General features: G+C 47.0%; 1 protein-coding gene across 2 annotated transcripts; it reads right to left on the bottom strand.

Moving 5' to 3' along the window:
• Positions 1–31,379: 31,379 nt before the first annotated feature.
• PAFAH2 (platelet activating factor acetylhydrolase 2) lies at positions 31,380–62,147 on the bottom strand. 2 transcript variants are annotated; one of them, XM_045898392.2, is made up of 11 exons: positions 61,998–62,147; positions 55,505–55,645; positions 54,374–54,527; positions 53,706–53,802; positions 49,373–49,441; positions 48,858–48,999; positions 47,775–47,888; positions 43,655–43,746; positions 41,257–41,427; positions 39,321–39,475; positions 31,380–32,943 (listed from the first exon to the last, which is right to left on the bottom strand). In XM_045898392.2, the coding sequence occupies exons 2-11, from the start codon at positions 55,592–55,594 to the stop codon at positions 32,849–32,851; spliced, it is 1,179 nt and encodes a 392-aa protein (XP_045754348.1). In that variant the 5' UTR covers positions 55,595–55,645; positions 61,998–62,147; the 3' UTR covers positions 31,380–32,848. The 2 variants fall into 2 exon arrangements, with proteins under 2 accessions (XP_045754348.1, XP_054369034.1); XM_054513059.2 differs by lacking the exon at positions 61,998–62,147 and adding an exon at positions 61,166–61,319.
• Positions 62,148–71,574: the final 9,427 nt, after the last annotated feature.

Genomic DNA, 71,574 nt, shown 5'->3' with positions numbered 1-71,574 from the left:
TTTCCTCCTCGTATCCCTACAGTGCCATGAATAGACACTTAGCATATATTGAATCTTTTGGCTGATGTCTTTTTGACCACTAAACAACACTTAGGGCCACGGGTCGACAGTATAACTGAGGGCTTATCCTGGAGTCTAGTCTCCTGCAACTCAAAAAGTACCATCCCAGGGACATTTAAAAATATATATTTTGAGGGGCGCCTGGGTGGCTCAGTCGGTTAAGCGTCTGCCTTCGGCTCGGGTCATGATCCCCGGGTCCTGGGATCGAGCCCCGCATCGGGCTCCCTGCTCAGTGGGAAGTCTGCTTCTCCCTCTGCTGCTGCTCTCTCTCTGTCAAATAAATAAATAAAATCTTTAAAATATATATATATTTGTACTTGTTTTTAAGCTTTTAATCTGAAATCATTTCAGATTTCCAGAGAGTTGCAAAGATAGTACACAGAATTCTCATATACCCTTCAGCCAGCTTGCCCTAACGTTAACATCTTACATAATTATAGACCATTTATCCAAACTAAAACATTAACACTGGTACAACGAAATGGCTAGCTTTAATTGGATTCTCCATTTTCCCTTTGGATCCAGGATCCAACTTAGCATACCACCTTGTTTGTAGCATCATGTCTCCTTACCCAGTGACATATCTTTTAATGTGGAGCCCGGGGTGACTGCTTTCTATTGTTTTGTCCAACCAACCTTTTTCCAAATAATCAAAATGTGAGCAAGAAAGATGGTGTGGGGATGGTGAGGCTGCAGCACTCGCCCTCTCCTGGGCCTCTGGGGCTTTGGGCAAGTAAGTGGACCGTTCCTCCCAAATGGGGCTAGGGCAATGGCTTTCATTTCATAAGATCTAGTCTTTTTCTTGAATGGGCACCTGTAGGCCTAAATACAGAGGGGGTTTACAGGTTACTTTTAATTCATTAAATTTCTGGGCCATTCCATAGCCCACTTCTCCATGGCCTGGCATGGGGACATGTTCCCAGTTACTTAGAAAACTTCCCAGCAGTTGGCATTTATCAGCAATCTTAGCAATTCAGTGAGAACAGAGGTTACAGCTGTCACAGGAAGCTGAAACCAAGCCTGCTGAAATCACACCCATTGGAATGCGGGTGAAGTATAGACTGAGTAGAATTCAAGCCAGAAGGTGCGGGGGGCTGGGGTGTCAGGAGAAGGGTGGGATGCTGAAAAAGAGCGAATACACAAGGGGAAGAAACGCTCATGTGTCACTGGAATTCGGGTTGATTTATAGACCTTCACTGGCTTATTGCTAAGCCCTTGTATCGATTAGTAAGCATCAGCACTGCCGGGCCCTGGCAGACACCACCACGCTCCTAGATTACCACAGCAGCCTCCTAAGTGGTCTTCTGCCCGCCCCCTCCTTCAAATCCATTGCCAGCATGGGCACCAGCCAACTCAGATCTCTGGAGAGTACGGCCCCCATCTAAGCAGGAGGGTGTGGGGTGTATTACTTTCCTGGGGCTGCCTTAACAAAGTGTCACAAGCTGGAGCTGGGTGGTGGCTTTAATGACAAGAATTTAGTGTTTTTTTGTTTTTGTTTTTGTTTTAAGATTTACTTATTTATTTTAGAGAGGGGGAGAGAGAGTGGTGGGAGGGGGAGAGGGAGAGAGAGAATCCTCAAGCAGACTCCCTGCTGAATGCAGAACCCACTGTGGGGCTTGATCCCAGGACCCTGAGATCATGCATGACCTGAGCCGAAAACAAGAGTTGGACCCTCAACAGACTGAGCCACCCAGGAGCCCCTGACAAAAATGTATTGGTGCACAGTTCTGGGAGTTAGAAGTCCGAAATCAAAGGTGATGGCAGGGTTGGTTCCTTCTGAGGGCTATGAGGGAGAATCTGCTATGCTTCTAGCTTCTGGTAGCCTCCAGAAGGGGAAGAAGGTGCCAGGAAGAGGAAACAGGGCAACTAAATGCCCAGAAAAGAGAGTCAGCCAAGCACAGTAGTGAACCGCAAGTGGTCTCAGGTTTTGACTGGTAAGACTGGATTCAAGCCTGGGGGATGGCTGGGGCAGGAGCACAAGGGCCCTTGAAAACCCTTCAGTGAGGGGCAAAGACTTTAGGGATGCTGACCTAGAATCACAAGATCACAGGCTCTCTGAGCTGAGGGACTTGACGGGTCTTACAGTCACTCTTGAACTCCTTCCCTGCATTTTAAAAACCAAAACCAACCCCCAAAAGTACAAAGAAGACAATTACTCACATTCCCCACCATCTGGAATCAACCATTGTTTACATTTTGACATATTTTGTTTCCCAGTGTTCTCTTTATGATTCTATAGTTTTAAATTCCTTGGGCAATATATGAATGCACTGTCATTTTTTTTTTTAAATAAAAAATCAGAATGTTATAAGGAAAGCTCAAATTCACTTTCACCTCCCCTGGCTATCCCAACTCCCTGCTCCTCTCCCCAGAGAAAGCCACTCTTACGAGATGGGAATGTATCTTTTTATTTTTTAAAAAATGCATTATATATGTTTTAATGTACCACAGTTCTGTTTGATATGTTGCAAAAGTTGTATTATGCTGTATGCATTATTCTGCAACTTTCTGTCTTAATATATTTTGAGCTCTGTCCATGTCCCCGCATATATAGATCCAATTTATTCCTTCTAACAGTAATATAGTGACCCATTATGAAAATAGACTCTTATTTATACTTTCCCTATTGATGGTCATTGAACTGTTTTCAGTGCTTTGTTATTAGATATGATCCTGCAGTGGCCAGCCTCCTTGAATATACCATCTAAATATTTCTCCAGGGTAGAAACCAAGAAACAGAATTGTCAGGGCACAGGGTATAAATACCCATTTCCCCACAACCTCACCAATACCTGACATGGTCTAACTCTATTCCTCATTGCATCTTTAGAAATGAGAAGACAGGCCTGCGGCTGCTTTCTCAGTTACAGAGCAGGCTGGGGGTTCAGGGCCAAGAGTAGCCCCCACACCCCCTGGCTCCACGGGGCTCAATGTTTGTACCACACCATATGGTCACTGTCCATTCTCCCTGGAAAATCAAGGGAAAGGCTGTGGTAGAAGGGGGTGGGTGGGGAGGGAATGGCTGAAATTCTCCAGCATGCTGATTTTACTGTGAGTGGAAATGCCTCCAAATCCTCCCAGAAAATGGCTTCACTGTGCTCCACGGATCTGCTCTCCCACCCGAGGCGGTTTCTACCTGCAGCTTTCACAGCTCCACACAGGAATGTGATTGGCTCTTCCAGCCCAGACAAGGGTGGGGACAGAAATGGCGTCTCTAAGCAGCTGATTTTTCAGTGCATCAGCTCTGCTCTGGGAGGTGGGGGAGGGCAAGCCTCTTGGGACTCGTGCAGGTGCGGAGCCCATGAAGGCCACCCTGCATCCCAGGCTCGCCCAGCCGAGCACAGCACCCAGAACCCAGCAGAGCCCCGGCGACCCCTCCCTGCCACTTGCACCTAGAGGGTGGGCTGGCTGTGCCCCCCTCCCCCCCCAACACACAGCCAGCGCTTGAGTGGCTGGAAGGGAGCGAACGCTGTAGAGAACGGCACTAACGACAAGTCCCAAGGACCACAGGGCTGCGCCCACCGGGGCAGCCCTGAGATGCTGGAGCCCAGCCATTAGCTCGGAGTAAGAGACACAAGGCTGGGCCAGCAATTCTCACTTCCCAGGCTCCGATCGGGTCTGCGGAGGCTCTGCGACAGGGACCCCCCATGGAGGATGAAGACTAACCCTGCCTGTGCTCCTCCTCCGAGGTGCACGAGGGGAAACTGGGTGAGGTCCCAGATCCCAGCCCCTCTTAAGAGCTAGTCTTGGTGTGAGGTGCTTCTCCCCAGGGGCTGCTGGCCAGATTTCCCTTTTTTTCTTCAAGGCAAGAAAGACCAGAGGGAGAATTTGAGGGAAAGAACAAAGCTGGCACCGCCCAGCCTTCTTTTCAGAGCCTGGAAGGCTCCCTTCCCCTCACACTTGGGATTACTTGGAGGGCTGGCATTTTTTTCCTTAGCAAACTTTTCTTCTTAGGGACCACGTTTTGAGCCCTTGTTATATGTCAAGCACTGTACTACGTGCATGATCTCATCTCCTCCTCTGGACAACTCTAAGACCTTAGTCTCAGAGAGGACACGCAGTTCCCCAAGATCACACATACAGAGTGGCAAAAGTGGGATTAGGACATTTTTAAAATATGTGTTTTAAAAAAAAACAAAACTGTTTTAGGTTTAAAAATTAACTATTTGCTCGCTTCCACTAGTCTTTCACAGATCCTTTTGAAAAAAGGATGACTGAGCACAAACCCCACAAACACTGGCATGCTATTTTTCTTCAGTGGGAGGAGGGAACCGAGCGCTGGTGTTTTGCTGGCAAGAGTGTACATAGGTAATACTTTTCTGGAAAGCAGTTTGGCCATTTGAATTGAGAGCTTTAAAAACTTTCCTTGCCCTCTCACTGATATGAGGAATTCTTAATTGCAGGAAACAAACTGAGGGTTGCTGGAGTGGGGGGTGGGGTGGGAGGGATGGGGTGACTGGGTGATAGACACTGGGGAGGGTATGTGCTCTGGTAAGCGCTGTGAACTGTGCAAGACTGTTGAATCTCAGATCTGTACCTCTGAAACAAATAATGCAATATATGTTAAGAGAAAAAAAAAAAGAAGAAGGTAGCAGGAGGGGAAGAATGAAGCGGGGGAAATCGGAGGGGTAGACGAACCATGAGAGACGATGGACTCTGAAAAACAAACAGGGTTCTAGAGGGGAGGGGGGTGGAGGGATGGGTTAGCCTGGTGGTGGGTATTGAGGAGGGCACATTCTGCATGGAGCATTGGGTGTTATGCACAAACAATGAATCATGGAACACTTCATCTAAAACTAATGATGTAATGTATGGGGATTAACATAAGAATAAAAAAATAAATAAATAAATCTATAAAAAAAAAACTTTCCTTGCCCTTTAATGAGGAAATTGGCACCTTCTAAGGAGACCGCACCAGCTAGCATTATGGAAAATGCACATTTCCATGGACCCAGCGATTCCATTCAAAGGAATCTATTCTACAGGGCGCCTGGATGGCTCAGTCGGTTAAGCGACTGCCTCCGGCTCAGGTCATGATCCTGGAGTCCCGGGATCGAGTCCCTCATCGGGCTCCCTGCTCAGCGGGGGGTCTGCTTCTCCCTCTGACCCTCCTCCCTTTCATGCTCTCTGTCTCTCATTCTCTCTCTCTCAAATAAATAAATACAATCTTTAAAAAAAAAAAAAGGAATCTATTCTACAGATTGATGAACTAGCACAGGGTCAAAATGGTATATAGGTAAGGACATTCCTTAGTGCGTAGCTCCAACAGCGAAAGATGGGAACCAACCTAAAAACATTTCAATACAATTCATTATGGCACATCCATTTAAAGAAATTCTATGCAATATTTCTAGAAAATGATGCAGTTCTTTTCATATATGGACCAATCATCAAAAAATATTAAGTGAAGAGAGAAAGTACAAAAGTATGCATCCAGTATGCTATTTCTGTATGAAAACAGGAATATATATATGTATATATTTTTTTTCTAAGAATGAAAACAGGAATATATATATATGTATATATATATTTTTTCTAAGAATAAAAACAGGAATATACATATGTATATTTTTTTTTCTAAGAATGAAAACAGGAATATATATATATATGTATATATATTTTTTTCTAAGAATGAAAACAGGAATATATATATATATGTATATATATATTTTTTTTTTTCTAAGAAAGATACACAAGAAACCAGGTAATAGTGTTGCCTTTATGGAGGAACACCACAGCTGAGGGAAAAAATACGATATAGACATTTTTTTTCATTGCGTAATGGAATAGTACCTTTGGAATTATGTACCATGCGTGCCCATTAGCAATTCAAAGTTCCACTTAAAAAAACAGATGCACTAAAATCCTACCTCTAGACCCAGTAATTCTCCTTTTGGGAATCTAGCTTAAGGAAATTACTGGATTTCAAAGATTTATACAAAAAGATATTCACTGAGGTGTAACAGTGAAAAAGATATAGGCAATTCAAAAGTCCAACAACAGAGGAATAGCTAAGGAATTATGGTATGTACATGCAATGCCTATCATGAAATCATAAAAAGGATGCTTACAAAAACATTTTAGTGATATAGGAAAATGTGTATTATGTTAAATAAAAAAAGCTGGACAGAAATGATCTCTGCAGTATGATCTGATCACTGTAACAACAGTAGGACATAGGAAATAATTGGAAGCAAACATGCCAAAAAGTAAACAATTGTGGCAAGTGGGTGGAGGGACTGTGAGTGATTTTTTTCTCCCTACACAGCTTTCTATACTTTTCCACTTTTTTGCGATGAGCATCCATGTCTTGGATAATTAAACACACACACACACACACACACACACTTAAAAATAAATCCCCACAGTATTTAGAAAAACTAAAGATACAAAAACATGTTAACCTAGCAATTCTACTTCTAGAAATAAACCCTAAATAGATAGATGCACAAATGCTCAGAGCATAATATGAATAACAAAAGATTGTAAACAACTCAAGTGTCTATCAGAGGAGACCACTTAATTAGTACAGAATATCCATAATGGAGGGGCGCCTGGGTGGCTCAGTTGGTTAAGCGACTGCCTTCGGCTCAGGTCATGATCCCAGGGTCCTGGGATCGAGTCCCACATCGGGCTCCCGGCTCAGCGGGGAGCCTGCTTCTCCCTCTGACCCTCTCCTCTCTCATGCTGTTTCTCTCTTGCTTGCTCTCCAATAAATAAATAAATAAAATCTTTAAAAAAAAAAGAATATCCATAATGGAGAATATTAAGCAGCAGTTATGGAGAATGGGGTAGGTATATCAACATGGAAAAATCTACAGGGTAACATATATTTTTTTAAAGATTTATTTATTTATTTGAGAGAGAGAGGGCAGAGGAGGAGGGAGAGAGAGAATCTCCAGCAGACTCCGCACTGAGCAAGGAGCCTGAGGTGAGGCTCGATCCCATGACCCCGAGATCATGACCTGAGCCAAAATCAAGAGTTGGTGCCTAACCAACTGAGCCACCCAGGCGCCCCAGGGTAACGTATTATTGTGATAGGAAAAGCAACTTGCAGAAGAATATGGATGTTATGATTGCATTTATGCTAAAGAAAGGAAAGCTGAAACTCGGTGTTTGTGTTTGTACATAAATGTATGGAGGATGTTAAACTTTACCAATAGTTGTCTTTGGGGAAGGGAATATGCTGAAAAGGAGACTTCTGCTCTGGACTCTACATTTATCTGCGGTGTTTGTTTCTCTTATAATGACAATGTATTCTCATATCATTTGTGTAATTAAAACATAATATAGGGGGAACGTATACGCATAGAGAAAGATCTAAAAAGATACATAACAAAATTATGCATGGTTTTCAGCAGGAATGAGGGATTGGGGCTTGACGTGATGGGTCATTTTCCCAATTTACTTTATATACTTTGGCACTGACTTTTTCTTCACACCCACACATGAACTACCTTCATAATTAAAACAGCAACATCAAAAGTCCTGGCTGATGGGTAGCAGCCTCTGGATTTCTCCAGCTCTCCACTGTCCCTGTTTTAGGGCTCTGGTCTCTTAGGTAACAAGCCTGGTCACAGGCACCACCCAGGCGTGCAAAGCCCCAGATAATACCAGGCTCATTTCTCCTCTTACCAAAGAGGAAACCGAGATGCTGAGACAGAACCTTCTGGCAGCTCTGCTGGGAAAGTGGATGCAGGTGACCTGGATCCCAGGCCCCTGCTCTCCGACCTTCAATTTCCAGAGATAACCCATTGGAAGGGAGAGCCAAGGACTGTTTTCCACCAGGCGAGGGAGGACAAGGCTTCAAGCCACACATTAATGATATCAGTTAGCATCAAATGAAGGAACAATAAACCCCATCATTTGCCGAGTTCCCTCTAGGCTCAGCTTCAAGCTCCTTTCCCAGACAATGACTGGTCATATCCCCACATAGCCTCTGCCAGGTTTTCCAGAGAGACTGCGACAGAGCATGGGGCCCAATTGGCCTCCGGTGGCCAACACTCTGGGACTCACCTCCAAGGAGGGAGCTGGGGAACCCTCCCAGGGCCCAGGAGCTCAGCACTGGAAGATCTGTTTGCTCCAAAAGCTGAGCAGGAGACAATTATGGTGCCGCAGGAGGGCACTGGCCTGGAAGAAGAAAAGCAGGGTTTCAGGAGCCAGCGCTGCTGTGGCCCCTTTTGTGACCCTGGCAACTCACCAGATCCTCTGAGTCTGGGTACTGGGGTGGGGGGGGTGGGGGACAGACAGGAGCCTCTGTATCTGGGGGAGAAAGGGCGGTGTCAAGCCCCCTCCCCTTCCATGGCTGTCTCAGGATCCTAGATGTTGGTGAAGCTGCTGGTCCCTTTCCCAGCGCAGCTGCTGCCTGTCTGTCTCCATGGCAACCAGGCCAAAAGACTAATTTGCCAGGGTCCAGGCTCCGGAGCTTACCTTGGAGCAGGGTTTTAACTTGTCTTTCTGGAAGCCAATCCATTGCCACTCCCTGGAGCCTCTGATAGCATCCCCTAGCCATTGCATGGGAAGGACAGTGGGCCAGCCAGAAAAAATCCTCCGTGTGTCCTTTATAAACTCCACCCACTGAGAGAGAGGAAAGACAAACAGCCTCCTGCCCAATGGCCTTGTCGCCACTGGTGATTTGTGTTTCAGAGACCCCCGTCTTGCTCCCTAGTTGCTCTGGGCTGCTAGGAGGGATCTGCAAGAACAGATGGCTTAGGGAACAGGTTCACTTGTAAGAAGGTTCCCCATCTTACTCGTTTGCATTCCCTCAGGCTCCTCACTGCTCTCTGCTGGCCTATGGTTGGGCCAGAAGTCCTGCTGTGGCTGTCTGGTTCTAACAAGACTGAAATCTTTTTTTTTTTTTTCCTTTTCTAAACAAAAAATCTTGATGATCACCTCTTTCAGAAGCTCATGGAAGGTTAGGCGGGCACTCGGAGCTTTACAGATCTCTCCCGGAGACAGTCAAATTTGCCTAACTATATTGGCTTCCCCCAGGGCCATTTTAAATCAAACAGCTATCTTTTTTCTATTTGTGCTCTGCTACCCTGGCTGTAACTTCCTAGAGGACAGGGATTAGACGGCTGTCTCTTCCCAGGATATGACATATTGCTTCGTACACAGCAGATGGGTTCATGAACACTTCCAAAGCACAGAAGGACCTTTATATACCAACCAAAAAAATCTGACTCGAGTCAGAGGACCTGGTTCTGGGCCTAGCCTTGCAGCTAACTTCCTGTGCAACTTTGAGCAAGTCTGTTGCCTCTTCTGGGCCCCACTCTCCCCATCTGTGAGGTAGGACTGTGATCTCTAAAGATTGCTCCCCCGCTCCAACTCTCTCTGTCCAAGACAGAAATCCACACAGCTCTCCGTAGGGGAAACTGGGTCAAGATCAGGACTGAGCAAAGAAAAAAGAAATCATGAAATGGTAACTTTGGTCCCTAATGTCCCAACTGAAAAGGGCTCACAGGATAAATAACACAGTCTATGCAGATTAAATGCCATCCCTGAGATGAATTCTGGAATGCGAAGTTACCTTCCCTATTCACAGCTCCTTCTGAGGGAGGTGTCCTGAGTTCTCTCTGTATAAAGCTGTAGTGGACTGTGATCAAAACCAGTCATGTCTGGACTTGGGATGGGATGGCTGGTGGATGCTGGACCCAAGGGAAACCAACTCCTGCCCTGGGGGCTTGGCTGAAAACACCGCATCCTGGGGCCAGTTATGCCAGTCAGCAGCCAACCAATGCAACCAGACTCTCTCTGAGGAACCACCACCAGGAGCTCGCAGAGCTGGCGGGACGCTACAGCTCAGGCTGTAACCTGAACAGCACTGCACTGACTTGGAAGCGAGGGACCCTGAGCTTGTCCGGGTAGCAGCTGGGACAGTTTAAAACAGCAACAGAAAATCTCTCCCCCTCCAGGGGACCCTCATAACAAAGTTCCATCACCGAATTTCATTTACACGGGCTTCTTGTAACCCAGAAAGGCAACCCGATACACACAGACATACCTGCCTAAACACCCCGCAAAAAGAACTCCAGGGTGACCACGAGGCTCCATTCCGACAACAAGAAACAGCCACCACGCTTCCTCGAGCAGCCCCCGCTGCAAGCACGCTGCACCACCCACAGACTCGTGCGTGTCCTTTCCTCTCCACTCCCATCCACAAACCTTCCTACTCATCTTCCTTCTGTGGGGACTTCTCTGGTCCCACCCGCTGCTCACCACACCCCTTTCTAAATCCCACAGCACCTTGGGACACCTCAATGAGAGGTCTCAACTGTGGACATCATTTTAAAGTCCTCACTTCTAGGTCCTGTCATTCTTTGTCTAGATCTGTCTCTTCTCCCTTTGAATTCCTCAAAGCCTGGACATTTCCTTGGGTCCTCAGTACTGAACACAGTGTCTGGCACAGGGGAAGGATTCTGTAAGCATTTTCTCCAGCACTGAGTGAGTGCTAGAGAGAAACAATCTGAGCGCCGCCAGCCCTCATGTTTGTATGAAGATGTTCAGAATCGTGCCTGGCATTTGTTACCACGCTTTTCATACTCTCAAAGCATTTCTGATGTTACTTGTCATTTTGATTCTCATCATACCCAAGAGGTAGGCAGGGAGAGGGCAGAGACTCCCCACAGTAGAGAAGGACCCCAAGACTCTGAGAAGGACAGTGACCTGCTCAAGGTCACAGGTGAGATAGATGGCTCAGACCTCCTGCCTCTGAAGCTGGGGTTCACTCCACCCCCCACCACTGGCTTCCTCATGTCCCTGTGGCCTCCCACACGAAAGGGGGCACTGAGACAAGGAAGGGAGCTTTGAGGCCACACAAATCTTCGGCCCTTTGGGGGACGCTCTCCTTCTTGGCAAAGCCCAAATCCATGGCCCTAGGGAAGGAAGCATCTAGAACTGTGGAAGCACTGGGCTCATAGCCAGCAGAGTTGGGTTCCAGATTTGGGATTTCCACATTCTAGTGATTTCATCTTGGATAAATTGTTTACTTTCTCTGAGCCTCAGTTTCCTAAGAAGTGACAGGTATTTGCTTCACAGAGGTGTTATAGAATCTGTGGGTTTCCAGTGCTGAAAAGAATTCAGACCCTGTTAAAGTATCATATGCATGTGAGGGGAGAAACAAAAATGACAGGGCAAACAAAGCACGGTGGACAAGGCCTCAAGTCTGAACCCGCACGAGGACATGCCGTCAGATGCAGCTCTATGTGAGGGCAGAAGTCACTGGCAGGGCGACAGGGCAAACTGCCCTCTGTCATATCAGTCCCACCTCTCCTGCCACGTCCCATAGGCAACCGAAGGAAGCACAGTGGAGAGGGTTCTACTTTAACCTAAACCTGCAAAAAGGCATTTTCCTAAATTCCTTGACCTCATAAAAATGATCTGCTTACTTTGCAATCACTTTATTTATTTTTAAGTAATCGCTATGCCCAACATGGGGCTCAGACTCACAACCCCCAGATCAAGAGTCACGTGCTCTACCGACTGAGCCAGCCGGGCGCCCCGGCGATCTGCTTACTAGATTCACCAGGTTCTGGCCAGCAGCCTCTTCCCAAATCGCCCTTTGGCCATTTTGCTACTTATTTTCCCCTCCAAGAGGTGGGTGGGGAGCCCATACCACACCAGTTCCGACCCTGCTGGCTTTTGCTGGAGGAGGGGTTGGTATGCACAGGGCCTTAGGGACAATTACTTTTATTAAGACCCTAGAAAAGCCACACTCAGCGCTTCCGTTTTTCATCACCAGACTTGCCGGGGAGAAAATGAAGTCACTGGTCGCTGTGACATTTTACACCCTCTCCCCAGAAATGGCCAGTTGCTACTTGCTATTATGATTTTTTTTACATTTCCATTATTAAGGTCATGGATTCAGCCTCTGTTCTCACACATATAATTTCGCCCAGAGACAGGAAGATCTATTCCACCGCCATAGACAGTGCCACTCCCAATGCGCTGCGTGGTAAATGCTTGCCTGTTCCATCCACAAGACAGTCAACTCCTCAAAGGGGAGGAATCTGCCTTATTCATATAACTATTTCCAGTGACCGGCACAGTGCCCAGCGTACTGGAGGCATTTAATAATTACAGCTACTGTTTGTCGCACACTGCGCTAGGCACTTTTTTACATATCATCTCGTGTAATCTTCACAACAACATCTCAAGGTAGAAATGTTATGATTCCCATTTTACAGATGGGGAAGCTGAGGCTCAGAAAGGTGAAATAGCTTGTCCAGGGTGAACACAGCCAGGAAAGAGCAGAATCAGGACTGAATAGAGGCTGACTAGCTTCAGAGCCTGTTTCCGGCCACCCACCTCCCCTGCTGGGGAAGCCTTTCCTTCAGAGGGCCATTTCTGCAGCTGAGGCAGAGGCTGGCTCTGATCCTCCATCCTGTACTCCCGACTCTCTCTGGGGCCTTCACCCTTTGTTTTCCCAGTGACCCTCAGTTGTCCCAACAACAGAATGGGGCACTTAATCTTTTTCCTTAGACCCGATGACTTCGATGGTGGGGGCAAGGATTTCTTATCACAAGTGCTAACTGAAAAGGAAAAATTCATAATGATTAAAATAATGAGGCAGTCAAGGGACACTCCAGGCTCGTCTGTCCTCAGGGGAGCCTCACATCCTAATCTGGGCCAAGCCACTGCCTTCCTCCCCAGTGGGGCTGATTTGATGGTCTATAAAATGATGATAATAATGCTGACCCTTCTCATGGGAAGGAAAAGGAGGTACGTGGGAGGAGTTAATGCTTAGACGGGAAAAGATTAGAGATGAAAAAGCATGAGTTTCAGGCTGAATTTAGAGCATGACATCATTTCTTTTTAGAATCAAAAGTCGCTTTTAAGTCATGTTTATGAAATTGCTTTTTGTGGTTCCTTGAATCCCTCATTTTGCCAATCTTCTACCTCCTATAACAGGAGTCAAAAAAGGGGAGACGTAAGTCCAGAGGGTGCTGAGACTCAAGTCTTCACAGGACAGACCGGAGACTCAAAGGCTCACAGAGCACCCACCCTCACCAAGGAGTGAAGGACAGTGAAAACAGGAGGGGACTGCTTGGAAGGTGGCTTTGGCTAGCTCCAGGTGTGGGAGGATTTTCAGGGGGAGACACACAGGTCATGGGGAGGGAGGCTCACTCTGAGCTAGGGAGGGGTCCTCCGGCCCTCGCCTGGACTGCTAAAGCAGACTGTGGTCCGAGGGCTTGTGGGCTCACAAAGATAAAAGTGGTATTTAGCAGAAGAGAGAAAAATGTATTCAACTCCCAGCCCAGTTATGATTTAGACGCAGCCGTGGGCAGAATAGCAATGAGCTCCTTATTTTAAACAAATGGTAGAGAGATGGAAATAGATCAAGGGTGTGGAATCAGTGGAGGTTTTTGCAATCAGTGAACGGATGGCAGACCACACCCTTGTCAGGAAGGGAAAAGAAAAAAATACAAAGAATATTCCTTAAGAACAAAAAGCCTCTCTTTTCGGAGAGGAGTGTTCACATTATTGCTGCAGAGCAGCGTGCATCTAAATCATCACTAGAGAAGGTTCAGACCTCCTCTTGGTGCTGGACTCAGGAAGGGAGGAGACTCCAGCCCTTCCCCTGGGGACTCTGGATCCAAGTAAGACCCTCCTCCAAAACGAAGGGAACCTGGACTGGATGGACCCTCAGGATCATGTAGCAAAAGCTAGGACAGTGGCTCCCATTCATGCATTTGGTGCCAGACATTTTATATATTCTTTTGTTCCAATCCTACAGCATTCTCATGAAGCAGGTACTTTTATCTTCATGCTGTTAAGGGAAGAAACTAAAGCTGGGTCTAACTAAGGTCTAGCCCAAGGCCACACAGTTAAAAGTGGAGAGTCAGGATTGGAACTTGGGCCTGTCTGGCCGCAAAACCCACATGTTCTCCACTACACCACAAGAGGCCTTTGCTCACTTGTTACTCTTCTGCGAGGCCTTCCCTGACCACCCGAAGTAAACATGCAGCGCCCCGTCCCTGGCACTCTCTATGCCCTGCCCCTATTTTCTTCCTCTGCTCAGCACCTAAAAGCCTCTGACCTACTACATTTTTACTTATTTGTTTACCATCTGTTTTCTTCCCCTAAAACCTAGGTTCCACCAAGGCGAAGATTTTCAGCATACCTGTAGTGCCCAGAACAGTATGTGGAAAATCAACGAATATTCAGCGAATAAACAAATGTTAAAAAGCCTCTTGCCTGACTTTCTACTGGAAAGCTAACATTGAAATGCATACCGCTTTTGATAAAAAGCAACCCAATGGTCCTTCAGAAAACCTAAAGTTAGGGACGCCTGGGTGGCTCAGTCAGTTAAGCAGCTGCCTTCGGCTCAGGTCATGATCTCAGGGTCCTGGGATCGAGCCCCGAGTAGCTACTCCGCAGGAAGCCTGCTTCTCCCTCTCCCACTCCCCCTGCTTGACACACTCATACTTGACAAATAAATAAATAAAATCTTAAAAAAAAGAAAAGAAAAAAGCTGTGACAGCAGCGTGACCCAGGCCACGGAAGCCAAGATGGGAAGCAAGGATGGCTTAGGGAGGATGCCCAGAGGACGTGGGGCCCTCTTAAAAAAACAAAACAAAAAACCCTGAAGTTTCTAGACTCAGATGGTGTAAAAGGGAGAGTAAAGAGACAGCGGGCCTACCTCTCGGAAGACAGGAGAGCAGAAGATGTCATCCAAGCCACCACGGTGGGCAAGAGGGCAAGACACAGACACAAGGCACTAGTTCACAAGCTAATTTGAGCACACACAGGGATCTGTAAATAAGAGAATAAAACAGGTAACTAGAGATGCTGAGACAGACAGTGGAGCTCAGTCTGTAGGAAGAATCAACAAAGCCATTCCACAGCTTCACTTGGCGTGGGTTGTGGGTATACTGCTGTCAATAACGTGTTCTTCATTTAGGAAGATAAAAAAGGTGGGGATGGGGGGTGCAGGACCTCCCTACAGGACAGGCATCAACTGTACCAGAGAAAAGATTCACAGAGCAGTGGTTCTTTGGGGCGCCTGAGTGGCGCAGTCGGTCAATCGTCTGACTCTTGGTTTTCAGCTCAGGCCCTGATCTCAGGGTCTGGAGATCAAGCCCCGCACTGGGAGTCTGCTTAAGATTCTCTCTCTGCCCCTCCCCACCATGTTCTCTGTCTCTCTCTTTCTCTCTCTCTCAAATAAATAAATACATCTTTAAAAAAAAGAAAGAAAGAAAGCAGTGGTTCTTTAACTTGCCCAAACTGATAACTTGGGGCAAGGTTCTTGACTCAGTGGGGATAACATGAGATAATGTATGTGAAACCCTGAGTACAAGACTCTGAGTACAATACCCATTTCTGAAAATCTGATACATGTACACACCCCCTCTCCAGAAAAATGCACATTTGACTATACACTCAAAATTCTGCATACAATTTCACAGGGGCTAGGAGCCTTCCAGAACCTTCCAGGTCTACTGAATAAGGGGCTAAGAAAAAGTGCCTTAATGAGATAGAAGGGCTCCAGGGTCAACAAGATTTGGCTGTAATTCACTAGAATATAATCATACACCTAAAGAAACAATGTGCTAACTGGAACAGAGGTTAATCAACCTTGGGAGCACAGAAATGGCAAATATAGGCTGTCCCCATTCATTCAAGCACTGCTAAGGGAGGGGTGCCCTGGTCCAAGAACCTACTCGTCTGTCCCTGGTGGCAATGGTCCCTCCTCCTCTGTTGACATACAGATCAGTTTCCTGTGCCCACAAGGCTTCTTGGGTGATAGCCAGGAAGCCCCGGTGTGCTGAGATCAAGAGCTCTTATTTTCTACTACTGAGTAGAAATGAGTAGATTCTAATGAGCAATTTCTCTGATAGCAATCGACCTAAAGGAAATAATTAGAAGTTGAGACATATATAGGCACATACAGAAGATGTCCACTACAATGGATTTCTAAAAACTTTTTGAGTTAATTTTTATTTATTTATTTTTTAAAGCACACACATGAGCAGGGGGAGGGGCAGGAGAGGGGAGAGAGAATCTCATGCAGACTCCGCGCTCAGCGCTGAGCCCAACACAGAGCTCAATCTCACGACCCCGAGATCATGACCTGAGCCGAAACCAAGAGTCCGACGCTCAACTGATGCGCCACCCAGGCACCCCTTGAGTTAATTTTTAGATTAACATGCAGTTATAAGAAGTAATATTGAGAGACTCCCTATACCCTTCACCTAGTTTTCCCCAGTGGTAACCATCTCAGTCTGTTCAGGCTGCTATAACAAAAACACCAAAAAGTGGGTGGTTTAAAAAACATACATTTATTTCTCACAGTTCTAGAGGCTGAGAAGTCCAAGCTGAAGGCACTGGCAGATTATCTGTCTGGTAAGAGCCCCTTTCCTGGTTCAGAGGTGGGCATCTTGCTGTCCTCAACACGGCAGAATGGGCGAAGAAACTCCACCCCCCTGACCGAATCACCCCAAAGGCCCCCACCTCCTAACATCATCACACTGGGGATTAAGTTTCAACATAGGAATTTTGAGTGCACATATTCACTCGATGGCAAGAATATCTCATATAATCATCAATCCACACAACTTATTTGGATTTCGCTGTTTTATGTGTACTCATTTGTGTGTGTATTTAGTTCTATGTAATTTTATTACATGTAGATTTGTGGGACCACCACCATAGTCAAGACACAGAAAGGTTTCATCACAGTAAAAAAGTAAAAATAATAAACCTCAGCATCCAACATTAGGAGATTGCTCACGTAAATTATGGCACAGTTATAGGATAAAATATTTTTCAGTCGTTTAAAAGGGTGAATACATATATATTATAAAATGTTTATAGAGATTGTTTAATATGGGAAAATGCTTATGAGATGCAAAGTTGCACATATGATTTTTTTAAAGTGTTGAAAAAAATAAAGTATTGAGAAATACTTGAGGAAAATATGCTAGAAGTTTCTAAACACTATTTCCCTTTAGCTGGTAGGATAGGTTGTACTGTTCTTCCATTTTACTTTTTTGTATTTGTCAAAAACTTCTACAATAAGCATCTATTATGGACTGAATGTTTGTGTCCCCCTAAAATTCATACGTTGAAGCTCTACCTGGGAATGTGAAGGCATTGAGAAGCGGTGCCCTTGGGAGGTAATAGGGTTTAGGTGGGATTACGAGTGTGGGGCCCTCATGATGGAATTAGTGGCTCTACAGGAAAAGAAGACAAAGAGAAAGACTGCTCTCTCTCTGCCCTGTCAAGACACAGGGAGAAGGCAGCTGTCTGCAGGCCAGGAAGAGGGACCTAGGGACCAAATCAGCTGGCACCTTCGTTTTTGGGACTTCCCAGCCTCCAACACTGTGAAAAATAAATGTCTGTTGTTGAAGCACCCCAGTCTGTATTTTGTCATGGCAGCCCAAGCTAACTAGGACAGCATCTCTTACTCAAAGAATAGGGGTGGTGGCTGTGTGTGTGTGTGTCGGGGGAGGGGGGCGGGAATACAAGAGGGGAAAAGGGAAGAGAAACCAAATTAAAACCAAAAATGTTGACTCAAGGCTGAGACCCTACCATGAGGAGGGACTGCTCCCTGGGAAACAATTGCTCTATCTGCCCCCGGACCCCAGGGCTCCGGGGACTCTGGCCTATGGCTTTCCCAGGCACCACGGGAGTGCAGAAGGAGTCCACAGGCTCTGCAGCTCTGGCAGCTCTGGTTGTGAACAGGGTGTAATAAGGAGGTGAGGGCATCCTCTGGGCCTCAGCCTTTATTTATGAAAGACAAGGAGGCTGGAGAGACTTGAAGGGCAGAGGCAGGAGGTGGAAGCAGCCAGTTAGCTCACCCTTGCCTGTTCCACTGAGTGTAACCCTTCCTGATCTGAACCCAGGAGGAAGAGGAAGGGGGTGTGGGGAGCGGGATACAGGATGGGTGGAGCATCTGCTCAGGCAGTAACCCACGGGAGACAAATGAGGGCAGAGCCGGGCTGGAATCTGCCCTGTCTGGGTCTGGGCCCTCTCTGCAAGGAGACTGTGCACCATCTGATAAGAGTATTGGCCTGGGAGTCAGCTATCTGAGTCTCATTCCAAACGGGGCCTCAAAGCAGGGCAGTTTGGCAAAGCCAATTCGATACGGGGGACATTTTGATAGAACTGAATCAAGACAGAAAACTGCCATTAAAAAAAATCACCAAGTAACTTCTGAAAGACCTATCCAACCTTTACTTTCTCTCAGACCCTCCCCCTTCCCCTGACCCTCATTCCACCCCCAACTTTGACTCCATTCCTGATTTCTACCATGCCTCTGACCCCCTCTCCACTGCAGATCATTCCTGACTTTCAGAAGTGAGAGCTGGTATTGGGTAGGGCTCAGAGGGGAAGCGACAATGTCTGCTTTACATGCACCACTTGACAGTAAAAAAAAAGTTATAAATTTAATGATTTGGTTTTTAGGGTAGATGTCCTCATAGGAATAGTGCTGTGCCAATGCATTCCAGGGTTGAATGGCCGCTTTCAAAACTGCTAAAGGCTTTGGAAGTGATTTCTAAACAAAGCGAGAGATCTCAGGGAGGGTTCTCAGGTGAAAAAGCCAGAGGTCTCAGAAGGGAAAAAGAGACCGCTCCATCCAGGAACGAAAAACGCTAGAATCCTTATGAGGGTACGGGCGGTCTGCCTGCCTGGAATTCTGCCCTTTGCGGGGCTGCCTGCCCCTCTGCCATCCCATATGGTTCTGGTAAACAGTCACAGTGTCATGCCTGCCCCAGGTGAAAGAAGTGGGCCATGGCTCAAGCCTGGCCAACTTTAGTACCTATCTCCTGTCCACAGGGACTGGTCTAAGAGGAAGGTACAGAACCCAAGCAGAGTCAGCCTCCTTCCTCGGGGTCTAATAATATGATACCTAGGAGAGAACACTCTAGGATCTTCCTCTGGGATTGTGGACTATAAAGATGATGGGAGTCTGGGGCTGCTGACAGCCATCTTGCCACCATGCAGATAGTCAGCAACCCTATTTCAAACTTCCTAAGCCAATAAATTGTTTTTGCTTAAGCGGGATCATGCCTATTTTCTGTTCATTGCAACTAACAGGCCAGTAACATATTGTTCCACTCCTTATTTCAGAACTTCGGGGGGCGCCTGGGTGGCTCAGTTGGTTAAGCGACTGCCTTCGGCTCAGGTCATGATCCTGGAGTCCCAGGATCGAGTCCCACATTGGGCTCCCTGCTCGGCAGGGAGTCTGCTTCTCCCTCTGACCCTCCCCCCTCTCATGTGCTCGCTCTCAAATAAATAAATAAAATCTTTAAAAAAAAAAAAAAGAACTTCGGGGATCCCGAGATTGCCTAAAGGGAGGCTTGCTTTTTGACAGGCCCTGCCCACTTCTCAGAGCCCATAGTCAGACCTTCCACGCAGGAAAGAGATCCCCTGTGGGAAAAAAACTCTCATGCTTCAGAGGAACCTATACCAGCTATCTATCTATACTAATCAACCAAGTCCTTTATTCATAAATGTCTTTCAATCAAAAAGAGATACATACCTAGGCACATATTAGTGAGGTGTCTGACCTTTGAGGATAAAAGTTGGCCTCCAGAGTTCCCAGAGATAAAGAATCAAGACTTAGATTGGCTTCAGAGCTCTTACCAACAGTACTGCATGCTGGAAGACAAAGGAGTGAGGTCTTCAAAGGTCTGTGGGATAAAAATGAATTTGTACCTAGAATTTACTCCCCAGCCAAATCAACATACACATCTGAGGTCCTACAAGGACCCCAAGTTTCCCTGTCACACAACCTTTCAAAGCAGTATGCATACTCAAGCAAAAGGAAAAAGAAAGCCCAGAAGGAAATGGACCTGAATGGGATACAGGAAACAGAGGACTAACCCAAGAGACCTATGAAGGCAATGTTTTATAAACTACATGAGTACGAGTCTCAAATTATTGAATCCAGGTGGTGTGTTTACAAGTGTCCCTCGTACTATGATTTTGACTTTTCTCTATGTTTCAAATTTTTCATAATACAAAGTTGGAAAAAAAATAGAATCACAAGGATCGAGAACAACAACAACAACAAAATAACGGCACATATCTTTTGCATCGACAAGAGAAAGGGCAGTTAAATAAATGCCAGGATAAATTAAAACATAGGTTATTTAATGTTTTGTTAACAACACAGGTGGTTCCTAACTTACTATGTTCTACTATCTAGATATTAAAACTGTGCTCCTCAAGAAACATGGGATTTTTAGATTATGCAACGTGAATGCACTTAATACCACAGAACCATACACTTAAGAGGGATTAAAAGGGTAAATTTCATGTTATGTATATTTTACCACAATAAACCTTTTTAAAAGAAGTGTGATTTTGAAAAATTCAGCATTTTCATTATTTTTTAAAACCCTAGTTGGAGCTTTTGGGGAAACAATAACTTTTGTGATGAAGAAACATTTGTGTGCCACAAGGAACAATTCTGTATGTGTTTTTTTGTACACGTGAGCAAGGGTTTCTTTGGGTTTGCCTAGGAGTAGACTTGCTGCTCGTAGGGTATATGCATCTTCCACTCTGGAAGATATTTCCAAAGTGGTTGCACCAACTGACTGGTGTGCCACCAGAAGGGCATGAATATTCCCAATGAGTATCCCCCCCAATTCCGCGTTTTTGCTGGCATTCGTGTTTTCAGACTTCCACATTTGGGGTGTGAAATCTGAGTTTCATTTTTATAGAGTAGGGGTGAGCAGGATGTGATCTGTCAGCCTGGCTGAACAGTCAGGACAGTGCCCAACATCTGGTCCAGCAGCGACACAAGTAGGTATGATGCTGGTTGAACTGAACTGGCCAGGGATACTTGTCCTTCACGGAGTCCTTTGTGTGATGGGGGAACCAGTGTGCATGAGGACCTGGGGAGGAGAAACTAACAGCCCTGAGGAGTAGATCCCAGGCGCTGGCAGCAGACAGGGCCGAGAAGATGCTGGAGCAGCTTGTGTGAGGCTTGGAGGGTGGGTTTTTCAGAGGAGGAGAGCCCATGGCAACGCTGGAACAGAAGGGAGGAACAGAATCTGATGAAGAGAAGAGGGGAGGCGGGATAGAAGAGACTACAGCCTGTTCCAAAGCTCAAAAGCAGGAGAAAATTCTACAGCATTGAAGGAAGAAGGTGGGTGTGCTTGGCAGAAAAGAATTTAAAGTAGAGAATAATCAGAAATACTGATGGTGAGGTAAAATTATTAAATTGCTGCATGCCTCAGTATCCCCAATCGTAAAAGCAGGATACCAATGGCACCTATCTCATAGAAGTGTGGTGAACATTATATGAAATAATCTCTCTAAGGTGCTTGGCATAATGCCTGGAGCAAGTAAATTCACTAAGTATTAGCTCTTGTTAAATAAGTCGTCCAAGATCACATAGCTCAACTCATGAGTGGGTGTCTAGGATTTGAAGAGTTCTCTGATTTCAAAGCCCAGACTCAACCCCTGTGCTCTACCAACTACCTACCATTTATGGAGCACAGTGCTCCATACTCTACATTAGTTATCTCATTTACTCCTTACTCATTTACTCATTTACTCACATCCCTGAGCTGGGTATCACCATTTTACAGAAGAGGAAATTGGGCATCACTTAACTTGCTTGCCCAAGTTCACACAGTTGGGACTCACTCACATCCAGGCCTGCCTGGCTCCAGGGCCCTCTCGCCACCACCACACTGGGAGTCTCCTGGCCTGGGTCCTAGTCCCAGGTCTGCTACTGACTAATCTGCATCACTGAGTCTGTTTCCTCCTTTTGTAAATAACGGGATTAGAGAATGATCTCTCTGGTCCCTTTAAGCTCCACTGTTCTGGGAAGGTGGATTTGATGAAATCAGACAGTGTTCCAGGTAGGAGAGAGGGGTATGAGTCAGACGGATCCCCATCCCCATCTGACTGCACAACATCAACCAACAGAGATCCAGAGGCGCCAAGAGAGGAGTCCAGGTCTCCAAAGCATTAGTCATCGTCTGCTCCCACCCCCCAGGGGACTAGCAGGGCTGCAGCTCCAATTATAGTGGATTGATGAGGGGCCTCTAGGATGATGAAAGGGTGGGAGAGGGCATGTCAGAGGGCACACTGGGAGATCTGAATTGCTCAGCCTGGAGAAGAGAAGGCAAGAAGAGCCACTCTTCAAGTTTCCAATCTGGGTGGCAGGGGAGAAAGAACACGAGGGTAAGCCTCAGGGTATCTGGGACCTGGCCCTAGTCCTGGCTCTGATACTAACAGGCAGTAAGACCTTCGTTTGGCAAGTTACCTCATCTCTCTGATCTCAATTTCCATGTCTAAAATATTAGGGAAAGAACTCTAAAGAGAAATCCCACCAATTTATACAAAAAAAAATGTAAAATAATACAGCTAAAAACAACTAAAAGTGGCTCAAAACCCTGGCAATGGGGAGAACTGCTAAGCAGACCCAAACGGAAGGGTGGTGGTTGATGCGACGGAATATTAAAATGTCATTTGGGATGCTGAATGGTAACAAACATTTATTGCACGCTATGTGTCAGGCACTGAGGAGAGGTCTTGACATGCATGACCTCATCTAATATCCTCAAGCATCTTCTGAGCAGATAGGATTGCATTTTTCAGATGAGTGAGCTGAAGCCCTGAGAGGTTCGGTCACCCAACACGTTAATAAGTGATGACATCAGGACTCCAATTCAGAGGTCCATCTGACTCAGAAGTCCCCGGCCCTAATTTACACTCTCCTGTTGGATGGGAGGACTGTGCAGAAATAGACAAATGGATATATGAAAGTGTGAAGTGGGGGAAAAAAAAAACTCTCGAGTGATTATGTTAATGTAAGAAAGTTGGCATCCACACTAGGTTTGGAAATTTATAAATAGGTAATTTAGGATGATGAGAAGTTACTAGGGGCTGCTAAAGTTTAGATGCTTCTGCTCCATTTTCGGTAGTAAAGATGATGAAACATAGAATACCCGAGGGAGGGGTGAGTGCAGAGGAGGGGCCTTTCTGGTTCTACTAGTAACTTTCAAGGTGAGCAGAGAGGGAAAGTACAGCTGCACTTCTTCATCCCTGAGAAGAGACGGGAAGTCTGGTCATATAACTCTCCTGCTTCAAGCTTTCTGGTTACTTCATGTGGCCTACAGCACTAGTTTTCAACCTTGGCTGCATATTACAATCACCTAAGAAACTTTTTTTTAAAGTAGGCTCCATGCCCAATGTGGGGCTTGAACTCACAACCTCAAGATCAAGAGTCGCATGCTCCACCAACTGAGCCAGCCAGGCACCCCTCACCTGAGAAAATTTTAAAACTACTAATATCCAGGTCTACTCCCAGAGATTCTTATTTAATTGATATGGGTGTAGCTTTGGCATTGGAAATTTTAAAATCTTCTCACATGATTCCAATATGTGGAAACATCTGAAAACCCTTGTCAAATGATAAAGGCTTAACTCCTTCACTTGACATAGGCCTTGATTTCTTCAGTTAAGCTCCCCTATATCCCCATTTTTCACCTATTTTCTCCAAACCGGTTACAATGTCCTAAATATGCTATGCCCTGCTATTTATATTTCTGCATCTTTACATGTTATTTCTTGTGCTTGGAAGGCCTTCTCCCTTGGCCATCTGGAAAACTCCATCTTCAATTCTGTGGCAGCCAGCCTCCACGATGACCCTCAGTAATCCCCACATCCTGGTGTTGACACCCTTGTAGAGTCCCCTCCCCCACTGAATAGGCCTGGCCTGAATAACAGTATGATATTGTGGACACGATGGAATATGACTTCCAAGGATGGGTCATGACAGACATCGCAGCTTCCACCTTACTCTCTCTTGGATCACTTGCTTTGGGGGAAGCCAGCTGCCATGTCTTAAGCGGCAGCCCCACGGAGAGCTCCTGCCAACAGCCACGTGAGTGAGCCAGCTTGGAAGTGGATCCTCCAGTCTTAGTCAAGTCTTCAGATGACAGTAATCCCAGCTGACATCCTGACTGCAACCTCAAGAGAGATCTTAAGCCAGAACCACCCAGCTAAGCCACTCCAGAATTCCTGAGCCATAAAGTGTGAGATAATGTTTGTTGTTCTAAACTGCTAAATTTGGGGTTATTATGCCTCGATAACTAATACAAATACCAAGCTCAAGTATATGATACTCTCTGAGAGCTCTTCTCCTCTGCTGAAGTTGAACTAATCACCCTGTACCACTTTGGGCCTTGGACAGCCCCTGTTATAGCAATCATGACATGGAGTCTAACTGTTGGCCTTTCTTGCCCTCTAGATTCAGTTCCACGAGGACAGGGCCAACCATTAGTGTAAATGAACACATGTGAGAAAGGCCATCTGAGTTGACTCTGACAGACCTTTTAGCCCAGGCTTCTTCCCTACACAAAAACTCCAAGGTATGATTGCCGGAAACCATAGATGTCATGGTGCGTGGGTCCTGAGGATTTTCTTAATAATCCAACAAAACCCTGGCATCTATGGATGCATCTAAAGCACGAGACTGGAATTCAGATCTGAATTTGATTTGATTTGATTTTAAAGTAGGCTCCATGCCCAAGATGGAGCCCAACACAGGTTTGAACTCACAACCCTGAGATCAAGACCTGAGCGGAGATCAAGAGTCAGACACTTTAACCAACTAAGCCACCCAGCACCTTCAGATCTGGATTTTAATTCAAATCTGCCAACTACTTGCTGAACTTCTCTGAGCTTTGGTTTCCTCATGCACCAAAAGGCTCTTCCAATTCTAAAATGTAATGATTCTATATTTTCAGCTAGTACTCTCGTTCCATAAAGAAGAGAAAAATAGGCTAGTAGTGTTAAACCATAACAGGGGTTCTCAAATGAGGCTGTGTATCAGGAATACCCCCGGAGCTTTTAACACACACACACACACACACACACACACACCCATGGAGCCCACCGCTATACCTTCCGAATCAGCTTCTCTGGGTCTCTGGAGACACGGCCAGGGCATCTGTATTTGTATATAGTTCCAAAGTGATTCAGATGTGTGTCTAGAGCTAAGAATCACTAATCTACAATATATAAGTCAGAGATTAAAAAATTTTTTTCTGCCAGTTGGTTGGCTCCATGGTTTATAGAGTACAGTGCTAATGGGTTTGTTCTCTCAACTGTTCACTTTCTGTGAGGTGGACAGATGATAGATGGACTCTTGGAACCAGCCCATCTCTACTACTAGAAAAGCATTCACAGGTGCACTATCAGGACTCTGTTGGATCGTCAACAAAAATGACTCTTTGTATGACCCAACTGTTGAGGGCATTTACTGGAAAGCAAATCATGGGTTATTTTCGCCTACGTAGGGTAGAGAGCTGCTTTCTTTTTGTGAGATAGGAATGAGCAGAAATTAAGAGCACTGGCTTTGGAACCCAACAGCTTAAGTTCAACTCCTGGCTCCAGGGCTTAATCACACGCTGGGTAACTGTGGCTGCGTGAGCACAGCTTTCTGAACCTCATTTTCCTGGGCACTGGTATGGGGAGGACATGCACTACCTTGCAGGGATGTTGTTAGGATTAAATGATACAATGTGTTAGGATTAAATGATACAATGTATGTGAAACACTCAGCACAGAACCTGGCACAAAACAGTGCTCGTTATGTAGCAGCACATTGGCAAAAACAAAATATGGCACTTTTGTTATTAATAGCAATATATATTTGTCTCGTGCCTTGTAAATTACAAAGCACTCCTATATCTGACACTGAAGCCCTCCCCCCACTCCCAATCCTGAGGTGGGCATGGCAGACATTAGTGACCCCATTTTACAGAAAAAGAAAGGCTCAGAAGGGTTCACTGGCTCCAGATCAAATGGCAAAAAAGTGTGTCTGGCTTCAGACCTGGGTGTGATACCATGAAAATGAGTAATTATACACGCACACTTGGCAGGCTGAGCATGTAGGGACCATCTGGCTTCGCGGGCTGAGGAGGACTGGATTTCTGAGCAGCTTCTTTTTTTAGATGAAAGCAAGATGGGGAAACTAAGCTGGCAAACTTTCCCTCGTTTTCAATATCGGTGTGATTTGTGCTCAGTTTTGCTTTCCTTCTAACTCTCAGGCACTCCACATCCATGTTCTCTCTGTTCACTCCAGCTGCCCTGGGCCGCACAGCTGGGGTCTGAGAAAACCAAAAGAAAGGGAAGCAGGGGCAGCTGGAGCCATCAGAGGGCTAGGCGAACACCAGCTGTTCCCAAGTCTGGCTGGGGAACAAGAAGCCTGCTGATGAGGGGGACAAGCGGGGTGGGGACAGTGATCCCTGCTCCCCTGTGTCAGTCAACAGGAGGATGCTTTTCCCGTGCAACAGATGGGTCTTGCTCCTGGAATAATGTAATCCATTATGGCATGAATGTATTGCTCCTGGGGAGCAGGAGGCCAAGAGATCAAATGTTAGTTGAGTCTAATCAAGAAGGCTTTCAGAGAAGAGGAGAACTCGAAAGGGGCCTAAAGGATTAGCAGTACTTGGAAGTAGAGGAAGGAGGTTGGGAGGCTCCCCAAGCAAGAAAACATCGTGAGAAAGGGCATGCGTGTTGGTTTGGGGAATGGGTGGGCCTATTAGGGGGACTGGGGAAAAAGAGTGTGTGGCAAGAAGCAGAGGACAGGAGGGGTAGGACAAGACCAGACGGAGTGAGGGGGCGAGATGCCATCCTACAGGGAAAATGAAGTCCTGCATATTCCTGACAACTCCAGGCCAGAGCCCCAGAATGGCAGAACCGAAGGGGCCTCAGGGATCAGCCAATTCAACAACCACCACCCCATAGCCCAATTTGTAGACAGGGAAACCGAAGTCACAAGAGGAAATGTACCTCCATGAGGTCACCAAGCAAGAGAGACCATGACAGAGAGACGAGACAAGAACCCCGGGCTCCATGGAGCACCTCGGTGGCTCAGTCGGTTAAGCATCTGCCTTCGGCTCAGGTCATGATCCCAGGGTCCTGGAATCGAGCCCCGTGTTGGGCTCCCTGCTTGGCGGGGAGCCTCTTTCTCCCTCTCCCTCTGCCTGCCGCTCCCCTTGCTTGTGCTCTCTCTCCCACTATCTCTCTCTCTGTGTCAAATAAATAAATAAAGTCTTAAAAAAAAAAAAAAATCCAGGCTCCAGACCAGCAGTTTGGTCCTCTTCCCATCAGACCACCTTGCCAGACTGGCATTTTGATACAAAAGTAGTGTTTTAGGAAGATTTGGCAGCAGGATGCAGGAGGAAAGAGATGAGTCCAGGGGTGAGAGCTGCTGATGAGACTGGCCTCAAAAGACCTGGAAACCAGCAGTGGGGGGACACAGAGGAGCTGGTGGGAAATCAGAGCTGGCAGTGAGGGGGAGAGCTGAGGTCATTCACAGGCCCTCGTCAGGCCTGGGGGCTGTTCTCCTGAGGTGGTCATGGGGCACTTGAACCCCTTTATGCCCACTTCAGAGGCAGCAGACAATCACTACTAGCCTCTACTACACACTCCCCACCCCCCAGGTCCTCCTCCCTCTGACCAACGTCTACACAGACCTCTGAGTTTCCCACTCAACATTTTAGGACCTCCAGGTTACACCCGGTGCATAGACATGTGTGCTTGGATGATCAGGAGTGAAATTAAAACCCAAACTGGAACCTAAGAGTGTAGACCCTTCCTGGTGGTGAAGAGAACCTGCCAGGCTAGAACTGCGGGGTGGGTTTTGAGTTTTGATGTGAGGAAATCACAGCCACGAGAAAGAAAAACTGTCTTTTCATCTAGCTCCACCCTCGCACAATGAGAGCAGTTGGGTGGCAGGGAGCAGGCTTCTTGTGAGGGAAATACCTGGGAAACCAGACAAGCTGCAGTAAGAGCTTAGGCCAGGACCACTGGGGTCCACTCAGGGAAGGGAAAGTGATATCTGACCGTACAGGCGTGTAAGGAGGACCAAAGAACACAGTGCAGGTCACAGCTAGTCTTAAGCCCTTAGTACAGATTGTGCAAAGTGCTTTACACGCATTACTTTATCTAATTATTACAACAACTCAAAGAGGTAAATACGATCAGAATTCTTATTTTGCAAATGAGGAAACCAAAGTTCATGAACAGCGTGAAGTCACAGGGCTAATAGTGGTGGAGCTGTCTAATTTCGAAGACCATCTTCTCAACCCGAGCTACTTGTCTCATGTATCAAACCAACAGAGCGTCCACAGTCCTTGGTAAGGGGCACTTCCCTCCCCAACCCATCTCTCAATAATGCTGAGGGTGTCACTGAGTCTAAATACAAGTCATATAGAAATTGCTGGAGTTAGACTTTTTTTTCGGAGTTTGATTTTTTTTTTTTAAGGATTTTATTTTTATTTTTTTTTAAAGATTTTATTTATTTATTTGAGAGAGAGAGAATGAGAGACAGAGAGCATGAGAGGGAAGAGGATCAGAGGGAGAAGCAGACTCCCTGCTGAGCAGGGAGCCTGATGTGGGACTCGATCCTGAGACTCCGGATCATGACCTGAGCTGAAGGCAGTCGCTTAACCAACTGAGCCACCCAGGCGCCCCAAGGATTTTATTCTTAAGTGAACTCTATACCCAATGTGGGGCTTGAACTTATAACCCCGAGATCAAGAGTCACCTACTCCCCTGACTGAGCCAGCCAGGCACCCCATGGAGTTTGGTATTTTTGATTCAATTTCTCATGAAATTACATTCTTCATATCTTGAGAGTTTAAAGAGACAGAGGAAGGTGCAAAACCAAGTATGTGTATCCAACAGTATGGCTCAGTGATTAGCTTGGATTTTGATGCCAAAATGCCAGCTTTGCCAAATTCTTGCTGTGACCTCTTGATCAAGTCACTTCTCTAATGCTGTTTCCTTATACGTAAAATGAAGCCAACAGCACCTGAGCTCAGGGGGTTCCTGTGAGAAGCAAGCGAGATGATGTGTGTGAAGCCCTGAGCGTAGTCCTTGACTCCCAGGAAGGGCCCAGTAAACACAGGCTATGAGCATCACCATCTCCGTTCCTTTGTCATGTGGCAACGGATGGGGACACTTGGCATCTGTGTGTGGTTCTGACAGGACACATAGTAAGCTTCCTAATGAGGATGGGTCCTGAGTACAGAGTGCGGCCTCTCCTGTCCCTCTGTCACTCTGCAGGCCCAGGGGTAAGTGGTGCCCCAGAAGAAAAGGGGAGCAGATGTAGGTCCCCACAAGGCCCAGACATGGAGTTGGAGTCCATCGACTGACATTTTAAGAGCCTCATAGTCCTCCTGAGGATGGGCAAGGAAGCAGCTATGTCAGGACGTACACGAGAAAGGCATCTGGGGACTGTGTTGGGGGCACAGTGAGAATCCGATTGGCCTCAGCCTGACAAGTCCGGGAAGGGGGAGGGATGAGGAATCTCATTCCAGTCTGTGTTTATTAATCTTCCCTCCTCCTGCACCATCCCATGCACAGAAGGTTTAACATGTACCACCAAGAGGCTTCCATGGGTAGTCCTAGAATGGGATGGGGAACAAGATGCAAAAGAAACCCAAGACCTCTTCTTTGCTTTTGGAAAGGATTCACTAGAAGGTAATATATCAGCAAATGCCAAATAATATGCATAATTACCTTACTTATCTAAAGGCCCATTTAGCTGGTGTCTTTCGATTCCCTGGAAGCAAACAAAAAACCAGGACAAAGGACTGAAGGTCTTGTGATATCCCTTCTGAGCAGTCAAAGGAAGGATTATAAAGTCCCAGTGCTAAAAGCAGTGCATTTTAACTCCAGGAGAGTCTCTAAAGCCCTCTCCGACTACCTAGTTTTACTTTAAAGATTTTATTTATTTATTTGACAGAGAGAGACACAGTGAGAGCAGGAACACAAGCAGGGGGAGTAGGAGAGGGAGAAGCAGGCCTCCCGTGGAGCAGGGAGCCCGATATGGGACTCGATCCCAGGACCCTGGGATCATGACCTGAGCCGAAGGCAGACGCTTAACGACTGAGCCACCCAGGTGCCCAACCTAGTTTTACTTTAGACAGTTGTAAATAAGGTGGCTGATCAGAAGTCACAAACTTGAAGTGAACAGGGAGGGCCACCAGGGGTGGCACATTTAAGGCAATGAAGGGTGATGGCTGGCAGCCCGACTGCAAGGGAGACAGCACAAGCTCTGAAGAGCAATCAAGAGAGCTCAGAGGACAGCCACTGGGGCCACAGAGGGTCGGTGCAAACAGCTCTCCACGCCTTTCCAGACCAGAGGGCAGCGCTGCTCAGACCTCAGACCTGCCCGCAGATATGTCGGCTCTCCTGGGGTGCTGTGGGGTATTAGGTAAGGCCAGATGACTTGCTGTGGCTAATGAAATGTGAATGGAAACAGTGAGTGGGTGGCACTTCTGGGAAGAAGCTTCAAGAGCTAGTGAGTGCTCCATCTTGGCAACTGGCAATGAACGGTTTCAGCAGCGGCAGCTCTGCTGGCCTGGGTCCCCAAGTAAGGATAAAGACGACGCCAGGCAGAGCTTCCCCAACCAACAGAGAACAAGGACATGGGCAAGAAACACACTTGTTACTTTTGGGGGCTGCCTGTTAACTACCACATAATCTAGTTTATCTTAATAGAGACATCCTAAAAAAGTTAGACGTCAGCTCACATTAAGAAAATGGGTGCATTATCTTTTTGGTAGATTGCCATTCAAAATAGTCAATATTATATTATATTTTGTGGCTTATAGGATAATTTTCAATTATGTAAAGATTTACCTACTCCAGTGTTGCCAGATAAATGAGTCATTACCAGATCATGAACTGAAAGGAGGAGATGGATCCAGTTTCGGAGTACCTTCTTTACAAAACATAGCTGCACAGACACTGGACATATTTGCTGGGTCTCATGAGCTAATGCTGCCAGGACTGGCCCCCAGCATCTGCAGAACCAGCCCCAGGCACAGGAAGTGGCATCTACTGGTTCTGCAAGTGCAGAGGGGCTCTGGTCCCCATATGGGGGTTTGAAGGCTCTATTAAATACCGTATGCACACTCATAGAAGGAAGTCCATAATGTGCCGCTGAGTAAAATGGCAAGCCCAAAACTTCAAAATATACAGTCTTTTAAATCATATATGGAATATTTACAAAACTGACCTTACATTGGGCCAAAAAGCAAGTTTCAACAAATCTTGAAGGATGAAGACCATAGGGGTTATTTTCTTTGACCGCAAAGCAATAAAGCCAGAAAACAAAAGCTATAAGATAAAATCTCACATAATGAGAAAGTAGGAATCATACTTTTAAATAATCATTGGGTCACACATCCTTATGCTTAATCCTCTTAACGATTCATGATGCAGATCCCCGTTTTAGAAATTCGGGAACTGAGAATGGAAAAAGAACACAATTTGCTCAAATTTACGCAGTTAGTAGTGGTAGAGTTGGGACTCAAAACCAGGATACAGAATTCTAGAGCCCAGTGCTTTAATGAATGACATTCTCCTTACACTCCGTCTCACCGGAATTCTTCAGATCCTCCCAAGGTCCACAGTCTCAGTGGATCTGATATTTCATGTCTTAGAAAGAATAGCTGTTGAGATGGGAGACATGGTCCCAGCCTGCTTTGGTGGCACTGACCTTGGATCTACTGTGTAGAGATGCATTTCCCTTTTGCTCCTGCCTTGTCTTGGGGTCCCCTACCTGGGCTGAGGTATGAAGTCTAGAGGAGTGGAGAGGAGAGTTTCAGGTTGATGTTCCCAGACAGCTTTGAGTTAGATTTCCAAGAAGATTTCCTTTCCTTTTAAAGTTTTTTTTTCCACATGGGCATAAGTGGTAAGCGAACAAAGAAAGACAGAAGGAAAAGTTACTTCCAGATGGCTCGCCATCTTGCTCTAATGCAGATTAAATAAAGAAAATATTCCAACATATCATTAGGCAAACATGAGTATTAATATCATTCATATTATAAATGGAACAGAATGGAAATTCAGTCTATATCTTGATATACATTTGAGGCTAGGGCCTCAGAGCCAGAAAACAATTACAGCACCCTGATTCTGAGCAAGTTGGAGACTCATGATATCTGAGGTTAAGAGGCAAGACCAAAGTGTTCCTAGACATCTCCAGGGGTGGCCACCTGAATTCTAACCAACCAAACTGCCTCTCTCCTGTCGCAAGGGCCTGTTCAAATGGCCATTTAATGGTGTTAATCTACCTTCTCTATCTCTACCAACTTGTGTTGATTCTCGTCAAGGTACATTTTTGGCAAACCTCCATGACATCCAGAGCTTCTGTGATACCACTCTGGACCTCAGCTTCTCCACCTATGCTGTGAGGATAATGCTTCTGCCCTCCTCCATGGGCTCACAGGTCTGAGTCCTAACCATGTTTCATGCAATAAGAAAATAAACGGAAAATCTGATGGTGGTCCATATCCTAGAAAGTTACCTAAAGTGCTCAGAACTTACCAAGTGGCCCTGGGGAGGGAGAAGGCTGAGAGGTATGAAGAGATAGGGCTAAGCTGGGCTAGAGGTCCTGAAGGTGGGAATTTTACTCCATCCTTTGGCTTCATTTCTTCCATGACAGAAGCCACAATGGCCCAAGGGGAGGGAGTAGGCTGCTGGGTTAATACTGTACAGCTTGGAGCTTGAAGCAACCCCCTGCCCCCGAACTCTACCCCACTGCTTGTTCCCCACACCATCATTCGGTTCCCAGAAAGTCAGTTTGCCAATGAGTAAGTGATCCAAGTCCCAGTGTGAAATTAAGATCAACAAGTCCAAGATCAAAGTACCCAGTTATCCAATCAGCAGCGTGATTATATCCTCAATCTGAAGAAGGATCACGCCAACCACTTCTTGACAGGAGGCTACGGGTGTCCCTGGGCAGGCCCCAAATGGGAACTCAGCTCAGTGACCTTTCACAAATGACCGATTGTGCCTACAGGCTGGACAGATGGTGTGGGGCCCCTGGGGTGAGCGATGGTCCGATGCCTTCAATGAGGCTGTCCCACTGGTCATAGTCCTCTTTCAGTTCTGAGTGGGGAAAAAACAGGAAGGTTAGGGAAATCTTTGTAAGGTAAGATCAAAGAATAGCTACTGTGGATTCAGTGGGTCATCCTGGAGAGGAGCATCAGGGATACTAAAAGGACTGGTTAGGTGGTGGTGATGGTGACAGCAGAATGGTAACTACTGTTCACTGAGTGCTTTTATAAATGGGCTTCATACATGACTTGCTTACCCCATAACAACTCAACAAGGGTAATAGCAACAGAAGGCAGCATTTACTGAAGAGTAGTTCATCCTAGAGACTGTGCCAAACATACACTGTTTCATTTAATTCTCACAATATCCCTATGTGTTAAGTCCTATATTAGCCCTATTTTACAGCTGAGGAAACTGAGGCTCAGAAAAGCTACCCAATTCACCAAAGGTCATTCCAGTGGAGAAGTGGTAGAGACAGAATTCAAACCTGGGTCAGAAAGAGTGAGAATATGGAAAGCCTCCATCTAAGCTCAGGGAAGCTGCTGAGCAGGAAGGAAGAGATCTTTTGCATGTCAGCCGGTGGAAGCACATTCAGGGCCACCTCAGTGAAGGGCGGGAGAGAACAGGATGGCAACATCATGAGGCAGCCTAACACTGGATAGGATTCAAGAGAGGGCCCTGGGGTCATAGGCAGATGGGTCTAACACAGCAAGAACAGTCAAAAAGGGTCCAAGTCCTCAGGCTGAGGGAGCAGGGCACAGCTGAACAGGCAAATGGTACTTTTGTTCAAAACAAACAAAAGCTGGGACAGAAAGCAGGGGCCACTCTCCATCTTTGGATCCCCAGTGCCCCGCCAAGAACCTGGCATGGAAGAGGTCCTCATCAAGTAAGTGTTAACATATTCATTAATTCAAAAACTATTGAGCACACCCATGATGAGCCAGTATGTTCTTGGTGCTAAAAATACATCCACAACACAAATAGAAACCCTTATCCTCATAGAGCTCATAATCTAATAGGCAGAGATAACAATAAACACAATAAATTATATAGGATGGGAAAAGGTGATAAGTACTATGGGAAAAAACAGAGGGCCGCATCATATGGGACCAGCGGGACACTGGATGTTGGCTTTGACTCTCAGAGAAATGGGGAGCCACTGGAGGATTCGGAACAGGGGCGTGAGAGATCGGACTTAGTTTCTGTCGGGATCACTCTGGCTGCTCGATTAAGAAAAGACCGTGTGGGGAAGCAAGGGCAGGGAGAGATGACTTGGACAGGGTGGCAGTCATGGGGGTGAGGACAAGGGACGAGATTCCATATGTAGCCGGAAGGTAGAGCCAAGAGGATTTCTTTCTTTTTTTTTTTTTTTTAAAGATTTTATTCATTTATTTGACAGAGAGAGAGATAGTGAGAGCAGGAACACAAGCAGGGGAAGTGGGAGAGGGAGAAGCAGACTTCCTGCCAAGCAGGGAGCCCGATGTGGGACTCGATCCCAGGACCCTGGGATCATGACCTGAGCCGAAGGCAGACGCTTAACAACTGAGCCACCCAGGCGCCCACCAAGAGGATTTCTAAGGGATTGGAAAGGCGAGCAGAGACAAGAAGATGTCAGCTTGAGTAAATCGAAATCGGGTTTTGTTGGAGATGTCTACTGGACAGAGAAACATTGAGTGGCAGGTTATACAAATGTGATGTTCACGGGAGAGATCGAACTGGAGACATGGGGCGTTGTCAGCCATGAGAGTGGATGGATGACATCAGGGGATGCGGAGAGAGAAGAGGTCCAAGCCCTGAGCCCCGGAAGCAGTAAAGCAGACCGAGGAGGAGCAGACATCCAGACAGGAGAAAACCCACAGCGGGGGTGTCCTGGAAGCGAACACAGGGTTTCATGGAGGAGGGCGTCACCAACTCTGTCAGAAGCTGCTGAGCACCCCAGCAGACGAGGAATGAGAACTCACCACCAGATTGAGGGCTGTGAGGGTCACCGGTCACACTGACAAAAGCAGTTCTCCCAGGGAACTGGGATGCAAACACCTGACTGGAGTGGGTTTAAGAGAGAATGCTAAGAGAAGAACCAGAGAGAGTAAAGACGGACATTCTTTTGGGGAGTTTTGCTGTTGGGAGGAACAGGGAAACGGGGTGGTAACCTGGAGGGGAAAGTGGGGTCGAGAGGTACTTTTTAAGAGAAATTTCAGGGTGAGGGGTGCCTGGGCGCCTCAGTCAGTTAAGCGTCTGCCTTCAGCTCAGGTCATGATCCCGGGGTCCTGGGATTGAGCCCTGCATCGGGCTCCCTGCTCAGTGGGGGGCCTGCTTCTCTCTCCCTCTGCCCCAGCCCCTGCTTGTGCTGCCTCTCTCGCTCTGGCTCACTCTCTCTCTCAAATAAACAAAATCTTAAAAAAAAAAAAAAAGAGAAATTTCAGGGTGAAACGAACCAAGTCGAGAGGGGCAAACTGATGATCGAAAATAAGAGGAAAAACCTGCTGGCACAATCACTTTGAGCCCACGGAAGAGAAGAGAAGCTGTGTGCGGGTGGAGGGCTTGGCCTTAGACAGACGACTGACTGGGAGCTGGTAACCAGATGCGGAGCTGAGTGTCTGCACAAAGGTGGGTAGATAAGGCGCTGGGATTTCAAGGAAGTACTGACTACACTTCCATTTTCTCAATGAGGTGGGAGGCGAAGTTAATCAGCGGAGATACAGGGGACGGGAGGGTATCAGAGGTCTGCAGAGAAAGGAGAAGGGAGAGCGGAAGAGGGAGACAGAAAGCTGCCTATAGCTCACAGGACAGAAGCACCAAGAGAAAGAATATCCCGGGGTCAGTGGCAGATGTGCTCCCAGAGGTATTTTTAGGAGCGGGGAGAGGTACAGCTCACTGCAACCCATTTTGGTTTCCCGTGTGACATGTGGCCACCAAAATGCTTTTCTCCCTTTACAAAGCTAATTGCCCCAAGTGGAGAGTCTTTGCCTTTTCAGACTCTGTCTCATCTCTTCTTGCCTGGTTACACCACAGCCTTCGAGCGGGGCCCTCAGCCTCTCAGACAGGCCCATCGCCTGTCCTCCATGATGTAGCCAGACCGCGCACACACATCTAATCATGACATTCCCTTGCCAGTGGACTAAAATCCACACTCATTTCAGCAACTACGCGTCTTCTACATCTGGCTTCTGCCCACTTCTCTGCCGTATGTTCTACCAGTTCACTATCCTGAGCGCCAGATGCACTAAACACAGTTTCCCCAAACTGACCACACAAGCCTTGGTGCCTTCTGTTTAGAAGACCCCTGCCCCTTCCCTGGTGAACCAGACTCATCTGTTAAAGACAAGCATCACTTTGTCCAGGGAGCCTCCTCTCCTGACTGTCCCGTCCCTTCTGCCAGCTAGGTGCCTGCTTTCTGTGTCTCCTCAAGACTGAGTCCATACCTTGGTCATTAAGAGTCGCTGGCAGGACAGTGTATCAGCTAAGTATGGGGGCTTTGGAATCAGACAATTTAGGCTGCATTCTAGCCTTGCCACTTAGTAACCAGATAACCTCGGACAAATTACTCAAATTTCCTAAGCTTCATGTCTTCATCTATAAAATGGAATTAATAATAAAAGTACCTACTGGAGAGGGTCGTCTTCAGGATTACATATGATGGTGAATCTAAAGTACTTAGTGGAAGGCCTGGCATAAAGCAAGTTCTCGATAACCTCCCTATAGTCTTAGACTCTCCTTCGCATCTCCTCTTCTGCTGGTCTCCAGTAATGAGCATTTTAGCTCAACAGACATTGCTCCTAACTGCAGCCCAATCATGCCATGGGGGGCTCCCCTGTCATCTTTGGCTCTTTACCTAATGACATGATGCTAACAGTTACCAGGGAAAGTGGGCCGAGGACCATGTAGTCAGTCCCCACTGAAGTCTAGAGTCACGGATCCATTCCTCTCCTACGAAGTGATAGGGTGATGCCCTAAAGTCTCTATTAACCCTGCAGTCTCTATACCCAGGCTGGCATAATGGCTCACAGGAGCAAGTTGAAATGAACAGGCATGTAGATATGCAAATTTAGGTTAAAAAAGTCAATACATTCATAACAGAACAAATATGTTTTTTTTGTTTTTTTGTTTTTTGGGTTTTTTTTAAAGATTTTATTTATTTATTTGAGACAGAGAGAATGAGAGACAGAGAGCATGAGAGGGAGGAGGGTCAGAGGGAGAAGCAGACTCCCTGCCGAGCAGGGAGCCCGATGTGGGACTCGATCCCGGGACTCCAGGATCATGACCTGAGCCGAAGGCAGTCACCCAACCAACTGAGCCCACCCAGGCGCCCAGAACAAATATGTTTTAAAAGCAAACTAAGGAGGGTGCCTGGGTGGCTCAGTCATTAAGCGTCTGCCTCCGGCTCAGGTCATGATCCTAGGGTCCTGGGATCAAGCCCTGCATCAGGCTCCCTGCTCATCGGGAAGCCTGCTTCTCCCTCTCCCACTCCCCCTGCTTGTGTTCCCTCTCTCACTGTGTCTCTCTCTGTCAAATAAAAATAAAATCTTTAAAAAAAAAAATTAAATAAATAAATAAATAAATAAATAAATAAATAAATAAAAGCAAACTGAGGGGTGCCTGGGTGGCTCAATCAGTTAAGCATCTGCCTTCGGCTCAGGTCATGATCCCAGGGTCCTGGGATCAAGCCCTGCATTGGGCTCCCTGCTCAGTGGGGAGCCTTCTTCCTCTCCCTCTGCCTGCCGCTCTGCCTATCTGTGCTCTCTCTCTCTGTCTGTCAAATAAATAAATAAATAAAATCTTTAAAAAAAAAAAAAAGGCAAACTGAACTCCACACCAAATTTGTCTGGCAACTGTTGGAACTGTTAATGCACTCAGGCCATGCAACTAGATGTCTAGCGTCCAGAGCACAGAGGTGACCGTCCTGCTGTATGTACCACATCCAGCATGTCACGTTCAAGTCAGGGCACCACACATTAAAAGACCACCCCGACAAACAAGTGCGTCCAAAGGGGATAATGAATTGCAACGTGGGGAGCCGCACGGGGAACAGATGCAGGTACCATGGGCATCTAGCTTACCGAACAGAAAATGCAGAGAAGACACCACTGGGGACTTCGAGTATCTAAAGAGCTGCCATGTGCAAGGGGTCTGAGGCTTCTCTGGGCAGCCCTTGTGAGGATGACCAGGGCAAGTGGAGAGGAGTCAGAAAGGATCAGATCTTGCTCTTAGGCTAGAGTGAGGTGGCCTTGGAAACTCGGGCTGGCCTGGCTCCCTTCTGAAGGGCACTGCACTATGCACAACACCACTGAGGGATCAGTCTGGTGCACACAGTGGTAGCCGCCTCCATTCTGGCTGGTTCAGAAAGGGGCATCTGGTCAGGATAGCTCCGAGCCTGGGGAGGGGGCATTGGCCTACAGTGTGCTGCTAAGAAAAGATGAGCTGGGAGAATCAAGTTGTCTCTCTCGAATCTGATCGAAGAAATCCAAGAAAACATGGCAGTGAGCACTGGGAGCCACAGAGGAAAGGATGCCACAAGGCAGGAAGACCAAGCCATGAGTGGTTCGAGCCAACCGAAGCTACGAGGAACCAGTAACTATGAACAAGTAGATGCTATCAGCAAGAGAAAAACTAGAGTAGAAAGGGAGAAAAATACAGACCAGAGGCAACAGAAACAGCTGTCATGAGAGGAAGAGACAGAGAGACTGAGCCCATGAGAGAGACCAGAGAGAGAGAGAGGTCAGTCTGTAAGTTTCCTTGGTTCCCGTAACTTTTCACTTCCCACGTGGCTGGGTGCACTTTCATAAACAAACTCTCCTTTTTTCTCAAGGTAGATGATGGAATCTCTAGTCCTTGTAACCAAAATGAGCCTAACTAGAATATCCATCATAAAACGGAGAGGCGGAGAGGGCTGACCCTCGTAGCCGCGCCCTCTCCGTGCTGCTTGACCGTGTGGTGGGAAGAAGGAAGAGAAGATCTCCTCTGGGTGGGAGGCTGGGCCAAAGACCTCTACAGGTCTTGCCATTTAGCTGGTCTGTGATGTAGGACACTGGTCGTAAGCCTTCCATGCTTTGTTTTGTTTAAAGCACTTCTACAAACTTAGCCCATTTATCATCATAACCTCCTCTGCAGTACAGATGAGGTGAGTGAGAATGAGTTAGGACACAGGTCACGGAGGAAAGAGAGAGGTGAAAGTGCCATTTACAGTGAGGAAACCAAGGCTCAGAAGTTAAATGACTAGGCCAAGGTCATCTGGGTAGTAAGAAACAGAGTCAGGGTCTCCAAACTTAACAGCTAAGTGTTCTTTCTATAACTCTGTGCAACTCTCTCCTTCACTCAGGTTTTCCTTTTGCCATATATATTCCTGACCTGGGACATGTCAGGATAGGCCACTGGGTAGGGAAATCTAAGAGACCCCCACGGCTGCCCACAAAGCCCAGTTCTCTCCTTACCTAGGTGCTTCTGCAGGAAGGCCAACATGGCCCTCACCATAATCTCCTGACCTTCATACGGGTCCAAGCTCCCACGGGTTTGAGTGGAGAAGATTTTACCAATCCAGTTACCAGCCACAAAAGCAAAGTCAGTTTGACTCCGATGAACAGAACCACTAGAGGAAAAGAGAAACAAATAACTGGTACGGGTCTGGAGGCGAGGGCACACAAATATTTGCTAAGCACCTACCATGTGCAAGGGGCTTTATGTGCATTATCTCTGAGTTTTCATCACAATCTCGGAAGGGAAGCATTTTCCTTTCGACGGAATCAGAGGAAATGATCTGCCCAAGGTCACACAACCAGGAAGGGACAGAGTTAGGACTTGAACACAGGTGTGCCTGGCTTCAAAGCTGCCCTAACCCCGAAGCCACAACGTCTGACAGTGCCGGGGAAGGGTGAGTTAGGTGGAGTGGGCGGGCGCAGGGCAAGGAGGCGAGGCCTGCCATCCCTGCCATTTTGCTGTGAATATAAACTATTGCACTGTGGCTTTTCCCTGGTGACTTCTGAACAGTCACAAAACATATCAGCTCCTTCTTCATCAGAACCGTGCCACAAAGTGAACAGGAAAAGGAATCACCTGCCTTTATTGAAGTAATCAGAAAAGTAAGGGCAAACGCCTATAAAAGAGGGTTTCCGGATTAGAATTTAAGTTCCTAGCTATCAAATACATTTAATTCAAAAGTGAAATTCTCACTAGGTTCATTTTGGGCTATGACTCACAGCTAAATATTTACTAGTCAATTCAATGAGGGAAGGAAATCGAAACGCTCAACTTTGGTTGACATCATGCGGAATACCTGACTTTAAAAAAATGTGTTGTTTAAGGCACATGAAAAAGTGTAAAGAATAATATAATGGATACGTGAGTATCCAGCAGTCGGTTTAAGAAGTAATACAATTTAAGAGTTAAATTGCCTTTGGGTTCCCCTTCCCAACTGCTCTCACCTCCCTTCCCTCCAGAGGTCACCATTATCCTCAAACTGACTGGCGTGGGGAAACTGTCAAGCAGTCCCCTGCTGCCATAAGACCAAAAGGAAAGGGGAGGGCTGGCCCTAAGGAAGATAGCCTACTCAAGAGGAGCAAGGAAGAAGTACTGTTTACCAAGGGGACTCGCAGCATTCCGGCGCTTTGGATTCAGCATTTCAACTACCCGAGTGATTCCAGGAGCCTGTGACATGTAGTTACTTGTTTTGCGGAAATACAACCTGGGATCCTCGAGGCATGTGCAGTCAGGCTCTGCTAGGCTCCGAGGGCAGGGCAGAAGCAAGTCGAAGATGTGTCAGTGGGCCCTCAGCCCTGCACCTGAACTCTGTGCCACTTTCGATCTACGGTACGGATCTGAAGGTCACTCAAAATTTTCTTTCTGTGATAAGTGGTTCCTGAGAGAAAACCGACTGATAGTGCTAGCAACTGAAGTGAAGAGAATATGGTTTCTCTTGGGCAGAATATATATGGTTTATGGAAGATATATGAACTGAGGTATTCAAGGTCTCCAAAAGTCTATCTTGTGAATGTCAAGGATCTATTGTATTTACACTCTTCAAAAGACTCACTAAGATTCCCAAATGAGGCTAGACATCTCTGGAGTCCATCCAGACCCATACTCTCCCTCTCCAACTCACAATCCTGCAATACCTTTTTTCCAGAAAGCAACAGGCAAATCCTGTCAGCAAGTCATATAAACTAGTAAAGGAATTGCTGTAAGTGGAGCTAAGTGGAGGAGGACAGATAGGAAATCCTAAAGGAATTAAGACTTTGCACTTCAGGAAGTATTTAAGTATTGTATTAATGGGTAGAACTTACGGATAATTTAGAAGAAATTAAGAGAGCCACAACTAAGTAGCAAATGGAGAGGACACTGGGGATCATGATCATGACCCTGGGGCTTACTCACAGGACAGTTATGATCCTGGACTGTTCGTGCTGAGCACATATCTTCTTCATCAAGTTGACACTCTCCATTGTCTGGAATTTCTCAGCATTGATAAAGAACACAGGGCCTCGGGCTTTGGGGTAAAAGTCGTGTTCCAGAGGAAACATCCAAGCATCCAGAGCCACAGCACACCTGTGACAGGACCAGACATTTGGAACTGCTATGTGGAAACCCAGGCAAGAATAGTTAGGCTGGTGGGGGAGGGGGAGGGGCAGGGTTCTTCCCTTCGGTGGGACAAAAGCTCAGAAAGCCAGGAAGGGGATACCAGGGCCCAGACCCTTCAGTTAGGATCCTGGATAGAGATCACCTTCACCTGTCACCAAAGATCCTTCCAGATTTTATTTATTTGTTTGTTTGTTTATATTTATTTATTTTAAAGTAGGCTCCATGCCCAACGTGGGGCTAGAATTCATGACCCTGAGATCAAGAGGTGGATGCTCTACTGAATGGGCCAGCCACGCACCTCAGATCCTTCTAGATTTTAAACTCTCTGGCAGCAAGGATCAGACCTTTTCCTGGGTCTACCCTCAGGCAGCTGACCTGGGTTACTCAGAAGGCACTTCATTCATTCAACATTCATTGAGTACCTACTATGTGCTTAGCCCTGTGCTGTGGATACAGAGATAAATGACATAGTTTTTGCTCTTAAGGGGCTGCCAGTCTAGAAGGGGAGACAGAACAGACAAGGTAACAAAATGGAGCTTAGTGCCCTGACTGCACAAGGAGCTATGTGAGCCCACAGTGTGCATGGCACAGGGGTCAGGAAAAGCCTCCTTGGTGGCATAGCTCAAAGACATGGCCAGAGGGCGCCTGGGTGGCTCAGATGGTTGGGCGTCTGCCTTCGGCTCAGGTCATGATCCCAGAGTCCTGGGATCGAGTCCCGCATCGGGCTCTCTGCTCCTTGGGAGCCTGCTTCTCCCTCTGCCTCTCTCTCTGTGTCTCTCATGAATAAATAAATAAAATCTTTAAAAAAAAAAAAAAAAAAGACATGGCCAGAGTGTCGAGGAGTAATCTGTCACCTGGGGCAAAATGAAGGCCCCAAGATTGGCTCCTCTCCCCTACTCAGAGTTCCTCGAGTCTTCTCCATCTCAATAAAGGACAATCATCTCCCACTCAAATTCTAAAACATATCCTGACTCAAATTCGTTTCTCTCCATCCTGCCACCTCCATTCTAATGCCAATCCCTCACCTCTGACCTTGACTCTGAAACAGCCTTCCTCTAACCAGCCTCCTGGTTTTCAGTCTTGTCCTGCTACGATCCACTCTTCATACAGTAGCCAGAGGGATCTTTTATTTTTTTATTTTTAATTTGTTTTTTTAAGTAGGCTCCATGCCTAGCGTGGAGCCCAACACAGGGCTTGAACTCACGACCCTGAGATCAAGACTTGCGCTGAGATCAAGTCGGACACTTAATCCACTGAGTCACCCAAGTGCCCCCTTGAGGGATCCTTTTTTTTTTTTTAAGATTTTATTTATTTATTTGACAGAGAGAGACACAGCGAGAGAGGGAACACAAGCAGGGGGAGTGGGAGAGGGAGAAGCAGGCTTCCCGCAGAGCAGGGAGCCTGATGCGGGGCTCGATCCCAGGACCCTGGGAGACGAGCCAGAGGCAGATGCTTAATGACTAAGCCACCCAGGCGCCCCCTTTGAGGGATCTTTTAATGTGTAAATAAGATTCTTCTCCGAGTCTAGCTGGCTCAGTCAGAAGAGTATGCAACTCTTGATCTTGGAGTTGTGAGTTTGAGCCCCACATTGGGTGTAGTAATTAGTTAAATGAATAAATAAAAACTAAAAAAAAAAAAAAAAAAGATTTTTCTCTGCTTAAAACCCTTAATAATTTCCCATCATACTTGGAATAAAATCAAACTCGCTTACTCTGGCCAAAGGCAGTGTGATCTAGCCCGTTTATCTCTCTGATCATTATCTTGACCCACTTGCCCCATTCACTGTGCCCTTCCCACACTGACACGGCAAGCTTCTTTCTGCCTCAGGGCCTTTGCATTAGCTGTTCCCTCTGCCTAGAATGATCTTTCCCCTAGACCTTCATATGGTTGGCTTCTTTTTAAGTCTTGGCTCATGTCACTTTCTGAAGGACGCCTCCAATTACTCCGGCATACCAGCTTGGTTTATTTTCTTCACTACACCTGAGTGCTGGGGATTTGGCTGTTAGCTTGTTTACTCGTCTGTCTCCTCCCACAATAACATAATTCCATGAAATCAGAGACCTCGTTTTCTTGTTCACCGCTGAGTCCCCAGCCCCCCAAACCATTGTGCCTAGCACATAACACTTGCGTGACAAATACTTGCTGAATGAATGAATGGTGCACGGAGCTCACAGAACATCGATGGGACACTCACCGAAACTGGGTCTCCTTGGCCAAAGCCAAGACCGCCGTGGCCCCGCCAAATGAATGTCCCATCACAGCTACGCGGCTCATGTTGATGCTGCCCTGAAAGCAGAGAACTGAACCAAATCAGAAAAGTGGGGCTGCTTTTTCAGGAATTCTTCAGAGGCAAGAGGCAAAGAGTGAGACAATGAGGCAGAAGCACCATACAGGGGGTGAGCTCCCGCCTGCACGGTAAGAACCTCTTGCTCACCATAGAGCGGCCAGTCACGCAATTCCCAGGCCGAACAACATTCTGTAGTCAGTTTCATCTCTGTTTTTATAATCATACCACCTGTAATACCTGGACCAGGGGAGACATCCAAATATACATGAGTAAATGATTGGGCATAAGTGATGTGATTCCACATAGATGCATCCGTGTAAGGGCACGTTAGGAACAAGAACTGTCTCCAACCCCTAGATCGCTGCCTTACAGCTGGTCCAAAGGGTGACAAGGCGCCAAGTTGAGGACAAAATGGAAAGCTCCTGCTGCCTCCACTTCCCTCTGAAGCAAGGCCTGCTCGTGCAGAAACAAACCCAGCTTCAACTGCCCCTGGATATCTGTCCTGACTTTGATCCAGCAGAGTGAGTCTGCTTGCTCTTCCATGCTCTGCAAGAATCTATTTCGAGTTGTCCCCAGAAGCCTGCAGGGCATGGTTCTATAAAAAGCCACTGCAGCCGCCTTCCGAGGGGCTTGGGAAACCTCTCTAGTCTTTGCGGCCCAGCCTCTGCCCTGAACCCCTGCTCTCCTCTACTCCCCCCAGTTTCCACCCTGAGGCTATGTACCTAAATCCTCTCCCTTTGCTTAGTACCTTCAGACCAACAACTTGGTTGATGGCCGCTTCAGCTTTTTTTTGATAGGTTAATATATTTATATATGCCGAAAATCAGGAGCACATAGTGAAGTCACCCACGTACCACATTCCCTTTCCACACAGCTGCCCAACACCTACCCCCAGAAGGGGCCAGTTTCTTCAGTGTCTTTGGAGAGCTTACTTATGCGCACATAGGTAAATGTGAATCTGTATATCCCCACTTTTTACACAAAACTTACCTTTGTGCATAATAGTATTAGTTACATAAAGACCTTCCTTATCTTTTTAAAGCTACATCTGGTTTTCCCATGATGTAGGCGGCTGGCTGATCACCAAATCTGTCTCTCTTCTTCCCGGACATACAGCTAGACTGTTTCCCAGCAGTTGGATGTGGCCTTGGGCCTGAGTGCTAGCCAACAGAAGGAGTGTGAAAGCTATCTCTCTACTTCCAGGCCTGGCCCATAAAGAGTGTTTCGTTCAAACCTCCACGCCCTTCCCCACTCTTGGTTTAGTGCACACAGTGGAGTTGGGATTCACAAATGGAAGAGGGTTGAGCTATAAGCTGAAAGGAGCCTGGATCCCTGAGTCACCCTTTGCAAGAGGAGCCCCACTTGCAACTTTGCATGGGAGAGAAGTAAATTTCTATTGTGTTAAGCTACTGAGATCTGGGACTTAAGAGTTACAGCAATTAGCATTACCAAAACTAATACATCCATTGTCCTGTAATCTATTAAACCACTTCCCTTACTAGAGAACACTTAGGATACTACCAATCTTTTGCTATTACAAACAATGGTGGAATGAATACCTTGTACATGTACCATGTTGCATGTGCAGATTATAGAATAAATTCCCAGAACTGGACATTGCTGGTCAAAGAATATGCACATTTTACTGCTGACAGCTATTGCCAAACTGCCCTGCGTGGTGCAATCTGTACTCTCATGGGCAACACAGCAGCTTCCCCACAGCTTTGCCAACAAGAGTGAGTAATCAATTTTCAGAGCTTATTTGCTAGATGAAAATGTTCTTAGCTGGGTTTTTTTTGTTGTTGTTGTTTTTTAAGATTTTATTTATTTATTTGAGAGAGAGAGCATGAGGTGGGGGAGGGTCAGAGGGAGAAGCAGACTCCCCGCCGAGCAGGGAGCCCGATGCGGGACTCGATCCCGGGACTCCAGGATCATGACCTGAGCCGAAGGCAGTCGCTTAACTGACTGAGCCACCCAGGCGCCCATTCTTAGCTGTTTTTATTCTGTATTTCTCCAAATCATAATAATCCAACTCAACTCTTGCCTGTCTTAGGCTCAAAGGCACGCAGCCCTGCACTTCAGTGCCTGGGACCCTGCCTGTCTGCTGGGGGCTGGCGGCACACATCACATCGTTGGAAAAGTGTTTCAGATGTCTGCCTTTCCAGCTGACCGTCCAGGTGGACACTGTGCCCTGGATGGCCTTGACTTGACCAGAGCCTTTACAAGGCATTTCCTAACAAGGTTTTGGGGCACACAGCACAGGCTTTGGGATCAAAAAGCCCCAGTATGAAGTCTGACTCTACCACTTACTTGGCTATGTGTAGCCTCTTTGATCCTTGGTTTCTTTCTTTGTAAAGAGCTAATAATGCTTGCTGCATAAGTTTGTGTGAGGGGCTCTTATCATAGTAAGTACTCATACAGCAGTAATTGTTATTTTATACATATTTATATATACGTATTTATATACATATAAACACACACCATTCTCATTCATGCAATGGAATACACATGGCTATTAAAAATCATGCCATAGGGCGCCTGGGTGGCTCAGTTGGTTAAGTGACTGCCTTCGGCTCAGGTCATGATCCTGGAGTCCCGGGATCGAGTCCCGCATCGGGCTCCCTGCTCGGCAGGGAGTCTGCTTGGTCCTCTGACCCTATCCCCTCTCATGTGTTCTCTCTCTCTCATTCTCTCTCTCTCAAATAAATAAATAAAATCTTTAAAAAAAAAAAAAATCATGCCATAGTCTCCCTGCTCAGCAAGGAGTCTGCTTCTCCCTCTGACCCTCCCCCCCTTCATGTGTTCTCTCTTCCTCTCTCATTCTCTCTCTCAAATAAATAAAATCTTTAAAAAAAAAAATCATGCCATAGAAAAATATTAACTGGTATAAGAAGACATTCAGACTTACGCTAAGTGAAAAAAAAAAAGGCCACAAAACAGCCTGTATTAAATGATAACATTATTGTTTTTAAAAATGTATACACGTGTTACGCATTTTAGAGTAACTGAAAAGATGAACGTCAACATGTAAAAAAATACTTTTTCTTCATGCTTTTGTGTGATTTCTTGGTTCTCTAAATAGAGTCTGAGCTAGGGGCACCTGGGTAGCTCAGTTGGTTAAGCGACTGCCTTCGGCTCAGGTCATGATCCCGGACTCCCGGGATCGAGTCCCATGTCGGGCTCCCTGCTCAGCAGGGAGTCTCCTTCTCCCTCTGACCCTCCTCCCTCTCATGCTCTCTGTATCTCATTCTCTCTCTCGCAAATAAATAAAATCTTAAAAAAAAAAAAAAATAGAGTCTGAGCTACTTTTGCAATTAGGTGGGAAAGATCGGGGGGGTTGGGAATGTTATCTGCATAGGTACCAAATTCCATAGCTGGGACAGTTTCTATCCTCCCAGGAAGATTTTTGGGATTCCCTCAAAGGAAGGAATTAGCCTTCTGTAGACACAGGTTGTTTGTTGCTCAACAGACCTTCCTTTGGGGAATTAACCATTTTTCCCTTATCCATGTGGCCCCGTAGGGATGCCAATCCTGGTGCTTAGGATCCCCTGACCCAGAAGTGGGTGTATAATGTAGGCAGGCCAATCAGAATACCCTGTCCCTCTGGTACAGTGCCTGGTCTGGAAGGGACATGTAACCCAAGCAGGGCCACCGCCTTCCCAGAATAGTGGAAGCCAAGAGAATCTCTTTTCCTTTTAAATTTGGAGCTGTGTTGAAATATAGGCTTGGGCTGCCAGCAACCATCTTTCCTGCCTAATGGAGAGAGAACGGTGAGAATGAAGCCCACACACACAGAGTGGAACCGAGCCAGGAGAAGGAAGAGAGAGTGCCAGAGCTTTGATGACAATGTCTGAGACCCTGGATCTCGCTATGCTAGCCTAAAGCCAGTCTGCTTTTGGACTTCCTCACTTACTTGAGTCAATAAATTCTCTTTTGGTTTAAGCGAATAAGTTAGGTTTCTGTTATTTGTAACCCCAAAAGTCCTGATGAATACATGAGCTCCAGGTCATACCAATTATTGCCGTACCTTCAAGGTCATCAGATCCAACCCATCAGGCAAGATGTTAAGGACGATCTGCCCAGCAGTGACCTCTTGCAGGATCCTCAACACCCGTGTACACTCGCTTACCCTCTGATGTACCTGCAACAGAGACAGTCACGGTTGGGGCTGGAAGACAGCACAACTGTCCAGCAAGAACATCACTCTCCAACAGAGCCAAGGGAGGACGTAGGGAGAGTGTGGCCACCTGGATCTCAGCAAGCACTGGGGGCTCCATATCCTGAGAAAGGCTCGGCAACCTCCTAGCAGCTCACATAAGCGCCACCTAACAGTCCACTGGGGTCAGCACTGCTATTCAGACTCTACCCACCTCCCCATTGTTGGGGGGGGGCACGGGCAGGAGGACCCAATAAGACAACATATATGAAAGCCTTGAACACAAAAGAAAGAAGAGTGTTTTTTTTAACCAACCCAGTACTGGACTCTACTTGCCTATTCATAGCATACATCTATTGTTTTTGTCTGCCTAGCATTTACCTGCCCCCACTTAGCCCATTACCCCTGACTTTTGAGGACTGTGACCCCCTCAAATCTATTGACCTAGTTCTGATGAAAATTTCCCATTTGGATACTTCTCCCGGGCCCAGGAGCCTCCTTCCAGGATTTTTCATAGCTTGAGGCAGGTGTGACAACTGGGGGACGACCACCCAAACAGCCCTATAATCTCAGGTGGTGAGGCCAAACACGTGCAAACTCAGTCCATCTAACCTTGTAAGGTAAGCCAGTTTGCAGATAAGACCAACCAGCAGAGACCGACAGAGAAAAAATGTCTTGATGGTATTTGAGTCTGGCTTCCGTGGCCCTGCCCCTCTTAAACTCAGCCTCTATATGCCAGGCAATTCTCCGTTTTGCCTACCAAGATTAAATTGAGTTTCTGTCACCTGCAATTGTTAAGAGTGTTGACTAATACCCCATTTCTCTGCTGTGACAAGCTCAGACCCACTATGAGTGAGATTTCAGGACAGAAGCCTAGTTCAAAGTCTTCTTAGTGACCGTAGTATCAGGAGGACGGGCTTATTAACTCTCCCTCCCCAACTGGCACAAGCCTACCTGGCAATTCCGGACATGGAATTCCTTCTCCCCTTCTTCAATCTGATGGTGAGGGAGCCATTCCTCCTCCAGTGGCTCATGAGTCAGCTGGCTCTCCCCTGGGGCCTGCTTGCAGAAACAGGTGGTCGCGGCGGACCCGTCCCTGAAATACACATGCCGCCGGAGAAACTAGAGGATACCCTTGAGCTTATTTCTCCCCTTTACTAAATCCTCCATTCCCACCAAAACACTGGATCATCTTTTGGCTAGCAGGGAGAAAGATCCAGGGGCACACATAAGAGAGTATAAAAAACACGGATTTTGAAGACCGACTTGGGTTTACCCCAACTCGGCTGTATCACTTCTAGCAAGTGAACCTTTGAACTTTGGTTTCCTCACCTTGAAAATGAGTAGAATACCTGCCTTGCATGGTCGTTGTGAAGGTTAAAAATAATTTATCAATAAAGGACTAGCCTATATCCTAGCCCACTGGCAGCAACCCATCCAAGAGTTTGTTATGGCCGTCACCCCCTCACCTGTGTTCCAGGACAGCAACCACAAAACCATGGGAGGCCAGCTCCATGCAGAAGGCTGAATACAGTGTCCTAGAGATGCAGGAAGGAACAGAGAGAAGTAGTCAAAAGAATTGCCCCCCTGCAGCTCCCATTCCAACCACGCTCTGCTAGTGACCATCTCAAAAGATTGAATGGAGGAAGTTTCATCTGTAGCAGCCCTTCCTCCTCAAGGTGCTTTCTCTGGTCAGCAGACCATTCGTCTCACCAAGGCTCCAAGAAGCATGTGTAAATCGATCCATGGTGTTTTCAACCCCACAAGAACCTTGACTCATCCATCTCCTCCACCTACCCCCAATACATTAACATTTACATTTTTATTATCAATTATTATTATTAACAATTGGTACATTAACAATTGCATTTTTATTATCTATATATTATTGTATATCTCCCAAATTAGTTGGCCAGATCCTTGGAGACAGGCACTCTGGCTATTTCTGTAATATGCAAATATGCACCTGTGATTTAGCATGTGAATTTGTCTGTCCTCCAACTTCCCAGAAAAAAAAAGGAATATGGCAGACACTGTTAACTGCCTAAACACTTATTTTTCTCTCCTCCTTAGTAGCAGAATCTGATTTTCAGCTGAAGATACAGGCATCAGTTATGACATTTCCCAGCCTCCCCTGCAGCCAGGGCTATCTATGTGGTTAAGTTCCAGCCCAGCAATAGAAATATAATGCTGCCCTCATAAGTAATTAAAATTCTCTAGTAGATACATTTTTTAAAGTAAAAAAAAAAAAAAAGTGGAATTAATTTTAATAATATATTTTATTTAAGTCAATAGAGCCAAAACATTATCATTTTAACATATAATCAAAATGTCTGAGTTAGGGGGCACCTGGCTGGCTCAGTCCGTAGAGCATCTGACTCTTGATCTTGGGGTCATGAGTTTGAGACCGACACTGGGTACAGAGATTACATTAAAAAAAGAATGTTGGGTGCCTGGGTGGCTCAGTCAGTTGGGTGTCTGCCTTTGGCTCCGGTCGTGGTCCCAGGGTCCTGGGATCAAGCCCCACCCATGCCGGGCTCCCTGCTGGAGCCTGCTTCTCCCTCCCTGCCCCCTTTGTGCTCTCTCTCGCTCTCTCTCAAATAAATAAATAAAATCTTTTAAAGAAATTAAATAAAAAAATTAAAAGAGTGTCAAATTAATGAAATATTTTATTAAGTTCTTTTTTTCCCATATGAAGTCTTTGAAATCCAGTGTGTATCTTATACTTCAGCACATCTCAGCTTAGACCAGCCACATTTGTAATGTTCAAGAGCCACATGTGGCTGGAAGGACAGAACAGCTCTAGTCATTGGGACGTAAGCAATTGTGTTGTATAGAACTTTCGGGGGGGGAAAAATAAAAAGCTTTCAGGAGAGTTCTCCCTTCCCATTGCCTGGAATGTGGATGTAATGGCAGGACCTAAAGCAGCCCCCTGAGGTCATTAGATAGCCTTAGAAATGGAAGGCACAAGGGGCGGAGCAAGATGATAAAAGAAGTCTCTGTCTACCACTAGCGTTTTTTTTATCTGAGCAAGAAATAAATTTCATACTGCTTAGGTCACTATGGTTTGGGGTTTTTCTGTTAATACAACTTGCCCGGATCCTAACTGATTCAGGAAGGTCAGGAAGGACAGGCATTAAATTTCCTTTCACCTTCTCTCATTTCTCTGAGGGAGGCAGTGAACTGGGCATAAGAACCAGAGAGATCTCTGATCCCTTCCTAGTTCAGACTGTGTAACCTTGGGCAAGTCTGCCTCTCAGAGCCTGTTTGGTCATCTGTAAAATATGCACCCCCATGACCTACCTCACAGGACTGTGTGGAAACCAAAGGAACAATAACACATTGCAAGCAGGGAACATTTAAATGCACATACTCCTCCCTGGGGTGGGAATCCAGAGGTCTGGAAGGATTTCAGATCCTGAATTAACCACACATGCAACAAGAGGAAACCACGTCCCTTTCCCTCCTTGCCCTCTGGCTTGGAATTTCATGCTGGTGAATGAAGAGTATTTATAACTGGCTTACCCAGGTCAACTGAGGTGCAAAGTCTCAACACAGATTCTTAGACCAAAAAGACCAGTCTCCAAAGTCATGTGCTCACCTGCTCTTTGTATAAAATAACTGTGAGCTTAGGAGAGAATGTTTCTTACTTCTTTTTCCTGCTAGACTACAGTCCTTCTGAAGGCAGGGACTCTATCTTATTCACTACTGAGTACACAACCCCAGCACGGCCCCAGAATATGGCAGGTACTAAATTTACTGAATAAGAAAGCAACATGGAACACCATCTACTTGCCTTACTGGCCTCATCTCTGCATTTACCCTCCTGCCACAGTCTACAGTTATGTGAGTCCATGTTCGGGCTCCCCTACTGGATGCAATTCCTTGATTTTTTGCCACAGGAATCATTTTCTCATGCCATGGCGCTGGTACAGAACAGGTGCTCAACAGATATTTGCTAAATGAATGAAAACCTAGCAAAACATAGCCCTTGTATTTGCTTAAAAAATATTCACTAGGAAACTACTACTTTCCAGGTATTGTCCTAGGCACTGGAAGAGATAGAAGACAGATATGGTCTCTGCCTTCATGGAGCTTACAGTCTAGCAGGAAAGACAGACCTTAAAGAATAATCACACATGTAATTCATTCATTTCAATTATGTTAACTACTGGAAAGTACAGGTATCTTACGAAAGCACATTACTGGAAAACGTCATATGATACAGGGGTCAGGATGGGTGTCTCTAAGAAAGTTACATCCAAACTAAGACCTTGAGGGTGATTTGGAATTAGCCAGGCAAAGATGAAGGGGTGGGGGCATGGGAGGAAGAGAGGAGCAGAACAGCAAATATTCCAGGCAAAGGGAATAGCCACAAAGCACAGCACAGATAAAAACTCTGAAGCAGAAAATAACGTAGCGCCTTTATGGAAGTGAAGGTCAGTTTGTCTAGAGAGCTGGAATGGGGCAAGTAGTAAGAAACAAGGCTGGAGACTTTGGGACCTGCATCCAGGTAAGACCATGAAAGGAGCTGAAATAAGTTCAAAGGGCTATTAAAAAGACCAGGTAGGGAAGCAACATTCATTCATTTATTCAATAAATATTTATTGAGCACCTGCTATCCGCCAGGCACTGTTCTAGGTGCTGCAATGACAAGGTCATATTTGCTTTTAAAACAGATCTCCCTGGGGGTCCCTGGGTGGCTCAGTTGGTTGGCCTCAGGTCATGATTTCGGGGTCCTGGGATCGAGCCCCACATAAGGCTCCACACTCAGCAGGGAGTCTGCTAGAGATTCTCTCTTCCTCTCCCTCTCCCCCTGCTCACGCTCACTCTCTCTCTCAAATAAATGGGTAAATCTTTAAAAAACAGAACAAAAAACAGATCTCCCTGGCTCCAGTGTGGACAATGGTTTGGGGAGTGGGGAGGCAAAAACAGACACCTTTGGGAGGTGTGACACTCTAGGACATAAACTAGACTTACATGTTGGTAATGAACATATAGTCAGAATATTCACAAAGTTCAACAGGAACAGATGGACTAGTTATTAAGCTGTATAACACAGCAAGGTGGAGAAATCGGGATCCCCAGGAAGAATTCAGAATTCTTACAACATCAGGCAGCGTGTCCCAAAGTCTTCCAGTTCACCATCTCGTGTTCCTTATGCAGAGAAACACAGAGCACTGTGTGTGTGCACATTTACTAGGTGCCAGTCTAACCGAATCCTCACAACCCATGTGGAGGGCGCAGCATCCCCATCTGACAGACGACGAAATCTAGGCTCAGAGAGTTCTACAGCTGTCCCGAGCTCACACGGAGCACAGGCGGTGTGGCTGAGCCTCCCAGGTGAGGCTGAGCTGTGGGCCTGCTGGGAGTGAGCCCCACCTCACCCACTACATGCACGCCACAGAAGAGCTGTCCATCCACGGACACTGAAGGAATGACTCTGGCTATAAAGCTCAAGCTCCTTCTGATACTTCTGTGCTGTTATATGGAAAGAGAACCAGAAGTGTTGATTTTATTTATAAATGTTTACTTATTTTTAAATATAACACAAACATAAAATCAATCAGGTTTATTTATCAATGCAGGAACATGAGAAGCGAAGGATGTGAAGCCCGCGCGGAAAGACCCCACCAAGTGAAAGGGGCTTGGGGAAGCCCTCACGGAGAGGTGGACCCAGCGCTCCGGAATGAAGCAGGTGGTGGAGAAGACAGCTGGGGATGGAAATGTCTGTTTCTCTGCCCTCTCCGCAGTTGTCACTAGTTAAGGACTAGGACAAGGTCTGCGGGAGGAAGCTCTTACCTGAAGGCCCCCATGCCATGCGAGAAGATGATCAGGGGGTATCCAGAGTCCTTTGTCTTAAAGGGGCCATTCCAGCTAACAGGCAGGCGACAAGATCCTAACAGAGACAGGGGCTATAGAATCTCTGGCTGCCCCAACGCCGTAATCCCAGGGGCAGCCTGGACAGAGGCATCGGTGGGGACATGTGCCCCTCCTCAATGGAGAAGCACCTTTTGCCCCTGAACAGCCCAGGACAATCAATCACCTTCCCTTTACCCCTATCTTCCCTAGAAAGTACAAATATGATAGAAAATGGGAAGATAAATGCAAAGAAGTACTGAAGAACTATGGGGAAAACCATCTTGAGATGCCAAGACAGTTGGCTAGAGTTCCTCATGGTGGGGCCTGCGGGGGAAGTGGATGAGTCAAGGCGACTTTACCCGGAGAGAGGAGAGCTAAGGAGGAATCAATGATAAAGTCTGGATTCGAATCCGGGACAACCTAATGCTGTAACCAAAGCTCTCGTGTATATAATCCTCTCCCGACTCTCCACACCACACTGGCTAATGCACGCCCCGCTACAAGAGGGCTGGATGATGCCAGCTACACAGTACTGTGCCTGCCTAGGGATCTCCCAGGAACATAACCAAGAAGCTGGGAAAGCATCTGGGGGTGAGGCCAGCACTTACCTACAGCCAAGCTGAACAGCAACCCCCCCCAGCGCTTATTAAAGCGCAGGTAACTGGCCAGGCCAGTGCAGTACTCAGAGCGGGGAATCCACAGGGGCTGCTCCATGGTCTCCTCCACCTCTTGGCAGGGGTAGAAGAGTCGAAAGAAGCTCCCCTACAGGAAAGAAGAGAGCAACTGCTCAGAGCAAGAAGCCCAAGCTCGGTTAGGTTTCCCAACAAACACATCCGGTGGGTACGTGGGGTGCCAGCAAAGCAGGCCACCGAAATGGGGCACTTAAGCTTCAATTCATACACCTGAATTTTGCATTCAGAAAATCCAGAAAGAAGCAATTTTATTTTGAGCATGCACGTAGGCTTATGTTATTTCAAATAGCCGACTGTATTTTAAATGACATCTGGGGGACACCAAAATATTTTCAGCGCTTGGATCAGAGAGACTTAAATCTGGCCCGGTGCCCAGGCCTGTAGGAGCCCTGGGAATGCATCAGCCCGCAGGCCGGATGGGGTGGCAGCCGGGGGTCCCCCGGGCCCGTTCTCACGCCTGGCCCTTAGGAAGCAGCACATGCTCGTTTCACACGGGAGTAGGTGATGGGCTAACAGGAAGTATGTGCCTCTCACAAGGGACAGGGCGAGTCCAAGGGCCAGCAGAGAAGCACCTAGGAACTGGTGGAGGCAAAGTCCAGAACCAGTGCAGGAGGGAAAACGCATAAAGGTAGGGGAGGAAAAGGAGGAGCAGGTCTTCCTACCCAGGCTGGGGAGTCAAAGGCTAACAGCACATGGTCCACTGCTCCCCCTCGCACACCTTCAAATTGGGATGAGACCGGAAACCCTTTCCAGATCAGGCATCTGCTCTTAAGACCGGGCAGGGGATTGAGAGCTACCCTTGGAGCTCGAGCCCCCCTTTCCTCCTAGCTGGCAAAACAACCCCTCTCTGGCTACTGAGAGGTTTCTACCTGGAAAGAGGAAGAAGGTGGTCAGGGAAGACAGACCTGAGGGCTCTAGCACCAAATCCAGACCAGCTGTAACTCAGTTTCCCCCCCGCTGAGAATCACACCGTCAGACTGGCTACTGCAAAGTCAGGGTGCAGAAGCAGCAGGAGGGATGTGCAGGGACGGAGCTGGAGGCACTTACCTGGAGACCCTGGCCCTCCATCACATCACCGCAGCCTACGAGGTGGGGTCCTGTGACAGGTGGGAAGCCCACGGACTGGTTCACGCCCATCTGATCACCAGTTGAAACAAACAACGAACTGGGCAGTGCTGAACTTGATGGCTGAGGGCAGAACACAGAAGAGCCTCTTGCTGGTTTCCTCTTAGCTTCTTGTTGCTTCTGTGTTATCTGTCACCCGTGTCCACAGCTCCTTATCACCCCATCTCCCTGCCAGGAACTCGCTCCGTCTTCCACGTCATCTGCTTTGCTACACTGACTTTGCCAAGGTTTAAGGGCTGCTTTGTTGTTGTTGGGAGCAGGGTGAAGACAGTTGGGGAAAGAGAGCTTCCATGCTCCCCAAAACCCACTGCCAAGGGGGCGCCCGGGTGGCTCAGTCAGGTGAGGGTCCAACTCTTGGTTTCAGCTCAGGTCATGGTCTCAGGATCCTGAGATCAAGCCCCATGTCGGGCTCCACACACAGCAGGGAGTCTGCTTGAGATTCTCTTCCTCTCCCTCCCCTCGCACGCTCTCTCTCTCAAATAAATCAATCTTAAAAAAACAAAACAAAAAAACCCACTGCAAAGTGTTCAGCACCTACCACATGCCCAGCGTGGCAGTAACCTCTGCAGAGAATGTAACCCAGACCATATCCTCATGAGGCCAGGAATAATAATAAGATGTATTATTTGCTCTGTGTCAGCACTGAACTAAGCTCCTTCCATACAGTACATCATTTCATTCTCTCCACAACTCTCTGAGGAAGGTCCTATGAAGACCCTGTTTATAGATGAGGAAACTAAGGCACAGAATAGTTGAATAACTTTCCTGAAGTTATCCTGCTTCGGGGCAGCAAAACCAGGTCTGTCTCATCCAGACCTAAGCTCTTAACCCCTATTGATCCTGCTCATGGGGGAGACTCAGATATAGGTCTACACAAACATGGACCTAAACTACTATAAAAGTGGCACTTAGGCTAGGCCTTGAGGTATGAGGAAGATTTAGAGACAGGGAGAGGAAGGAGAACATTTCTACACAGGACACAAGAGCAAGAAAGGGCAGACATGGGGAAAAGTATGATGTGGCAGATCGACCAGGAGCCTTCTAGATCAACCAGGAGCCTTCGACATGGCAGGTGTGCGTGTTCCTAACTAGCCAACATTCCTGTAACTTGGCTGCGCCCTAAATTGGGGCCAATGCCATTGCTCTCTATCCCTCTTCAATCTCATCATTCCCAGCAGCAGCAGCGGCCCACTTACGGACTGCCAGGAATTACACAAAGTGCTTCAATACATTATTAATTGAAAAGCTGAGATGAGGAAATTGATGCTTGACAAAGTCAGGCATACAGCTAACAGAGCCAGAATTTGATCGTGGGCAACGTGGCTCTAACAGTGGAGAATATGGCCAAACTTCTCCATATCCAGTCTATCTTGCCCTCCTATGCAGTACCCTTTTGACTTGGGTGGGGCTGACTGTGCCCCCCCAACTTCTAGACTTGGGCCTTCATTGACCTGAACCGATCAGCCCTTTGTGTCCCCTGGTCAGTCTCTAGATGAAGAGTGGGCACATGACACAGTTGATCCATTCAGAGTAAAGCCCAGGACTTTGATGGTTGAAGATGGAAACGTTCTTTCTGTTTCTGAGGTAGAGTGATGTGCAGATAGGAAGCCCTGAAATGTTGCAGCCGCTTTGCTACCTCGAGGATGAAGCTACCCACGGAGGATGGCAGAGCAGAGAGAATCAAACATATGGAGTCATATTTGTGAAGAATCATCTCTCACCCTCCCCACTACACGTAGGTCCTCAGAGGTCAAGGGAGCTGCACAACATCACAAGCAGAACTACTATTACACATAGATCTCCTGGTTGCCAACTTTGAACTGTCTGGTCCAGTGGCAAACCCCAAATAACCAATAATCTGAACATCATTCTATTTAACTTTGGAATATAACAAATGACTTTCTTTCTACTACCCTGTAGTTGTAGAACGCAGTTCTTTGTAAAAAGAAACCAAGCTTGGGGTGCCAGGGTGGCTCAGTTCGTTAAGCATCTGTCTTTGGCTCGGGTCATGATCCTGGGGTCCTGGGATCGAGTTCAACATCGGGATCCCTGCTCGGGGAGAGGGGAGTCTGCTTCTCCCTCTCCCTCTGCTGCTCCTCCTTCTTGTGCTCTCTTGCTCTCTTTCTCAAATAAATAAATAAAATCTTAAAAAAGAAAGAAAGAAAGAAAGAAAGAAAGAAAGAAAGAAAGAAAGAAAGAAAGAAAGAAAGAGAGAGAGAGAGAAAGAGAGAGAGAGAGAGAGAGAAAGAAAGAAAGAAAGAAAGAAAGAAAGAAAGAAAGAAAAAGAGAAAGAAACAAACTAAGATCCTGATGCAGTCAGCGGACTGATTAGCCAGAGTGAAGTTGAATATGTGCTGCTTAGTCTCAAACCCTGACCCCTCGCCACTGGGGGGCACACACATGGAAGACCTAGGGCAGGGGCGCATGATGCATGTCACGCACATGACAATGAAGCAGCTCCAAGTTCTAACTGCCAAAAAAGAGGGTCAGATAAGAGGATCAGATGCAGGAGTTCTGAGACGCACACTTCTTCTGTAGCTTGGCAGCGGAGGGCAGAGGAAGATGGCAAAAGTTGACTTTCAAGTAGAAGAAAGTGCATGAGCTAAGGCACAGAGGTAAGAAAGCACATGTGAGAAGAGAAAGGTGTGAGAGATTTGGAGGGCAGCAATCTCTCTAGTGCTAGGCTAAGGAGCTGGAATCTACCCTGGAAACGGGCGATATTAAGTCTGAAGGAGCCATGTTTAAGCCTAGCTCCTTTACTGCCTAGCTCTTTAACCTTGGGCAGATCCTCTGACCTCACTGAACCTGATTCCTCATGGGTACAATAGGAAACTAGCCATCCTCGTAGGGTTGCTCGAGAGATAAAATGAAATAATGCATTTAAAGCACCTCGTGTAGTACGGCTCTCATGAAGTATTCAGGAAGTATTTGTTGATCGAGTGAAAAAGTAGAAACAATGGGAATTGGCAAATGAGTGGATTTGGGGAGGCAAGGGAGACAGAAGAGCCAAAGATGAGTCAGGTTTCAGGATTGGGTGACCAGATGATAGTAACTTCTTATGGGAAGAGATTTCAGTCTTACCCCATATAGAGAACAGTGCTTGGGATAGGAATCAAGATGAGTGGAGGTAAAAAACGGCTAAACAGAAGGGAGTAGAACTCTCTAGTACTCCTGGAAAGTTTCTGGAAGAATCTTTAAGTTTGGAAATAAATACAAACTATAATTGGCCAGAATGAGGCATGCACAAAAATGAATCTGCATTCCCTGGGCTCACATTAACTGATGCCCAAGGAAGATGGGGAGATGGGAAAATTCAATTTTGCCTAAGAGACACACACCCAGAGTATCCAGAGTCATTTCTAATAAATGCCATAGAATTTTCCAAGGAAATCAGCCCACGTGTCTCTACCTTCTTTTGTTCACCTCATCCAAACAATTCACTGTGGTACCTGTTTAGAAGCCCCTCCACCCATGCAAGCCTGCCCCACCCATCAAGGCCCAGTGAAATCTCTGGTTCTCTGTGCTTTAACAAGTCCTTCCACCTGCCCTCCTCTCAACTATAAGCACTGTCCCCATCCCTCATCTGCTAACCAATCATGGGCTGCCTTAGGATAGCTCTTGGATAATTACCTATTCTAGCAGTTTTCAATCAGTGACTTGCCTACAAGTGGTCCAAGTAGAACCCAGTTCAGAGGCTCCTGAGTCTATTGTCACAGTCACCTGGGAAACTTTCAAAAATATAGATTTTAGGGCCCTCATTCCCAGAGGTCAGTTTTTTTTTTTTTTTTAAGATTTTATTTATTTATTTGACAGAGAGAGACACAGGCGGAGAGGGAACACAAGCAGGGGGAGTGGGAGAGGGAGAAGCAGGCTTCCCCGCGGTGCAGGGAGCCCGATGCGGGGCTCGATCCCAGGACCCTGGGATCATGACCTGAGCCGAAGGCAGACGCTTAACGACTGAGCCACCCAGGCGCCCCCAGAGGTCAGTTTTTAAAAGCTTCCCATGTTTCTCACCAGCAAGGTCTGAGAACCTCTGGTCCAGATGTTACATAGGACTTTTTATTCAGAGATGCATCCATGCAACAAACATTTACTAAGTGTATACAATGTTCCAGCCCACCATTTTATAGTAATGAAATGATAATGACTATGATTTCACTTGGTTCAATCCCCATGGCCACCTAGAAGCATGTTCCTGCCAGTCACAAGGCTTAATGTAGTGCCCTGCATAGAACTGGTCTCAATAATTAACTTATCCAATGAATCTGATTTAATTTTTACACACTTATGCCTCATTTATTTGGATATACATACCATATAAAGGCTGTGTTTATACTTCTTTGTAGGCCCAACCATCTACCTTCATGCTTTTCTTATATAGTAAGGACCCACGAAATGCTCCTTTACTTGGCTTTGATTTAAACCCTCTCAATTCTTTAATCTGTCTTTTTTACCCAAAAATAACACTATATGGTATAGTGTAAAAAGAAAAGGCTTTGGTGACAGTCTGAATTCCAATTCTTAATTGGCTGCGATCTTGAGCAAGTTCCTTAAATTCTAAGCCTCTGAGAATTTAACCATATGACAGAAATAATAGCACTCATGAAGTTGTCGATGAGGATTAAATGAAATAATGTATATAAAACCCCTAACATGTAGAAGGCACTATAACGAGAGATGGTAGCTCTTACTACAATAGTTATAGCATGACCTCTCTGAGCCTAAGTTCCTTATAAGTAAAATGATGACACTTCAAAAGTTAAATTTAAATGAGGAAATATATAAAAATTTTAAAAAATAAGTAAATAAGAAAAGTGATATTGTCTAGGGCTTGGTACATTTTAAGTGCTCAAAAATGTTAGAAATTAATTAATAATGCTATTGCATCATACCCGGCCAAGGGGTCAAGGTCTCTTCCATTTTTTCTGTATTAAAACCCCTTTGACGGGCGCCTGGGTGGCTCAGTTGGTTAAGCGACTGCCTTCGGCTCAGGTCATGATCCTGGAGTCCCTGGATCGAGTCCCGCATCGGGCTCCCTGCTCAGCGGGGAGTCTGCTTCTCCCTCTGACCCTCCCCCCTCTCATGCTCTATCTCATTCTCTCTCTCAAATAAATAAATAAAATCTTAAAAAAAAAAAAAAAAAAAAAACCCTTTGAAAAAATGGATTCTTTCCTCCCAGCCTTTTTGAGTCTGAAACACCGCAGCGAAAGTCAGAGTGTACTAAAAAGGCCCACAAGAGACCAGGAGATGGACAGTGCCTACCATGCAGCTGTGTCCTATCTCCTGCCAGGGTCCTGTTTCCAGTGAGCTGAAACCAACCACCCTTTCACCAGCTGTGTGCACTTTTCATCACTGGCTATTTCAGGACAGAGTCCAAGAGAAGCACTTCTCGGGGGCTTCCTTTCAGACAAAGCTCTCTGGAGACTTAAAGCTCATTAGTCTGGAAGAAGTGAGGAAATATCCTGCTCTTGGATAATGGAGACACCAAGCACTCAAGGGGCAGGCTTGAGCAACAAGGGGGCAGAGATAGAAAAGGACCCAAGATGAGTGTTCGAGAGCATTAATAATGATAATAAAAATAACCTCTCTCGGGCGCCTGGGTGGCTCAGTTGGTTAAGCGACTGCCTTCGGCTCAGGTCATGATCCTGGAGTCCCTGGATCGAGTCCCGCATCGGGCTCCCTGCTCAGCGGGGAGTCTGCTTCTCCCTCTGACCCTCCCCCCTCTCATGTGCTCTCTCTCATTCTCTCTCTCAAATAAATAAATAAAAATCTTAAAAAAAAAAAAAAAAACCCTCTCTCGCTTGTGGAGGCTTTACAGTTTAAAAGAGCTCTTTCATACATATTAGCTTATTGGCTCCGCAAAAGAGCCTCATCTTAAGACTGACAGAGCAACTGCCATCTCCATTTTGTAAATGAAGAGCGGAGTCCCAGGGAGATTGCTTGATTTGCCCAAGGTCACACAGCGAGTGAGCTGCAGAGGTGGACTAGACCCCGGGTCGGCTGAGTCCGGGCTCTTCCACGGAGTGGAAAGAAGGAATGGCGACCCTTCTTCCACTAGCAGGAAACAGCGGAAAGTGAAGGGAAGAGAGCAGCCCACAGGAGGCGTGGTGCCTAAGAAGCCCAGGTTTCGCGGAGGTCACGTTGTGGGCTGCGGCTGGGGCTGTGGGGGGCTGGGTTCTACCACCAGAGCTCACGGTGGGAGTCCAGGGGCGCCGGCAGTGCAGGCGCGAGCTGACAGTGGGAGTGTTAAGGGTGCGGGTAGATACTGGAGGTGTCTGAATAGGAAACAGAAAAGGATGAAGGATTAATGCGGAGTTACTGGGAATGAGACGAGCAGCCCCCAAACCCGGCTGGAGGATGAAAAAGTCGGCTGAGAGCTCAGTTCAGAACAAGAGCTTTCTCCAAACCAACTTACCCAGTCAAGTTGAGCCCTCAGAAGTAACCCAGAAGGTCAACTCCACGGAAACCAGAAACTACTGCGGTGCTCGTGGCCCTTTGGTAGGTGTAGTTTCCAGAACTCATCATTGACGCCTAAAAGCGTTCCCCTCCTCTCGCCGGGAACTACAATTCCCTAGGTGCATCGCGCAAGATGGAGCGTTGCGACCCTAAGACTACAATCCCCAGAGTTCCAAGCGGCCCTTCATTGTTGGATGAAACCGCCGAAGGCCCGGGATGCGGCGCGATTCCTCCCCCTGGTGGTCTGAGGCGTCGCCGCCACGATTACAAGGCTCGGGCGGAGGGCTATTGCTTAGAGTTCCGGCTAGTAACCCTCCGCCTCACCATTCGTCAAATAATCCCCGGGCGTGCCTACAAATAGCCGTGGTTTCTTTTTATTTTCAGGGAGGTCCGGGGATTGGGGGGAAGGTCTGAGCCTTTTTTGATTACCCCCACTCGGCGCTCTGTGAGAATATGAAACTGGTCATTCAAGTTCAGCGCACATTTTCTACCAACCCATACCTGTTGACACTTGTGATTTTCCATTGTCCTTCAGAAGCTCGCCGACAGAGAACGGGGAGGAACCTGAGTGATCACTGGTCCTCCCGGCCTCCAGCCCAGCCCCTCCATCCGTCATCACTTTACTGCCCCTGTGCTGGTTCTTAGGGACACGGTGGTGAGCAAGATACTGTCCCTAGCCTCAAATTAAATCACAACCTAGCGGAGGATTCCGACAAATGAAGAATTACAGCACAGCGATATGCGCTCTAAGAGGGGAAAAAGGGGGTTGTGGGAACCCTGAAAGGGGGCACCTGCGCAGGCTTCTGGGAAATGGGACCGTGTCAGCAAGTCTTCTTAGAGATCTTAGAGAGATATTAAAATTGAGAATTGAGGGATAGGACTCAGCCAGGAGTACAGGGATTGTGAAGAATGTCTTATATTCAGGCTGGAGCACAGAAGGGTGAGGGATGGAATGGAGAGACACCTGAGGAGGTAGGTAGAGCCACATCCTCAAGAGTCTTGTAAGCTTCTGTAAGAAATTTGGATCATTCAAGCGATTTAAAAACTTTCAACAGCTTCCAATTACCTACTGAATGAGGTCCCAACTTTTTCGCTTTGATGCAGGCAAGCGGGGTCTGAGGACCCAAAGGGGGTCCTGCAGGACTAGCCAAGAGGGTCCTTGGCTTCAAGCAGGATGGAAATCAAACTCGATCCAGCAGGAGGTGAAAGTGGTTTATTGAGGATATAGAAACAGCAGATACAGAACATTTGGGAGACTCAGAAAGGAAAGGAGCATGAGTCTTATCTTTGCCTGGGATCTGGGGGATTTATTGATGATCATGGTCTGATGCACGTGTCCTCTCAGGCATCCAGGAACTGGTCAGAACAAGGTCAGGGTCCAGATGTCCATCCTAAGTCACTCACTCCTTGGAGTCACTCACTCCTTGGTCTTGGCGTTGAGATGTCTAGCGCCAGTGGTCTGGAATATGCACATGATGGCTTTGCCCAGGAGTTCCTTAGATATTATCTATTGTGCTGGAAGACTCCAAAGATATCATTAACTCTTTGTGCCTTACAAGGAGGACATACATACGATAAAGCATGTTTGTGTAGGGCGGGGGTGCAGGTCTAGCAAGAATAGAAGCCCAAAAAGGAGCAAAGGAAAAAAAAAAAACACAGCTTTTCCTCTCACGTGATCTCTTTGGCTTCCCTGCCTCAGCTTGGCATTGGAGGTCCTCCTCAACCTGGCCCCCCACTACTTCCCCAGAAGTGTTGCTCACTCTGACAGGGATCTCCTCTCTTCTGCTCTGCCTCCAGCTACCTTCACCTCCTCGCCATTCTCGAGATGTATCGGGTTTTTGTTGTTACCTCCAACCCTTTACTCATGCTCTTTCCTCCACTAGATGCTGCCCTGCCTGGTGGCCTGTCTAATCCTGTTCTTTCTTTAAAAGTCAGCTAGGCTGGGCGCCTGGGTGGCTCAGATGCTTAAGCGTCTGCCTTCGGCTCAGGTCATGATCTCGGGGTCCTGGGATCGAGTCCCGCATCGGGCTCCCTGCTCCTTGGGAGCCTGCTTCTCCCTCTGCCTCTCTCTCTCTCTGTCTCTCATGAATAAATAAATAAAATTTAAAAATAAATAAATAAAAGTCAGCTAGGCTCTCCTCCCTGTGAAGCTTCCCTGATTCCTCCAGTCCCAGAGGACCTCTGCCCCCTCTCAATTGCTGGGATATTTGTGTGTACCTCTCATGTGGGGGCTTACCTCACACTGCCTTGTGCCATCTCCTAGGTGGCAGGTCTTAACTCTGCAAGAAATTGCGAGCTCTCTGAGGTCAGGTGCTGAGTCCTACAGGTGATCCCCACCCAGCCCCGTCTCACCTACCCTCAGATCGCTGGTCCAGAGTCCCTGTTTGGGTCTTCTTTAGGCTCACCCCTGCTCCTGACACTGTCACCCCCACCATCCTTCCAGGAGCCACGATAAAGTCATCAGGAAAGAGTGATGGCAGCACCAGACAGTGGTAATTAAGCCCCAGATTTAATTAAAGCTGTGGTTAGTGGCAGTGACAGCAGAATATAAAAAGCTTAGCACACATCCGAGAATGCTCTCTTTGGCACTAATTGATCGGTACTTTGCAGCTGGCCCAGAACACCCAGGACTAACGAGAGTCCCCAGTCATGAAAGGAGCAGCTGGGGTCACTCCTCTGTCCAGCCTATGGTGGGGGTATTTGCTAGGCAACTGGACTTTAAACTTCCCAGGGACAGGGACGTCACAGCCTCCTTTACCTCCTTTGTCACTGTTAGGAAGATCCGTCTTGGGCCCAAACTCCTGTTGCAAAATAGAATGCTCGAGTTCAATTGCATTGTCTTCCAATCTAGTCTTTTTTGGGATAAACAACCCAAATGTTTTAAGCTTTTAGCAAGCAGTTGATTTTCCAGGCTTTCATCATAGATCCTGTCCTCCAACAGCCCAAGGTTCCCTTCCAGTTGGCTACTATCCCACTCCAGCCTTCTCCTTGTTGCTAAGTTACTAAATTGATATTTAAGTGACCAGTTTGGATCTACTGCTCTCTCCACTACCTGTCAAAGTTGTTGGACAACACTTTTTAAAATCAAACTATAATATATATACAATAGAGTGTGTAAAGTGCACTACTAGTAAGTGGACACAGCTTAATCTTTTTTTTTTTTTTAGATATTTGATGTAGGTTGGGGCACCTGGGTGGCGCAGTCAGTTGGGCGTCGGATTCTTGGTTTTGGCTGAGGTCGTGATCTCAGGGTCATGAGATTGAGCCTCAAGTCGAGCTCTGCACTCAGCTCAGAGTCTGCTTGTTCCTCTCTGCCCCTTCCCCCCTCACGTGCACATGAGCTCACTCGCTTTCTCGCTCTCTCTCACTCTCAAATAAATAAATAGGGGCACCTGAGTGGCTCAGTTGGTTGAGCATCCAGCTCTTGGTTTTGGCTTGGGTCATGATCTCAGGCTCCTGGGATTGAGCCCCTGAGTAGAGTCGGGAATCCGCACTCAGTGGGGAGTCTGCTCAAGATTCTCTCTCTCCTTCTCCCCCTGCCCTTCCTTGCCCCCAAACTCTCTCTCTAAAATAAATAAATCTGTAAAAAAAAAAAAAAATAGATGTAATCATCACTTAGTCTGAAATGTGGAACATTTCTAATACTCTGAAAGGTTGCCTCGTGTACCTTCCCTGTTTATAACCACTCATCCCCCAGAGGGAGCCACGATTTTTCTATCATCATCAATTAGTTTTGAGTGAGCAACACTTTGTAACTTTTGACAGTGACGTTTCATGCTCAACGACCCATCAATGGGTGATACCTGTGTAAATGCCCTGCAGTAAAAGACCACCAGAAACAGAGCTGTAATTGAATAAATTGGATACTCATTGCAGTGAGGGAGAGCAGACATGATCAGGAACTGTGGGCCATCTCAGAAAGAGGGTATCAGAAAAGACTAGAATTGGGGCTTTGTTAGATGATCTCAGGGAGGGTTGAAGGAAGCAGGGCTTTGCTCTGGATTGGATGCTATCCAGAAGTAGGGGTAATTCTATGACTGGGGATTTTTTTTTTTTTTTTTTTTTTAGTGTTCCATGATTCATTTTTTGTGCATAACACCCAGTGCTCCATGCAGAATGTGCCCTCCTCAATACCCATTACCAGGCTAACCCATCCTCCCACCCCCCTCCCCTCTAGAACCCTCAGTTTGTTTTTCAGAGTCCATCGTCTCACATGGTTCGTTTACCCCTCCGATTTCCCCTGCTTCATTCTTCCCCTCCTGCTACCTTCTTCTTTTTTTTTTCTTAACATATATTGCATTATTTGTTTCAGAGGTACAGATCTGAGATTCAACAGTCTTGCACAGTTCACAGCGCTTACCAGAGCACATACCCTCCCCAGTGTCTATCACCCAGTCACCCCATCCCTCCCACCCCACCCCCCACTCCAGCAACCCTCAGTTTGTTTCCTGCGATTAAGAATTCCTCATATCAGTGAGGTCATATGATACATGTCTTTCTCTTTTTGACTTATTTCGCTCAACATAATACCCTCCAGTTCCATCCACGTCATTGCAAATGGCAAGATCCCATTCCTTTTGATGGCTGCATAATATTCCATTGTATATATATACACCACTTCTTCTTTATCCATTCATCTGTCGATGGACATCTTGGCTCTTTCCACAGTTTGGCTATTGTGGACATTGCTGCTATAAACATCGGGGTGCACGTACCCCTTCGGATCCCTACATTTGTATCTTTGGGGTAAATACCCAGTAGTGCAATTGCTGGATCGTATGGTAGCTCTATTTTCAACTTTTTGAGGAACCTCCATACTGTTTTCCAGAGTGGCTGCTCCAGCTTGCATTCCCACCAACAGTGTAGGAGGGTTCCCCTTTCTCCGCATCCCCGCCAACATCTGTCATTTCCTGACTTGTTACTTTTAGCCATTCTGACTGATGTGAGGTGGTATCTCATTGAGGTTTTGATTTGGATTTCCCTGATGCCGAGTGATATTAAGCACTTTTTCATGTGTCTATGACTGGGGATCTTAATTTTATCTAGAAGGAGGGAAGATTTCACTAAGGTGAAAGCTGCCATTAGTAAGAAGCAATAGTCTCTTTTATTAGCCAGGATAGGGGCTGGCTGGTGTTTTTTGTAGCTTGGACAATGTTCAATGTTCATTTTGTCTATGTTCAGAGGTGATTACGGAGTGGTCCTGTTGGCATCTTTTTTTTTTTTTAAGATTTTATTTATTTATTTGACAGAGAGAGAGAGCACAAGCAGGGGGAGCAGCAGAGGGAGAGGGAGAAGCAGACTCCCCACTGAGCAGGGAGCCGGATGCAGGGCTCAATCCCAGGACCCTGGGATCATGACCTGAGCGGAAGGCAGCCACTTAACTGACTGAGCCACCCAGGCGCCACGGTCCTGTTTGTATCTTGATCCATCACGGACATGGTGGCCTCACTGATGTTGATGTTCTGTGAAATTGTTTCTGTTCAGCTTAGGAACTCAACTGAGAGTCCCAGGCCAGCTCCTGGAGATCAGGGGCTGCTTCCTTCTTTCTTATATACCAACATATGTTAATGTCTGCTCTGGGCTGGATTCTGGGTGTATAGAAATCACTTGCCTTCGTGTCCTTGGGGATCTCATGGCTGGTAGGGAAAATGGACAAGAGAATAAATATATAACACTGGAAGGCACTTAGTTAAGGGTCTGAGCCCCAGAGATAGGCGATGAACCTTTTTTTTTTAGATTTATTTATTTATTTTAAAGAGAGAGCGGGGAGAAGGGGGAGAGGCAGAATCCTCAAGTAGACTCCCCACTGAGCACAGAGCCCAACAAAGGGCTCGATCTCACAACCCTGAGATCATGATCTGAGCCGAAACCAAGAATTGGATGATTAACCCACTGAGCCACCCAGTGCCCTGGCTATGAAATTTAAATCCCGATCTGCCACTGACTGACTGAGATCTTGGGCAGCTACTCTTCTCTAGGCCTAGGTTTGCTCATCTGTAAACAAGGACAACAATAGCATCTACATTATAGAGTTGACGCAAGGATCAAGCGAGCTTATCCACGGATCACTGGTTACTTAAATGGCTTGGATCTGATAGGGGGCAGGGGTGGATCCAGGTTTAGTGACGCTTGAAGCTTATACAATTTGGAGAGACTGCTTTTAAAAAAAAAAAAGAATTTTCGGGCGCCTGGGTGGCTCAGATGGTTAAGCGTCTGCCTTCGGCTCAGGTCATGATCCCAGGGTCCTGGGATCGAGTCCCGCATCGGGCTCCCTGCTCCTTGGGAGCCTGCTTCTCCCTCTGCCTCTTTCTCTCTCTCTCTCTGTCTCTCATGAATAAATAAATAAAATCTTTATAAAAAAAAAGAATTTTCGATATCTTACTTTTTCGAGCTTTGTAAAACATGTGGCCATGTGAACACATTGCTAGATCCCCTTCCAGGGCCTCTGAAGGGACTCGAAAGTTTAAACTTCATTACTCTCTCTACAACTCTGACTTTGGGAAGAGGCAAAATTATGCAGTAGCTTCATTCTTTTCGAATCGCTGCCTTCAAACAAGCTCTCCCCAAACACCCTTGTCCTGGCTGAAACCTGCTCGAGTACTCTTAGCTCTTTCTTGTCTTACAGCCTGGAAGTTAGTGGGCTGTTGTCAGAGGAGTCAAAGGGTCCTCCTCTGAATATAGCTACACCTACTCTTTTCAGCATTGGGCCCCCGCTGGAATCCAGATGAATCCAGCTAGGTCTAATGTCCTGTTAACAAATAGAGCAGATGCTTAATAAAGGTCAAGAATAGTAACTGTCCTTCTCCATTATTGTTAACATAATGAATCTTTCATTCAAAAAAATATCGAGCCCTGGGGGCGCCTGGGTGGCTCAGTCGGTTAAGCGACTGCCTTCAGCTCAGGTCATGATCCCAGGGTCCTGGGATCGAGCCCCACTTCGGGCTCCCTGCTCAGCAGGAAGCCTGCTTCTCCCTCTCCCACTCCCCCTGCTTGTGTTCCTGCTCTTGCTGTCTCTGTCTCTGTCAAATAAATAATAAAATCTTAAAAAAAAAAAAAAAATACCGAGCCCTTAGTATGTTCCAGGCACTATGCTCAACATGGAGATCAAGTGGTGAGTCGAGAAATTAATTTCCCACCCACACGGTGATTTAATTCTAGTGGAGAGAGGCAGATAAACAAACATGTAACCGAGATAATCACATGCTATGTTAAGCGCTCTACAGAAAACAGACAGGATGCTTTGGTGGAGAACAGTGGTCTGGGAAGGATTCTATGACGAGCTGGCATTTGTGGGGAGCCCAACCATACACCCACCGTTTCTCGACTGTCTACTATGTCCAGACGTGTCGTTAGCAACTTTCAAATACTTTACTTCATCTAATCCCCCTGGGAAGTATGTCATAGTCTTTGTTTTTCAGACAAAAAAAAAGAGGCTCAAAAATGTAACAGGAGCGTTGATACCTGCCTCTTTTCCCCTCATCCCTTCTCTGAGGTCCCCTGCCAGCACGCTGAGGGCCCATCCACTCAAGCTCCTCCTTCTGCCTGCTTCGTTGCCCCAAGGGCTTTCTTGGGGATCTATGAACCAGGAAGGGCGAGAGGGTGTCACACCCCAAGGGCAACCTTCAGCCATCAAGGAAGTGGGTGCCTCCCCATCCTGAGCCAAGATGATTTTGAGGTGCATTTTACACTGTCTCTCAGAGAGTCCCCAGGGGGACTGAACCCAGGGGCTGATGGCAGCAAGCCTCCCACAAATGGGCCCTGCCAGGATTAGCTCCTCTCCCCGACTCACTGCCTCCATGCCTTTACTTCTGCTTCTTGAAATCACCTCCCAAATAGACTACAAGCACCTAAGTCCCAGGGCCTGATTTGGAGGGGACTTAAGCTAAGACAGAGCCTGAGTGATTCGCCCAAGGCTGCCCAACCAAGTGGCAGAACTGGAATTTGAATTCAGGTTCACATGGATCACATTCCACAGTCTTAAACACTATGCGAGGGGACAGTGAGCCTGAAGATGGAGCCCAAGCCCCTTTAGGCCCACCCCGCACCCTTCCCGTCCTGACCTTCCCTGCTCCTGTCGTCTCCTCATTTTCAGCCACCTCTTGCTCCCGGCAAAGCAAACTGCTTGGGGATATCACATTCTCCAATCTGGCCATGCCCTGCCACCCTCCATGCCTTGGCAAGTGCTGTGTCCCCTGTCTCAGCCACCCACGGTGGTCCATCTAATGTCTACCTTCACCCATCCCTGCGCCCTCCACCTGATGAACTCCAGCTGCAAGTGCCCAGCACTGACAAGAATCACGTCTATGCCCAGTGCTTGGCACACCCGATCTCATTCCACTGATACGATAATTCTGAGAGGTCAGTAGGGCCGTTCTCAGTTTGCAGGTCAGGAGACAGGGTTCACAGAGGCTGGGTGATTTACCCAAAGTCTTACAGTTAATGACTGGCAAAGCCAGGACCAAAACCCAGATCTAGCTCTTCTGCTACTCTACCTGGTACCTGGCTGGAGGGAATGGGGAGGCATTGGGGTCTCTGAGGTGGTTCCGACATTTCCCCTCTGTCAGACCTAACTCTGCAGCTAAGGGGACAACCCCCAAGGCAGTCCCTAGAGTGCCAACTGAGAGGCTCGGGGACTATGGAGCCCAGAGGAAGGAGGCCAGGCTGAGGGGGTTTCCTGCGAAGGAAGGGGCTGAGCATCTTGCCCACCCCCACCTGGGAGGGGGAAAACTGGTGAAGGCATTACCCTTTCAATTTCCTGGCTCCTTCTATGCCTTCAGGAGTTTACTTGGCCTTGGCAATGGCCTGCTTCCCAGAATCTCTCATCAAAAATGGTTCTTGGAGGCTAGGCCAGTTCAGGGATGCCCAGAGGCCAAGGAGGTCCTGAATTCCCACTTTCAATCTTTTCTTCCTGGCCCCCAGCCTTGTTATCATCAAGCCCATCAAATGTCTGGTAAAGACTGGCCAGCCTGCAGAACATGAGCTGGCCTGGTGGGTACCAGGTTCTTGGCAGGTTTGGGATAATGGGAGTGCGTAGGGATGGAACCCTTACTAACATAATGAATGCCACGTCAGTCCCTGCTCAAAATTCTTCTAGGTCTGCTTTCAGCCTCTGTGACTAATCCTACCATCCTCACCAAAAAGCCCAGAAGCCCTTCAAGATCTGAGTCAGCTTCCTTTAGCAAGTCAGATTCACTCTTCCTTCTCCTACAAAGAGACTGTCTGGTCCCTAGACATGCATGTGCTCAGCCACCTCCACGTGGTTCAGGCTGTTTCCATTTGTGCCTGTGGTACCGTTCCCATCTGCTTCCAGTCTGGTCTTCCAAAACCCGGCAGAGATGTCACTTCCTCTGGCGGATCCTGGTTGAACCCCCCTGTGCTCTTGGGTGCTTCCCAGACACGCATCGACATCCCCGTGACAAGTCTGCCTCCCCACACGGCCATGGGCTCCTCGAGGACAAGGATGCCATCTTATTCCTCTCTGTGGGCCTAGCACAGCACCCGGCACAGTGGGTGTTGGTTAAGAGAATGAGCGAATG

The sequence above is a fragment of the Mirounga angustirostris genome, unplaced genomic scaffold (genome assembly GCF_029215605.1).
Source record: "Mirounga angustirostris isolate CCGP_5_RB_7025 unplaced genomic scaffold, mMirAng1.0.hap1 SCAF_4, whole genome shotgun sequence".
NCBI lineage: Eukaryota > Metazoa > Chordata > Mammalia > Carnivora > Phocidae > Mirounga > Mirounga angustirostris.
This window is presented reverse-complemented; position numbering and strand designations above follow the sequence as displayed.

What these genes read in the sequence shown, in the direction of transcription:
- PAFAH2 (XM_045898392.2), bottom strand. Translation starts at nt 55,594, where the DNA reads ATGGGCGTGAACCAGTCCGTGGGCTTCCCACCTGTCACAGGACCCCAC. An exon ending in GTTGCTGTCCTGGAACACAG is followed by an intron (nt 49,000 to 49,372) that starts GTGAGGGGGTGA and finishes TGTGTATTTCAG; the next exon opens with GGACGGGTCCGCCGCGACCA. An exon ending in TGGATCTGATGACCTTGAAG is followed by an intron (nt 43,747 to 47,774) that starts GTACGGCAATAA and finishes CTCTGCTTTCAG; the next exon opens with GGCAGCATCAACATGAGCCG.